This window comes from Juglans regia, chromosome 8, assembly GCF_001411555.2.
Source record: "Juglans regia cultivar Chandler chromosome 8, Walnut 2.0, whole genome shotgun sequence".
NCBI classification, from domain to species: domain Eukaryota; kingdom Viridiplantae; phylum Streptophyta; class Magnoliopsida; order Fagales; family Juglandaceae; genus Juglans; species Juglans regia.
In genome coordinates, this window is record NC_049908.1 from 13,286,801 (window position 1) to 13,358,889 (window position 72,089).

The window sequence follows — 72,089 nt, forward strand, 5'->3', positions numbered from 1 at the left end:
CGTTGTAATTATTTCAATGTGCTCAACTATGAATCTCGAGGAGTCCTTTTAGTGGATAAACCTAGATGTAGTTTGGCCTTTCCTTGAATTTTAATATCAGCTTTTACCTATAAAAAAATATATTGTTACATCAGTTCGTTAGTTGATGTTTCAAATTTCACCTATGGTATAGTGTGTGCTTAACTCTGGGATCGTCTCAAGTTGGAATGACGGAAGTCAGGATGCTTCTGTGGAGAGTTAGATCGACAACTTCAATGGCTCTTTTACTATTGAATGTGATATTTATTACAACTGTTTAGAATTTGGAGGTGGGTGATATCTCTGATTTTTTCAGCATGTTGTATACTTCGAACATTGATAGTGGCAGGGAGGATAGGTTGCCATGGATTCATCCCAGGATCAAGAAATTTTCAGTCATATCCTTGTATAAGTGTATGTCATGCCAATCCCCTAACTCTTTTGTGTATTTGGAGGAGCAAGGTGTCTCTCAAGGTTGCTTTTTATGGTTAGCTGGATTCTATTGAGAAAATCTTGACGATGGATAATTTGAGAAGCGTGGTTTCATCATTATGTGTTGGTGCTTTATGTGTGAAAGGAATGGAGAATCCGTGGATCACTTGTTACTCCATTGTGAGGTGGCAAAGGTTCTATGGGATGAAATATTTGGTAGGATTGGTATTGCTTGGGTGATGCATAGGGGGCTGGTGGATCTTATGGCTTGCTGGAGAAGTTTCTAGGGTAACCACCAAATTACTGCCGTTTGGAAGATGGTTCCTCCATGCCTTATGTGGTGTATTTGGCTTGAGAGGAAGGACCATAGTCTTCAAGATAGAGAACACTCGTTGGGAGAGATTAGATATTTTTTCTTCCATACATTATTACTTTCGGCATCTACTATTGTACTTGATGAGGCTTGTTTTCATGATTTCATTATTGCCTTTTCTAGTTCTTAATTAGATGTTCTCTCTTGTATATTCTTTGTGTACTTGGCCTATGCATTATTACTTGGTTTAATAAAATTTCTTTTTCTCTATAAAAAAAGGTTGGATTGATAGAATAATATTTGTTTGAAAATATTTTGAAAATGCTTTGTAAACTAGAGAATATGTAAAATATCAATAACAAATTTGAAAAAGAGAACCCAGTGTTGAGGCATGTTGTGATAGACGTTTTCCTTAGAGTAGATTCCATCGCCTCCAAATTTGAACATGCACTAGGCTTATTGACTGTCTTCTCCCAATATACAACAACGTAGGTTCCCGTTAATCTCCTCGTCGGTGCACACAAAAGGAGATCCTCAAACATGATATAAAATAGCCAAAGCCCAGAGAAAGAAAGATAAAAAGGAGGAAGTATTTCTCTTCAAATTTCAAATTTGTTCTTGTTATTTTACATATTCTCTAGTTTACAAAATATTTTCAAACAATCTTAGAGTAGATCCCATTTGTTAAACTAGTTGTGTGTTTTAATTGTTTGGTTGCCACTATAACTTCAAACGAATCAATTGCTCCCGAAAAATTTGGAGGAGTCAATTTTAAGCGTTGGCAAGAAAAGATAAAAATATTTCTTACAATGCTTGGATTATATTTTGTTATTGAAAATGATTCCCCTTCTGATGATTTACATGAGCCCACACGTACTATTGAATTACAAACATATGCAGAAAAAGATAATTTGTGTAAATGTAGGATTTTAAATCATTTAAGTGATACACTTTTTATGTTTACCTACACATTAAATCTGCCAAAGATATTTGGAATGTGCTTGATAAGAAATATGGTGTACATGATGCCAGAATGGATAAGTACACCGCAAGCCAATTTCTTGGCTTTAAGATGGATGATTTCAAATCTATAGTACAACAAGCCCATGAGTTAACTATTATTTACCATGAATTGGGCCAACAAGGAATGAGTATTACCGAGCGTCTCCAAGTTGCTTGTACAATGGATAAGTTGCCTCCTTCATGGAAGAATTTTGGCCTATCTCTTAAACATAAAACTGGAGATATGACCATGGAAACCTTGATCTCTGCCATTATGATCCAAGAACAACACTTGGAAAATGATCTCATCCCACCATTGATTTCTGATTTTCAATCTAAAGCAAATATTGTAAAAGACTATAAAACACATAAGAACCCATTACATCAAAAGTCCAAATTCAATAAGGGTAAAACTAATTATGGAAATAATTTGAAACCAAAGTCCTATATTAACAAAGATGATAAGAGACTCATTTGTTTTAACTGTAACAAATCGGGTCACTTGGCCAAAAATTGTCGCTATAAGAAGAGGAAATATCAAGGCAATGAACAACCAAGATCACCTAACCTACAGGCTCATATGGTACTTTCCGGGACTGACTCTGTTGGAACCGATGAACGGTATGTAACCATAAGTCCCCAAGTTTATCTAGCTTGTAATGCTACTGATTATATAGTAGACACAGGAACCAATGTACATGTCACTTCTAACCACAATAGTTTTTCAACATATCAGGATACAAGCGGTATGAAAGTGATGATGGGTAACTCCACATCTGCACAAGTATTTGGCGTAGGAAAAATTGTACCCAAATTAACATATGAAAATACTATTCCTTTAGAATAAATATTTTAAGTACTAGAGGTAAGGAGAAACCTAATTAGTGGATCTTTACTCAGTGGGGCATGCTACACATTATTATTTCAATCCAATAAAGTTATTGTAACTAAATATTGGTAATTTGTAGGGAAAGGTTATGTGAGTGATGGTTTGTTTGTAATAAATATTTAAAACAATGTAGTAGACAAATTTGATTATAATAATAAATTTACATTTACTACATGTTCCTTTTCAATATGGCATGCTAGATTAGGCCATGTTAATTATCATAATGTTAAAAGAATGATGGATTTAGAGATTATTCCTAAAATTCTTATTGATTTGGATGAAAAATATTTAATATGTGTTCAATCAAAACAACCTAGAAAACCATTTAAATATGTTATAAGAAATTCATCGCTACTTGAATTAATTCATAGTGATGGTTGTTATTTAAATGATGTCTCTTCTAAAGGTGGTAATAAATACTTTATTACTTTTATGGATGATATATCCAAATTTTGTTATATTTACTTAATGAAAACAAAAGATGAATCATTTAGTAAATTTGTCGTTTATAAAATTGAAGTTAAAAACCAATTGGAGAGAAATATTAAAATTTTCAGGTCTAATAGAGGAGGTGATTACTCCTCTAATCAATTGGTGCTATTGATAAATTTAAATCTAGGCTGATTGCAAAGGGCTTTACACATAGAGAATGTATCGATTATTTTGATACATATTCTCTTATTACTAGAATAACCCTAATTCGTGTTCTAATTGCTCTAGCAGTGATCCATAAATTTGAGGTCCACCAAATGGACGTAAAGACCGCATTTCTTAATGGCAATCTAGAAGAAGAGATATACATGGATTAACCAGAAGAGTTTGTGGTTCCAGGACAGGAAATGAAAGTTTGTAAACTTATTAAATCTCTCTATAGTTTGAAGCAAGCTCCTAAACAATGGTACTAAAAGTTGGATGAAATAATTTTATCTTATGATTCCAAGATAAATAAATCTGATAAGTGTTTATACATTAAAATAGTTGATGTGCATGCATAATGCTATGTCTTTACGTTGATGATATTCTCATCTTTTGTACCAATATAGATATTGTTCTTGATGTTAAAAAAGTTTTTTCAAAGAATTTTGACATGAAAGACATGGGAGAGGCATATATAATTCTTGACATCAAATTAATGAGATCTCATGATGGTATTAGCATAAATCAATTTCAATATATTGAAAATATTCTAAAAAAGTTTGAGAGATTCGAATGCAAACTTGTCAGTACTCCTCTTAATCATTGTTTGCATTTAAGTAAGAATATTGGAGATCCTGTGTTACAACTGAGATATTCTCAGATTATTGGTACGTTACTATATATTGCTAATTCTACTAGACCTGATATTTCATATGTTGTGAGTAGACTTAGCAGGTATACTAGTAGGCCTGATGATTCTCATTGGAAGGCATTGGAAATAATTCTTAAATATTTGAAAGGAACCATGACATATGGTATCCATTATTCTGGGTATCCCACTGTATTAGAAGCATACAATGATGCTAGTTGCAAAACTGACACAGTAGATCGTAAGGGAACGAGTGAATATATTTTCACTCTTGGTGGAGCAGTTGTGGTTTGGAGATCTTCCAAGCAAACTGTGATTTCACGATCTATTATGGAAGTTGAATTAATAGCCTTGGATACTACCGGACATGCGGTAGAGTGGCTTAAGAATTTATTATCAGAAATTACACTAGTTAAAAAACCAATGCCAGCTATTTCCATTCCTTGTGACAATCAGGCTGTGATAAGTGTTTGTAACAATAAACATTTTAATCATAAGAAACATTTGAGTAACAGGCATTCTACGATAAGATACTTGATAAAGAATGGATACTTGACTTTGGAATATGTAAAGTCAGAAGATAACCTAGCAGATCCTTTGACGAAAAGACTGGCAAAGTCGAAGGTTATACGTACATCAAGGCGAAGGGACTGAAGTCCATTAATTAGGTCATTGGTAACAGTAACCCAACCTTCCTGGTTGGAGATACCAAGAAGAAGGTTCAATGGGAAGAACAAACTATTTGAATGACTGGATAGCACTATTAAAATATTATTATATGTCCATCCTAGAGTGTGAGTGCTATAAATGCAATGACAAAGGAAAAACGAAATGCTTTGAATGAGTCTAAGACTAAGGCGAGATATTGAATTGCTGGTACCCTTGGAGGACTCACCTATGTGAGTGTGACTGTGGGGCTGCAGTCTATGGTAATTGGGCTATTCCCTAGAGCGCTCATGAATCCAAGATACGGTGCACGACCTTTATGCACCGCCTTGAAAGGAACCTGATATATGTCGTACTATGTGTGTGGTGTGGAGAAGCCTGAGTTAAAAGATTATATTTCAAGACTTGGTTCACCATGGATCTTTAGGATGAAAACACGCTAACACTAGATAGACGTTCAAAGCCGCAAGCTACCTCTATTAATGCATAGTACTTAGTCCAAAGAAAATTGTATTCTATTCCGTTCTTTAAAATATTTTAATCAGGTGGGGGATTGTTGGCTTTTAAACTTAGAAATGATTAAAATATTTGATGTAAAGTAAACATAATGTGAACCATTACCTTTGTTCAATGTATCGGTTCAGTTGTATAAATTTAAATGAAAATGTGTCTTGGTACTTAAACCAATATATGCCTATTGGGGATATAAGCCTTAACCGCTTCCCAACCAAACAAAAGGTTGTGTCATTTGGTGAATTAGAGACATTTTCAATGTATTCTCTAATATTTAAGAAGTTGTAACTCCTCAAAAGTGCTCCTTCATTTTAGTTGTGGCTTTTCACAAATACCCTTTCATTTATTTAAGTTGTGACTTTTCACAAATACCATTTTATTTATTTGATGTGATTTTTCACATGTACCATTTCATTTATATGATATGACTTTTCATAAGTACCATTTCATTTAAATAAATTGTGACTTTTCATAAGTGTCATTTCATTTTAGTTGTGATTTTTCACAAGTGCCATTTCATTCTCTATAAATAGGAAACCCCACCCACAAATTCAAGATCTCCAAGTTCTCTACAAAAATTAGAGAAACACTTCATCCTTCCTTTTGTCTTTCTTTCTTTGAGTTTTGGTTATTTTATATCGAGTTTGAAGATCTCCTTTTGTGTGCACCAACGAGGATATTAATAGAAACTGACGTTGTTGTATCTTGAGAGTAGACTGTCAAGAAGCCTAGTGCATGTTTAAATTTAGAGACAGCGAAATCTACTCTAAGGAAAGCGTTTATTATAACGTGTCTCAACACTGAATTTTCTCTTTCTAATTTATTATTGTTATCTTACATATTCTCTAATTTATAAAACAATTCAAAATATATTCCCAAGAATATCTTGGGCATCGGCCTGTTCATATCAAAGTTTTTTTCCTTATGATTAGACTAGAAAACAGCAGGAGCAGGATACTTAATTTATTTGTAATTTTCTTATTTAGTTGGGATGCTTATTTTTAAGAGAAATTAGTTCCTGTGAGTGGAATGCTTAATTCCTTGTTCTATATTATTTAAATGTCACTTTTCATAGAATAATTTAAAATGAACTCCAAGTGCTCCTCATTTTCAACCTTTTTCTGTCCCTGATGCTTAGGTAGATAAAAAGAAGGAAGTATGTTAATGGATCCTTAACTCTGTGCGTGCGTGTGGGGGTGGCTGGGAAGATACTAGTTGTAACTTGTGATGCATTGGGAAGTGTGATTAGTTTACAAATAGGTGGTGAGGTTACATTTCCTCAAAAAGTAAAATAGTAGATGAAATTATATGGTCCAACAAATATCAACGTAATAATGCATGAAATAGCGCAGCTTGTTTGGTATGTGCGCAATGCACAAAGAGGTTGAAGAAATTTCTGCTCTTTGTACCCAGCACTACAACATAAAGGCTCTTTTGGAACGAAAATTTTCTCCCAAAAGATAGCTATTTCGTCCAAAAAAAAAAAGTCATCCCAAGCTCGTTCTAACAACACTGTGCCAAAAGGTATATTAGGACGAAAATCACCATTTCGTCCCAAAAATTATCTTTTGGGACGAAATTGAAGGAAACCGTTCGAACGAGAATTTCTTTTGTCACGGATGAAATTCGTCCCAAAATATCATTCAAACGGAAAAAATTTTACGTTCGAACATTAGTAACGTGTTTGAATGGTTGCAAAATACGTTCGAACAAAAATAAATTCGTTCAAACGGTATGAATTTAGCTTTGCGTTCGAACGTTAAAGAGTCAGATCGAACGATATATGGGTTTGAACGGTATAAGTTATATTCAAACACTATGGAAATAAATGACATTTGAATGTTGTGTGATCGTTCAAATACTACAAAAATAAATTGCGTTCGAATATTATGTTAACGTTCGAACGCTATGAGCGTTATTTGGTCATTCGAATGATAACTATTTTATTTAAAATCAATAATAGAAAACCAAATAGACATTCATAATATTTGAAAAAATACATTAGAAATTGTTTAACACTCACAAAAATTTTATAATAAGTGCGAACTAAATAAATAACCGTGAGACTGGCATTGTTCGTACATAAATAGATAATCCCAAAATTTGTACGCAAAAAACCATCAATTGCTTGGAGGCATGTACTGTGTCTTCTGAATTCTTCTTGTTGTTCTTCATGTTGTTTGAGGCGCATCTCCATATCTGCTTGTTTTGTCAATTGAGCCTCTAATTCATGCTGCCTTGTAGTCAATTCTTCGATTCTGGAATTCGCATTCTCTAGCACTATAGAAGTCATAGATGCATTCTCAGAAGAAGAGGAAAAGGGAGAAGACTTTACACAGCGACCCAAACCCCTCAAATATCCTGAACGTTGACCCAGGACTTGTGTAAAAATATCAATATCACTTGTTGAGAAATTTTGATCTGACGTAGATTCAGCACGTAGGGCAACCATTTTCTCTTAGACATATATAAGATAAAGAATTAATATCGTCATAAATATTCTAATATATTTAATTAAAACAGGTTATAATACTTACATAATTTTCACAGGCATTAGGATGAGTCCACTCTTCATTACAATCAGTGTGCGATGCAGCATATAATTTTGTCAGATCATAATTGATATATGAATCTTGCTACAATAAGTGTGTTAAGATATAAAGTCATTATGATTCATCCAAATAATTAACTATATCCAATAAAAAAAAATAGCAATACCAATTTCTTAGAGAGGTGATGGAAAGATCTTGAGCCTGCATGATAATTAATCTTCAATTTTGATCTATTTGTTTTGTTTATAGAAGTTCGCTCCTGCAAAGAAATTGAAAATATTATGAAACGAAATGAAAAATAGGATAAGTAAAATAATTAAATTTAATTATACTTGATATGATGAATCCTCAAATATGTCACAAAGTTTTTCCCACTCAGTAGGTCAGACATCCTGAAAAGGATGTTGGCGTGCATTTTCCTTCTTTTCAAACTTATTATAATGCTCATGACATCTCGCCTTATATTTGTGGAATGCATCACCCATAAGCTCTTTCACAGTCTTACGCTCCTCTCTCCGACCAAAATTTAATTCAAAATCATCCTTAAAAAAAATAGTCACAAACACATTATTATTTATAATATTCTAAATTTAAGTAAAATATAGAAATATATTCTACTAAATCAAAGTTTTAAACATTACCAAACAATGCTTCTTGATAAGCTCTTTAACATCTTGGGGGACTTTCTTCCATGAAGTCGTTGCCAAATGTGCCTAAGTTCATGTAAGAGCACACACATGCGATGCAAGCCAAGCTGTTGGTTGTCCTTCGCCCCCGGTATGTTCGTCAGGAATGTTAACCTTGATCTTACCCACCTTACGATATTTTTCTAACGTCACTCCTCTAGTGGTACCTTAACCTTGATGAGATTGTACTGTAGACTTTATAAAATATAATATTGTAATCAATTTCATTTGTCTATTATAGGACCTTAATTAACTTTTATGAGTATTATATTTTTATATTGTTCTGTAGAGTCAATCTCTAATGATGAGTCTTAAGGAGAGTTAGGAACAAGTGGAGATGGGTTGCGAACTTCCTTCCTCTTTAGCGGCATAATTTCATACTACTGATACATTCAATAAGTAAAATATTTGTCATCAAATGTAATGTTAACACATAATTGGTCAATCATAATCTGTATCAATTTCATTGGACAATTCACTCTCATCATCTGTTGATACTTCAGATGATTCAACATTTTTCTCAACTGTCATATCAACAATTTCAGTCTCAATATCTTCTCTATTTAATGGAATCATCTTATACTGGCTCAAATCCACAAACAAATTTAAGGCAGGTTGACTCTCTTGGCATGCTTCTCCATCATGACTTCATTCGACTAGGACACCACTATTTTAAGTTTTTCTATAACAATCTCGATCCATTATGTGATACCTACTTTCTAGATAAATACATGCAGAATATCGAGCAGTGCATCTTGATGGGCCACGCGCCAATACATACAGTTCATCCGATATATCATTTGGATTATTCGCATGCATTTGTACAACCTACATCTTGAGTAAAGTATATATTATATCAAAATTTAAATCAATATTTTTTCATTAGTTATTGAGTAAAGCATATGTAATGTTATTACCCATTCTTCAAACCATCTCGGGAACTCCTCTTCATGTTTCTAGTTTATATCATTTACTCCCAATTCCTTGAGTATGTTAATATGATTACTGAAATTGATGATTACCACAAATCTTTTATATTCTTAGACTTTTTTTAAAGTAAATGAGCGAATTTAAATTAAGAAAAAGTTATAACTTACTTCAAGTAGTTCTCTATCTCCGGGCAATTGTTTAGCATGTACCACTGAACTTTCACGAACTCTCTTCCACACAAGTCATAACCATGCACTGCACCAATTGGACGTACTTGTTGGGAAAACATAGAAAACACATTCTTTTGTCTTGCTCGGTCAACGTCAAAGTTTCTTTCTGATCGATCAAATCGAGTGTCAACTCCGTGGAAATATTTGGAACAAAAGGTATGCCACTCATCGTCAATATATGCTTCTGCAGTTGATCCTTCTAGGAGGGCCTTGTTACCCACTGTACAATTCAACTTTCCAAAAAATCGTTCAATGGGATACATCTATCTATATTGAACTGGTCCTACAAATCAAGCCTCACGTAGCAAATGAACGGCTAGGTGAACCATGACGCCGAAGAATGACGGTGGGTAAATACTTTCCAACTTACACAATATTATGACAATTTCTCGTTCCATTCGATCCAAAGTTTCTACATTCAACGTCCTAGAGCATAAGTCTTTAAAAAATGCCCCAAACTCAGTCAAAGCCACGCGCACATCTCTCATCAAGTATCCACGGATACCAATAGGCAAGATACGATGTAAGAAGACATGACAATCATGACTTTTTAATCCAGTTATTTTCCAATCATTTGTTACACCTTGTTAGATTCGAGGCATAATTATCCAGTAATTTTATCTTCATTAGCCACTCAAAATGTAACCCTTTCGTTCCTTGACAATGTATACCACCCAATCGGCATGTAGACAGACGAACCATTTTCTTGCAATTGCATTTCCCGTCTTAGTCCCAACCGCTTCAAATCCTTCCTTGAGTTTATTGTATCCTTTGTTTTTCTTTCAATTGACATCAATGTTCCCAATCTGGATTCGTAGATATTTTTTTCAATATGCATAACATCAACACTATGCCGCAATTTTAACTTCGACCAGTACGAAAGTTCGAAAAATATACTCTTCTTTGTCCAATTCAACTCATTCGTAGCTCGTTTTCTCTTTCGTGGTTTTTTACCAAATTCATTATAACTAACATCTATAAATTGTGCAAGTACATCTTCACCAGACAAATATGGTGAAGGTTGGCTCCATTCAACAGTTCTATTAAACATTTTAGAATTTCCACGCCATCTATGGTCACTAGGTAAAAATCAACAATGACCCATGAAACATAATTTCCTCTCGTATGTAAGCCATTCAGATTTGGTATGTTTGTTACAAGTTGGACATGTCATTTTCTCCTTAGTACTCCAAATATGCTCGTTTGGTTGTGTGCACTGACAATTAACACGTCGTTGCACCATCACTAAAACTGCATATCTGGATAACAATGAATGAATCTATCAAAATCATAATGTTGGATGACAACAGATATAGTTTGATAGTTTGCGATAATGATCTTACAATTCCAAACTATCCACTCTGGACAATTCAAGAGTTATCAATTAAGTATTCATCCGGATTGATAACTCTCGAACGAGTCTAAGGTTTATTTTGATGAACAAATAATGCAAGATATGCTAACATATGTCAAACAATAACAACATATTATTTATACAACAATAAAACAAAAATATAATTAGTAGGTATTATTTAAAGATTTAATAGTATTTTAATTTAAATATTTGTATTTTTTAATTTAGAATTAACTATTTAAGTTTTATTAAATCCTAACTATTTGTATTTTAATTTAAAGTTTTAGTAGTATTTTAATTTACAAACTTCATTTTATTAATTTAGAATTAAGTATTTAAGTATTATTAAATCTTAACTATTTGTATTTTAATTTAAAGATTTATTAGTATTTTAATTTACAAACTTCATTTTATTAATTTAGAATTAAGAATTTAAGTATTGTTAAATCTTAACTATTTGTATTTTAATTTAAAGATTTAATAGTATTTTAATTTAAGTACTTAATTTTATTAATTTAGAATTCACTATTTAAGTGTTATTAAATCCTAACTATTTGTTTTTTAATTTAAAGATTTAGTAGTACATATAATTTACAACTATCCTTATATATTGGTATTCTAATTGTAAATATATTGATGTATAGTCTACGTTCGAACGGTGCTAAAGTATGTTCGAACATAACATACACGTTCGAATGGTAAGACTAACCCTTTCGAACGGATTCATTCCAGATTTCAGTCGTCTTCAACAACGGAAAACCTCATTAATCACGAACTCACATCAACACAAACAACAATATCAAGAATTCAAGAGCATACAAATTTCCAATGTTGCAAAATATTATATTCAAACCCAAATGAGAATATAAAAGGCATACCTGAATTTTTGGAGATGAAAAGGCAAGGAGATTAGATTATATTTCGTGCGAAGGAGCTCCCCAATAAGTAGTAATCTGAGAATAATTAAGTAAGATGAAAATTCTTTTGAGTTTGGGGATTAGATTGAGGAAGAATTATATCTGGTGTCGCGAAAGGTCTCTATTTCGTAAGAGACTTAGAGTGGCGAGCAGGAGGAGAGGGAGATTATGAGGTTCTATCGTGTATTTGCAGAAGATTTCCTGTTCGAACAGTTATTTACTAACCGTTCGAACATGAAAATTTAGGAGGGAATTTTATTTGTAGCGGGAAAAAATTCCCTCTTAAATTTTCACATTCGAACTTATAAATGGTATGTTTGAATGGTAATGGATGCATTCCCGCTTGAACATTAACCATTCGAACGTTTATTGTTAACAGTTCGAACGGTTTAGTAAATGTTTACTAATATTTTTTTTTACACTATACCTTCAAATAAAATAACAACATTAATATATATAGACATATTAGATGATGCTATAGTTCAGTAACATAGTAATATCATATTATAATATATAATCGATAGTGTCATCTAATTAGACTATAACACAAATATATTATGTTAATATATTAGACTATATATATAACATATATATAGTATCATAAATAGTGTCATCTATAGTACTAGCATAGATAGTATCATCTAATTAAACCATAACTAAAATATAATATGTTAATATATTAGACTATATAGATAACATATATATAATGTCATATATAGTGTCATCTAATTAGATTATAATTAAAATATATTATGTTAATATATTAGACTATATATATAACATATATATAATATCATATATAATGTATAATACTAGCATATATAGTATCATCTAATTAGACTATAATTAAAATATAATCTATTAATATATTAGTATAATATTTAAATGTATTGAAGTAAACCGTTCGAACGGTATTGCATAAATAAGTTCTCGCGGACGGTCATTTTCACAGACGTTCGAACTATTAACAAAATTTCGTTTTCTTAAAGTGAACCGTCCATCTCCGCCATTTAAAGCCGTCGTCGCCACCGCGAACAGTACCCAGTCGAAGCTTCTTCCTCTAAGCACCGGTATGCTATTTTTCTAACTATTTTACTGTTTAAATTTAGGTTTTTGATGGATTATTTGTTTAAATTAGGATAAAACAATTTATTCATCAATACTCACTGTAGATTTGCTTAAATCCATTGTAGGAAGGTTTATTTAAGTCACTTTGTATTTGTTTGTTGAAAAATCAATGGAATTGAAGGATTCCATGGATTTCAATGGCTGAGTCGACTCAGCATAGGCGCTGAGATAAATTCGCATACCGTTCGAATGCTGGTTACGGCGAATTTTATACGTTCAAACGGTATACAAGCCAAACAGGTTTGCATACCGTTCGAACAATATTTAAAGCGTTTGAACGGAATAATTAATTTTAGTAATATTAGTGAATCAATGTCTTTATTCCATATTGTAGTTTAGAATTCGTTCCTATTATGGTTTTATCAACTCATTTATCACATGATTATTTGTAATTTTGTTTAGAATCCTGTGTCAAATCACTTGAGCCTTCCTGGACTGAGTTTGATTCCTTAGACGTGTTTCTGGTTAATTATCCTTGATATCCATGTTTGGGAGCATGTATTCTTTAAATCTAATTATAATGTTGCGAATCTCCCATGGCGAAGATTCTTACTAATGGAGAAGTCTTTTTAATAAGTAAGAAGAATAACAAAAGAAATTAAAAAATAATATGAGAAGTTCGGCAAGCAGAATAGTTGATGGGAGATCGAAAGATCTCGCAAATGGAGAAAGTTCTCAAGTATTGATGCCCTTTTTTGTTTTATGAATAAAACTCTTGGTCTTTTGAAAAAACTTAACTGTACTTTTAAGGGATGCTTGGGTAATTAGATGAGTTGAAAATTTTGTGAATAATAATAAGATGGTTGGTGAATAGTAGTGAGTTAGTTTGAGTTGAGTATTTATTGTATTTTGAGAAATGAGAGAGAAAAAGTTGAATAAAAAATATTATAAAGTTAAAATATTGTTAAAATATTATTTTTTAATATTATTTTTGTTTTGGGATTTAAAAATGTTTAATTATTTTTTGTCTGAAAATTTAGGAAAGTTGTAATGATTAGTTTGAAAGTGTTTGTGTTTGAAAGTTGTAATGATAGTTACTCTCTCTGCACCCAAAGTAGAGTTTTTCCCTCATCTTGGTACGAGCTCTAGTGGAAACATGGCTGACGCATTAGAGAAGAAGTATGCTAGTCTATCTCTTACTGAGGAGGAATCCGAAGAAGTGGTGGTGGAAATCAATCAAGTTGGGGAAGTTCTTTCTCGAGGAGAGAACTGCTTGATTATGCAGTTGCTAACCAGGAAGCATTATAGTCATGAAGTTTTTAAACAAACAATGAGGAAAGTGCGGAGAACAGTATAAGGTGTCAAGATTCGTGATCTAAATTCGGATTTCAGTCTCGTAGAGTTTGAGGATGTGAAAGATAAAGTGAAGGTCTTGCATGAGGGACCTTGGGCGTTTGACAAATAGTTAGTGCTACTGAAGGAATTTGATGGTTTGGTGCAAGCTAATGGTCTACAATTGTTCATGCCCCTTTCTGGGTGAGGATTTATGATTTGCCACTGATGGCTCGGAACTCTTATGTGGGTAAATTAATTGGCAGCTTGATTGGAGATTTTCTGGAGGTTGATCTGGCTAAGGGGGAAGTTGAGTGGGTGAGTTCATAAGAGTACAGGTTCTCTTAGACATTTCCAAACCGCTTCAACGTAGGAAGAAACTGAAATTGGGGGATGACAATTACTGTTAGGTTCGTTTGGTTTATGAAAGGCTCCCTGATTTTTGCTACCAGTGTGGATTATTGGGTCATGCTTTCCATGAATGTTCAGAGTATACTTCAGTCACTGTAGGGATTGAACAAATGCCTAATGGAGCTTGGCTTCGAGCAGGCTTTTCTTCGCCTAATCGAGGGTGGCAGGCGGGTTCCGTGGCTCGAAGTAAAGAGGGGAGCTGAAATGCAAAACCACCGCCAAGTATGGAGGTTGAGCTTGCTGAGGGAGTAGCTTTTAAGCCGGTGAACAAGACTGTAACTGCTGGGTTGGTGGGGAGTCTTCCTTTACGGGGCGCCGAATCCATAACAAAATGTGCACCCGTGGGGGAGAAGGAAATGGGTCCGATATTTGTGGAGAAGTAGTTTCCTTCGGATTCTCAAGGAGTTTCTCGTGTGGGTAAAGAGAAACTGGGACAAGTACGATTGGGATTAGTAGACACATCGGATTCGGAGCAAGTGGGGGGTAGCATCATTCCCATTGTAAACGATGATCATCTGTTTGAGGTTCCGATTGTTAAGAGTTCTGTAATGGGCTTGGGCCCTTGCCTTGTATCCACTGAAGAAGTTGGGTTGTGCCCAGGCCCGCACGAGAAGGAACGAGTGAGGAAGCCCACAAGAGAGGAAGGTATCAGCCAAAGTTCCACAAGGGCGGAAGCCTAATTTTGATTCTAGGGCACGGGTGGGTTCTGCCCAGACACAAATGAAGAAGATCTCCTTCGACGAAGCTTTTAGAGAACTTGCAACAGCGTGTGGACATTCCAATCGGCTATTGCGATCTTCTCTGACGGAAGAAGCTGTTGGTGCACGTAAATGGAAGTCAGTCTCTATAAAAGAGGATGAAGGGCTCCAGATTATTAAGAAGGTACATGTATCCGATTCTTCCCTTGAGATATCGGCGGAGGCTGTTGCACAGCCTCGCCGGACACCATGAAAATCTTGAGCTGGAATCCTCATGGGTTTGGGAACCCACGACGTATTCGTACTCTTCGTGACTTGTTTACGAAGGAAGATCCTGATGTGCTTTTCTTACAAGAAACCTGTTTATCTCGACAGTGGGACTATTGTAAGTTTAAACTTGGTTTTTCAAATTGTCTTGTAGTTGATTGTTTGGGTCGTAGTGGTGAGTTAGCTTTGCTTTGGAAAGAAAAATTGTATTTTTCTGTTATTAATTTTTCAATGCACCATATTCACTTTGAAATTCAAAATTCCAATGTGGATGGGAGTCCATATTTTCTTACGGGTGTTTATGGGCATCCGAATTCTAGTAGAAGGGAGGAAGTGTGGAATCTGATAAAATTTTTGGGACACCGGATTAAGAGTCCTTGGTTGGTGTTTAGTGATTTTAATGAGATCCTTAATCATGATGAGAAAAGTGGGGGGGAGATTGAGGAATGAGAGGTTGATGAGCTGTTTCAAATCTGTATTAGAGGAAGGGCATCTTAGAGATTTGGGTTTTGTTGGAGTTCCGTTTACTTGGTGTAATAGACGTGAAGGTGTTATTAGTGAAAGGTTGGATCGTTTTCTTGCAAATTCGGAATGGTGCAATGCTTTTCCGAATTTAACGGTTCAACATGGAGGAGCAGCTTATTCGAATCATATTCCCATTTGGTTGGATACTTGGGGAGGCTTAGCTAGTAGGGGTGGAGTTAAACCTTTTCGGTTTGAGGCTATGTGGGTGGGTGAAAAGAAATGTGCTACCATCATTGAAAGGGAGTGGAGGGGTGAAGAGGGATCTGCTCCTAAGTCTATTCACCAAGTAATGGGTTGTATTTCGAAGTGTGCAACTGAACTGAAAAGATGGAATCAAAGCTCTTTTGGTCATGTTCAAAGAGAGCTTGCTAGTGCTAAATTGATACTTAAGAATATTCAAGAAGCTAATCCAACTTGTCAGTCTATGTCACTTCATAAAGGTGCACGTGATGATGTTCAAAAGTGGCATGAGAGGGACGAGATCATGTGGAAACAACGCTCCCGAGTCTTGTGGCTTAAAGAAGGGGATAGTAATTCACGATATTTTCATACCAAAGCTACTACCAGAAGAAGGAAGAACAAAATTCTACAGCTCCAAGATGGTAGGGGTGCTTGGAAGAGTGGAGAGCAGATGAATGAACTGATCGTGGAGTATTTTCAGAATCTCTTCACAGCTGTAGATCGGGTTGAAGTAGATGATGTTTTATCAGGGATGGAGTGTAAAGTTACTGGTTTAATGAATGATGACTTAACTAGACCTTATGAGGCAACTGAAGTGGAGACTGCTATTAAGCAAATGCACACTTCAAAGGCTCCGGGCCCAAATGGAATGTCCCCAATTTTTTCCAAAATTATTGGGGGGTGATTGGTAAATCAATAATTGATGCCGTGCTGAATGCTTTGAATTCTGGAAGTTTTTCGAGGGAGGTAAATCAGACTTTTATTACTTTGATTCCAAAGAAGCCTGACTCAATTAAAGTAGCTGATTTTCGTCCTATTAGCCTTTGCAATGTTCTTTATAAGATCATGTCTAAAGTTATTGTGAATAGACTAAAACAAATTCTGCCTTTGGTTATTTCGGAGTCCCTATGTGCTTTTGTTCCAGGTAGGCAGATTACGAATAATGTTTTAGTGACATATGAACTATTACATTACCCTAGGAATAAGAGACATGGAAAAAAGGGTTTTATGTCTATAAAACTTGATATGAGCAAGGCGTATGACAGGGTGGAGTGGTGTTATTTAGAAAGAATCATGGGGGCTCTTGGTTTTGCACAAAAGGTGACCGATCTTATCATGAAATGTGTCTCAACTGTTTCTTTTTCAGTTCTTGTGAATGGGAGTCCAAAAGGGCATATTATTCCGAGTAGAGGGCTTAGACAGGGCGACCCCTTGTCTCTCTATCTTTTTCTTCTCTGCACTGAAGGTTTGATTAGTTTGTTAAAGAGGAATGAGGGTCTTGGTATGGTAGAGGGGGTTAGAATTTGTAGAGGGGGGCCAAGAGCCAATCATTTGTTATTTGTGGATGATAGTGTGATCTTTTGTAGAGCTGATGTTGGTACTAATGAAAAGAACCAGCTTCTCTTGGATGACTATGAGAAGGCATCAGGGCAATGTATTAACAAAGAAAAGACATCAATAGTCTTTAGTAAAAATGTTGATGAGGACTTGCAAACAGGAATTATACAGCTTTGGGGTGGAAGTTCTACACAGCAGTATGAAAAATATTTGGGGTTACCACCAATGGTTGAGAGATCAAAACAACGGGCTTTTCTGGAATTAAACATCAGTTGTGGCTAAAACTTCAAGTTTGGAAAATGAATATGATTTCTCAAGGCGGTAGAGAAGTTTTGGTTAAAGCTGTAGCTATGTCATTACCACCTTATGCTATGAGTTGCTTTTTATTTCCAAAGTCTTTGCGTCATGAGTTAGAGATGATGATGGCTCGGTTTTGGTGGGGTAATCAAGCTCAAGGAAAGAAAATTCATTGGGTTAGTTGGGATAAACTTTGTGTTTCTAAATTTCGTGGTGGTTTGGGCTTTAAGAAACTTAGTGATTTCAACTTGGCTCTACTTGCAAAACAAGGCTAGCGGCTTCTCACACAACATAATTCTCTCCTTTATCGAGTGTTTAAAGCAAGGTACTTTCCAAATTGTAGTTTGTTTGAGGCCAATATTGATATTAATGCATCTTATGTTTGGAAGGGTATTTTTAGTACTGTGTCTTTGTTAAAATCTGGTTGTATGTGGAGAGTGGGAAATGGTCGGAGTATTAGAGTTTTTCACGACTCTTGGATACCTGGTTGTGGACGAGATGAGGTTCAAGGAGCTATGGAGCATCTGAATAATGATACTTTGATGGTTCATGAATTAATTGAGGAAGTACAGGTTGCTGGAAGATTGATGTTGTTGGAGCTCTCTTTGATCCAAGGTTGGCGAATCTGATTCTGAAACTTAATATCTGCTTATCTCAAGAAGACTCTTGGTTTTGAGCTCAAGAACGAAGTGGTTCTTACTCAGTCAAGAGTGGCTATAAGGTATTACAGTGGGAAGCTTCTCAGAATCTAGGTGAGGGGTCCAGATGTGAACAGATTTTGAAGTTTTGGAAGTGTTTATGGCAGTTGAAGATTCCCAAGAAAATGAAGATTTTTGCCTGGAGGGCATGCCAAGAATACTTGCCTACTTTTCAAAATTTGAGACGAAGGAAGATAAAGGATGATGATACATGTGTTTTTTGCAATCTGTGTTCTGAAGATATAGCCCATGCTTTATTTTTTTGTCCTATAATTCATGATATGTTCCTGTAGTATTTACCTTCTTTGCGAAACTTACAATCTCCTTTATCTTTTTGGGATTTGGCGCTTCATGTTAGAGATAAGGGTGGTGCTGAAATGCTTGCAACATTTTTTGTTATTTGTTGGGCTTTATGGTATCGCAGGAACCAGTTTTTATATGAATAGGTGGTGCATCAATGTTCAGTTGTCGTAAATAACGCCCTTTCCATGCAGTTTGCTTACAAATAGGTGCAAGTTTTTGATGGTTTTGGTAAGGAAGTAACAAAAGTGCTCTGTTGGTCTCCTCCCCCACTAGATTTCCTGAAATTAAATGTGGATGGTGCTATCTTCCCTATCAACATAAGGCAGGTATTGGGATTATACTTCGGGATGATCAAGACTGTGTGGTTGCTGCTTGTAGTAAGTTAGAAGGTGATGTTGCTTCTCCAGAGTTTATTGAGGCAAGTGCAATGTTGAGGGGTTTACAATTTTGTGCTCAATGGGGTGTTCAAAAATTGGTGTTGGAAACAGATTGTTTGCTTCTTGTAAATACTTTGCACTCCCAAACTGAGTTTTTCATAGATTTTGCATTTCTTCTTCATGATATTCGACGAATGTTGAGGGGTTTTCAACAAGTTCAAATTCTACATGTGAATAGGCTTGGTAATGTAGCAGCGCACCATTTAGCGAGGAATGCATGGAATGTTGAGGATATTGTAATGTGGTGGGGTTCTTGTCCTTCTTTTGTATCACAAGCTTAATGGCTTGATAGAAACAATTTCTTGTAAGGACTTTTCTATTTGGAATGAATGATCCATTGGTTATCAAAAAAAAAAAAAAAAATAGTATTTGTATTCTTGGCCTGGGTTTGCATGAAAATTTTTTGAGTTGTTTCAACTTGGGGACATGGTCTCGTATTAGTGATAATTTCAAAAGTGTGTTATGTAGACAAACCATAGGTCGTATAGAACCATGAAAGTAATAATCATGCCCAACTTCCTTCATGAAAATGAATGAAAATCGTATGTGTTTTCACGTTACAGTCAAATAAAGGTAATTTCTTTTAGAACTCTCCAAATGATTGTTAGACATGGGGGGAACAGGTGCCTATCCTCAATATTCCAACATGCCACTCTTCTGTTTGGGGAATTTTCTTTCAAAACTTGTGAACTCTCTCTCTCTCTCTCTCTCTCTCTCTCTCTCTCTCTCTCTCTCTCTCTCTCTCTCTCTCTCTCTCTCTCTCTCTATATATATATATATTATTATTGAATCTTGCAATCTCCAACCAATTAAGTTCATATTGACTCAAATTCCAAGTTTGACCAGAAATTGTAGTAAAATTGGGCGTGTTGTAATTGATGTTGCTTAGAAGCTATAGATTTGGGTATGTTATATTTAAAAAAAAAAAAAAAAAAGTGGCACTTTACAGATTGAGTAATGCTATATACAGTCATGGAATGCGTAAACGCCGTGCAGTCGCTTTAAAAAAGAGTGGGGTTCATTTTTTAAAAATTAATTTCCTTTCATATAGATCCTATATTTATTCTTTTTTTTAAAGCGACTGCACGGTGCTTGCACACTCACGACTGCAAATATCATTTCTATTACAGATTATTGCATATGGGGATGCTCAAGATATTAAAATGCTCTATTGAACGTAAATCAAAGTTGGTCGATTGTCTTCAAGAATAAAATCAATGCCCTATATAAATTGTGTGACTAGCTTTTATGTAGAAACATCAGCACTGGTACGTTTGAGTAGTGAGAAGTGTTGAGAAGTGTTGAGAATGTTTATGAATAGTAGTGAAAAAGTAATAATAAAATATTGAATAGTAGTAAAAAGTAGGTGAAAAGTAATAAATAGTAGAAAAGTAGGTAAAAAGTAATAATAAAGTAAGGAATAGTAGTGAGAGTACTTGAGGTACTCTCACTTGCCAAACATACCCACGTGGGAGAAAGATTCTTTCTGACAATAAAATGCCAGTTTTCCAAGGTCAGCCACGCTTGATGGTCTTGAATGTTGAGTAGTTGAAAAATATGTCCTTGAATAGAGAATACCTGATCTACCAAGCGATAATAAAGGCCCTGTGCGAGTGCTACATTTAAGTGTGCTTATATCTTGAATTTCTCATTGAAAAAAGCATGTTGACCCCATTTTGACATCTGTCTTCGAAACATGATTCCTTTTTATTTTGTGATTATTGATTGAGCTCTGGTGTTTTCTACCTTTAACTCGTTCCTCTGATGATTAGAGTTCTATGGCATTGTCACTTGCACCGATTGGGAGTTTGGCATCACTGAGCAGTGATGTCTACTATGATATATTAAGGCGTCTTGATGGTCCAACTTTGGCAAGTGCATCCTGTGCTTGTGCATCATTCTTTTCCATATCAAAAGAAGAGAAATTATGGGAAAACATCTGTGCTCTTCTATGTGGCCTTCAACCAATCGGCAAGATGTCAAAAGTTTAATCACATCCATTGGTGGATTCAGAGAGTTCTATGCAGATTGTTTTCCCCTTATTGTAAACAAAGAAGTCTCTGAGAACAAATGGAACAACTATCCTGAGTACTCTGAAGAATGGAGTGAGGCTGAATACTACAGTGACATGGATGAATTTGAAGGTATTTTGCCCTCAGATTTTATTTCTATCGTGGATAGGTAAAAGGAGAAAACGATATGCGCAAAAGTTCTTTGGGGCATTCCAAATGCAAATGGCTTTCACGGTTGGTTTTACAATTGCCCATTTCGGATTGATCTTCTAACTTATGCAGCTAGAGATGATGAAAATGATGGTGAGGTTACCCTTTCTGTTTCTGATGGTCTGCCACAAATTGCATCGATAGAAAGAGAAAGGAAAGATGGGAAGCTATGGCTGGAGCTCTGCAATGGATTCCAGCTTAGCTGGATTGTTGTAAATAGAAGAATAAAGCAAGCTGCAAATCTTGCTAGCTGGAGCCCTCTTGGTGGTCAAAGGCATTGGCCAATGGACAAGGATTTTGTGTTACGCTTTGGATCCGTCCTTCCTGCCAAAGACGTTCTTCCATGTCAAGTTGTTGAATGCATCCTTAGTATGAAACTCAGAGTGACCCATACTGAAGGAGATGGCGTCCAGACAACTATCAAACTAACAGAGCTGAGCATGCAGTTGGAAGACATGGAAGGTGCTCATGTTAATGGAAGAAACAGTTTGCTTATCCTGAAGGAAGCATTGAGCTGCCACAGGAGCAAAAATTATAGTGAAGTTCTCGAGTCTTGTCATTTGTACCCAAAAGTGCAGAGTGAGTTGAAAGAGGAGAAGATGAGAAATGAAAGCAGGTTTGAGAGACTATGTATCCTAAGTGGCATTGGTGCGTTCATGATGTTCTGGTACTGCATATTATAAATGGATCCGCCCCCTTCATTTTATCACTTTTTAGCTGAAAATGCTCTAGCCAGACTCAAAATTTCTAATTCTTCTGATGTAATATTCAATTTTCCTCCTGCTAATAATCGGTCCCATTTTCTTAGTTGACTTGAGAATACAAGTTTCTCTGTACAACTGTTCAACAAAAACCTTTGGGAAGCAAGCATATATCAACCAGGACGATAGTGCGTATGACTTTTCACCTTCTTGGATGGACAATATATACATGTTTCTTCATTAATTTTGGTTCACCAGGTGCACTCTTTTTCCCATTTTGGTGGGGCGCCTAATAGAGATCCAGGTCGTTTCATGTTTTTTTACCCGAATGTAAACAAGTAATTATTAGGTAGTCTCAGGTCATCTTATCATAGAATGCCATGCCAATTAAACCCATGAAAATGCATCCGACTTGATTTAATTATTTGTAGTTATGAACTGTTTCGCTTCCACATTGTTAATTTAACAGGAGGCAAGCTAATGAAGCATTACTTGATGAAAATCATTAGCGGTTGCAACAAAGTTGATGACTTTTCAATGTGAAAATCGATGCTTGAGCAGGTCAGAATTATAAAATGCCTCAGTTTTGGTATTACTTTCAAGACTTGAAATGCAGAAGGAGTTCCCCTAATTTTTTTAATCATTCTTGCTTCCTATTTTTTGTCAAAGCCCATCAACAATCCAATCAACTACATCACAGTTCAATAGACAACTGGTTTGACTCAGTGCACTGAGACGTTCATGCATGAAAGGGTAAGTCCAGGATAGAATTTAAACGAAAAAAACATAGTGAAAAGATAGATGCAACAGAACCCATTGGCCAAAAGATTGATAAGAAATGGATAACATGGCACGCAACCTGTGGTGGAAAACACAACACACAAAGTCTTCCAATGTTCTTCTGGTTACCCCTCGTCCTGATCGGTAAATGGGTATTGCTCATACCTGATTGTGCAGTCTTGGAGCACCGCACGAGCCCCTATCCGGCTCTGACAAGTGCCGAACATTGTCGTCTTTGCTGCACCAAGGCAGGTCGCGCAGTCTGAGCTGGTGAGATTCAGGTTACAAGTAGCATGTCCGTAGGCAAAAGCATTAGGAAAAGGTGAAACGTTGAAGAAATCGTAGTTCTTGCTCGTTGGCGTAGCCCTCTCTAATTCTGCAACAACGTAGTCGAGGCTGATGCCAAAGGGATCGCCTTGAGAATACATCCCCGTGTTGCAGAGTGCGGTTATGACTGCAGTGTTCGGAATGCTTCCTGCAATAATGAACAACCAGAAGATTGTGATTAAGATCAACATAGTTTTTTGAGGAAAACCCATCTTTCTGTGTCTATTCCTTTCTTGGTTTCTTTCTTCTTCCCAGTTGAAATGATCAAATTCTGATTTTGACTTTTTTATGTGGCCGTCTCCACCTTGGTTTTCCCATCACTCTCCTTTATGATATATAGTAATATATATTTTGTCTTTGTTGATTTGTTTTCTTTCGGATATTTTGGTTCTTTCAATAAGTAATATCTAACCATTTTTCTAGACATAAATTTCAATCTCACTTCAAAAAATAAAATAAAGAACCCAGTCTCAAACACATATCTCAAGGAGGCAAGGACCTTTATAAAAGCATATATTTCTAGGTTACAAAAATCTTGTTATCCAAAGTTTCTAATAAATCAATTTCAAACAACAAGAACAATGTAAATTGCAGTTAAATTACATTAATATCTCTACCAAAACTATTTTTTACAACATATATATTTCACAAAAACTAAGAAAAATCCAAATTTATATAAAGATATATAGCTCATATGTGAATTAAAAGAAAAGAGACTTTCGAGTACCAAAACATCCACCGTAAGAACAAAGAATAAGGAAAATTTTATAACATATACACTACAAAAAAAGGGCAGGTTGCCGGCGTCCCATAAATGCCGGCAATTGGACAATAAACGCCGGTAAAAACATTACCGACGTTTATTTATTGGCGCAACCCAAGCACCAGCACTTAAGGGTCGGGAAATTTATTTACCGGCATTTACGTAAATGCCGCCATCCTATTTTTGGTTACCGGCGTTTTGCATATTATGTTGTTGACGTTTTCGAATGCCGGCAATCGACCAGTTCTGCCCAACAAATTTTTTCACCGGCATTTACAAGTGCCGTTAATAGTTGTTGCACCCGACGTTTTGTAAACTGTGTTGCTGACACTTACAAACGTCGTTAATAATTTTTTATTTTATTGACGTCTACAAACGTTGGTAAATTATTTTGACGCTTGCGTTTTGTAAATAGTGTTATCGACGTTTACAAATGTCAATAAGTATTCTTTTTTTTTATTGACGTCTATAAGCGCCAATAAATTATTTTGATATTATCATTTTGAAAATTTTTATCGACATTTATAAATGCCAATAATTGAGAAGTTATTTTGTCAATACTAAAATAGACACCCACCAACCAAAATAATTTATTTTATCAATGTCTACAAACGTCGAGAGATGATGGATCCAATAGATATATTCTTAATTAATATTTTAACAAATAAAAAAAAGGGCCAACAGATTGACAAAGCTGATCCTCTCCATTTGATCCGTTTCATTTCAAATGAAGAGTATTTCAACATAGACTACATGCACCTCTGATTATTGTATCGAACAAAAACACGAAATTGCAACTTCTACCACAAGTATTATACAAGTATTAAAAAACCCAAGAAATTACAGCATATAACATATATATATATAGACATAATATTCTAATTTGTAGCAGAGCCTGACTTTGGAGGATTTCACCAAGTAAAGCTAATGGATTCGAAGTGCAGATTATCTGCAGAACTTGACGAACAAATGGCCGCAACCTTATTTCTCAACCTCTTCGGGCCTGATGCCAGAACTTTGATACTATATCCTTTGCACCCTAGTAGCATTCCTGCAAGAGAAAGTACGCGTTCGTTGATAGGTAAAATGACCAAAATACTCCATATATAGTTTATGCTAAATGGATTCAACTATATTAATTACTCACTCTTTAGGTCATGTCTTCCACCAAAGTGCACGTTGATAGCTTGGGCAAGAGACTGGTGAAGGAGGACCTAAAATGGCAGACAAGGGTGCATCTGTTGCATGGGGCTTGAACCATATGGCTCTAAGGCCGGGCATTGAGTTATCTATTTTGGGTTCTTCTCTTGCTATGAAGGCTTCAACCTGTAGCTGCAGTTTGGAGATCATGTCAGAGCTGGCCGGAGTTGCAGTTTGTATTTGCATGAATATCCGTCGCCTTTCTGCTGTAGGTAGTAAACAGCTCATATCTCCCTTTCTCTATCTATGCATACATATATTCATTGATCTGTGCCCCCTCCTAAATGCCTGAAACGTGATCGTTAATTTCATTAGAACCATTAGTGAATCAGAAACAGAAAGTGTTGTAATCATGTACTCTATGATATTTGAAGTGGTTGATGTACTGTGGTGTTCTAAGTAGGCTTTTAGTGTACTTCTCTAAAACTTAATTGTGGATAGTAACAGTTACTATCATTCCCTTATATAATTATGGTATATATAAAAGTGGTTGTTTAATAGGAGGTCAAGAAAGTTCTGCTATTACAAATCGACACTGATGAATAATCCAACAAATAATTGTTTTCTCAATTCAAGTCATTTTTGTTTACAAATTCCCAACAAATTGGGGTCAGCTGTGTGGATCCTTTAAGGCCATTCAGCCTTGCCTACAGGCTAGGGCCATGCTCTTGGTTTTCTCTCTTAATAATCATGTCTTTGCCTATAATTTCTACCCACCCCCCCTCCCATCTTGTATTTGTTTATGCAGTTTTTGCTCCTTGCACATCATATAACCACTCTTGCTACATTGCATTCACAGACCTCTGTTACATATGGCCATTGGCCATACCATCTTAAACACATCCTCTTATTTTGTCTTCCATTTGTACCATAGTCCGTCATTCCAAATGTTACCGTATGTCTGCTTGAATGATCATCAAATGATTGGTATCAAATAATTTAGATTGACAGATGGCTTGCTATTGCAAACACACTTTTAGTGCATTCTCATGACACAACAATATACTGCAACACAGGACGGCAACACAGGGACCCGTAGCAAGACCACAACCAAATCACAAAAATCCAAAATAATACAGCAGAGCAATCAGAGCAATACCCGTAGCAAGACCCGTACCCATAGCAAAGTGTGTCTTAACACAGTTAAGGACGCATCGAACAACTTTAACAGAGAGATTGAGTTTTCCAACATGGCAACCTCACACCATTTCGGTTGGTCAGTTTCAGCCACAGTTGCAAGAACCTTCAGTTAAAGTATACAAAACTAAAATTAGCAACCACTAATCTCACTATGTAGTGACTGGAAAATTCGTTCTCTTCCTTGCAAAGGAAAAAAAAATTACTAGAAAATTCAGAGAAGCACCTCAACATTTCACTGTTACTGCATGCCATCAGCAACTTGAGAACTCCTAATCCCCGAAAACAATCTTGGCTTCAACTTCTTATTTGTGGCAGTGAATAGGCAACCAATTTGGGTTTCACAAGTGGCACAGTTGGTGATACTGGGAGCGCCTGGGAGAAAGTGAAGTTGGAGGCAGGGGTCCTGGGGGTTTGCTAAGTTAGAGGAGAGACTTTGCTGAGTTGCAAGGTAAAATTGTAAAACCTGTAAAAGTTTAAACCTTGACCAAAGATATGATGATCAATCAGATTAAGGTTCCATGCAAGTGAGAACTTTTTATTTATACAAAAACAGAGGAGTTCCTTTACTCTTGTATCGAATAAATATTGTGTATGATTGCTCATAATCTAATAATCCAGATCATCACTAGCTCGCTGTTACCCACCCCACAAAGCCTTTGCAAGTATCATCAAAAGCCGAGACCCAAGAGGACCTTCGAAAATCGCATAAGAGTATGGAAACAATATAAAAGCGAAAAGCCATCGAAGATCGCCCTCAGGTCCACCATTCTCTACTGGTGCATGAATTTCTCTGTGGACCCTCCAAAACCCATCGATTCCAACACCACGGAAAAGTTCGTCCGTGCATTAGTGGAGGCTGAGGCCAAGAAACGAGGTTCCCAGAACAAGAACCAAGCCCAAAAGGTCATAATCTAAGACCTTTTCATGTGAAATAAAAGCATTGTCTTTCTCTCTCGTCGACCGAGTTTATTAATGATGGCATAAACAAGCAAATTTGAGTAGTTGAATCTGACAAAGTAAATCATGGGATTGCAAAGCTTGTATATAGTTTTCGGAACGAAATCTCTCACAGAAGGAAAAGAAAAAGGAAAGAAAACTTACCATCCAAGTGTGCCAATGCGAAGCAAAATTTCCTGCATTCCAAACCCAGAGCATGTCCATCACGTACGACGATCTGGCCCTCCTTGCCGAGTCCTTCCCCTCCTTCAAAGAGCTCGTTAGCGTCTGCTGCGATGGCTTCAGTACGAGTGGCCTCGCCCTCATTGCCAGCGACTGCAGGTACGTACTCCTTTTCCTTTGTTTCTCATAAGCATCCAACATACAACTGCCCAACAGCCCATCTCCACTACTGTCGCACGCCCACCTCTGAAATGCACTTAAAAGAAATGCATTTAATTAAAATGCATTTCAAACACTTATCTGTCGCACGCCCATCTCTTTGTGAATATTGAAATTTATTTTGGAGCCAGTATTCGGCGCCAAGGTGAAAAGCGAAAATGTCTATAAGCGTTGCCGCCAATGTTTAAAATTAAAATATGCGGCATTTCAAACACTTATCTGTAAAATATGAAAAAGCTAAATAAAAATAAATAAATACTATAATCACAAAGAGATTATATAACTGTAATTTTATAAATTGATGTAATTTGATATAATTTGTTAGATTATATATAGTTTTATATAATTTTTTAATCTTAAAGTTGAACATTTTATTGTATGTGATTAATATAAACTATATATATCTTAAGGATAAATAAATTTTATAACATAATAAATTATAATATATATTATTTTTTATAAATACATTTTTATACATTTGATCATGTACATTCATATAAAATATATATATATATGTAACCATCATATTCCACAAACGTATATGTGGCCAAGCGTATTATTACTAACATATATAATTTTATATATAAATAAGTTAGAGACTAACATATTATCACTATCATATTATCACTAACATATATAATCAAATACTATATCACTATATGATATTATTATATATATATTTATATATACTAATACTCTTAGTAATCCATTAAATATAAATAACTATATAAACACTGTAGTATTAGTAGTTATATTAATACGATATTACTATATAATCCATTATATATCACTATATCACTATGGTATAGTAATACTAACTATATAATCTACTAACTACTATACTAAAATTAGAAAAATCGAATTGAACGGGACCGAAACGGGTAAAATCAGAAGTACCGGTTTAGGGGTATAACCAGTGCGATATCGGTTATTCAAATCTAAAGTAGGTATTAACTCTATAGAATTAATGTATATAGTAATCATATATATATATAGCATATACTTATATTGAAGTATATAACTTATGTTCAACTATACAGCTTGCAGAAGTGTTACTAATTATGTCATATATATTATAGTATCACAAATTATTAATCAATTTTACATATACTTAATACTAGAATATGTACTAGTACCGTATATAATAGAGTAATTGCTAAATGTTCTTTCAGGACATACTTAAAAATAACTTATACCAATATATATATACTACTTTATGTCTTAGAGAAATTATAATTAATACTTAGATCTTGATACTTAATTGGTTATACTATAATTAATTAGTAGTTCCACAACCATGTTCCAATTATGGATAGTATTACTATGCTGCCTAGCATGTATCGCTTTAGGGGTGAAAACCGACATCGTCGGCGCGGTTTTTGGGCAAAACCGACGCCGACCGACGGCTGGAAAAATGGATGAGGTGCTGACCGTAACCGGTCGATGGCGAGGAGGACACCGATCGAGGCAGTTCTCTGCCGGTTCTCGATCGGCGTCGGTTCTTTGGCGGTTCTAGTGAGATAATTATGAGAGAGAATGAGAGAGGGAGAGATGCATAGGAGAGAGAGAGAGTTACAGAAGAGAGAGAGAGAGAGGGTTACAAAGGAGAGTTCGGGGAAGAAGAAGATCGGGGGAGAAGAAGAATACTCTTAACGAAACGACGCCGTTTCACTTAAGTTTAAGTGGAACGGCGTCGTTTCAGACTTATTATTTTTTTCTTACGTCCTTAATAAAACGACGACGTTTGGTTTAATGCCAAACGGCGTCGTTTCCAGTATCATTTGCAGTACTTATTAACTAAAACGGCGTCGTTCCACTTAAACTTAAGTTGAATGACGCCGTTTTGATAAGGGTATATTAAAAAAAAAAGATTTTATTATATCGGTCGGTTCAGCGGTCCGGTCCAGCTTCAAACCGAGACCGAACCACTGAACATCGGTTTCTTGAAATTTCCACCGCACGCCGACCGGTTCTCCACCGGTTCCGGCCGGTTCCTGAAGCGGCCAGTCGGTTCGCGTCGGTGGCGGCCGGTGCTGTCGGTTTCTGTACAGCCCTATATCGCTTGACGTTCCTTGTGCTTTTGTACTTTTTTAATTTTTTTCCTTTTTTTAAGCATTATTAAATATATTTAAAATGTTTTTTTAAATACATCAATTTACTAATAGTTACTTCGTTAACTATTAGGATTTTTTTTTAAAAACAAATATATATTAGCATTCAAATTGGGGTGGCAAACTCAAGCAACATAGTATCAATTTCCTTTAATTAGAGCATATTCACAAGAATTTTCAATTTCAAGCAACGTGAGCTATATCAATTAGAGCTTATAAGAGCATTAGCATTAGATTATGCAAATGCAAATGTAAAATATGCATAATATGACATGATTTTGCATTTGGCTATTCTACTTAAAATTTATTCTCACATTGAATTATCCATATATTAGTCAAAATAATAATAAAATATTATAAATTTAATAACATTTTTTTTCAATTTATTTTTTGTTCTATTAATGTTTTTTTCATAGATTAAGAATTATATAGAATTATTAATATTATACAATGACACCGGAAAGCAGTGATATTTTTTTGTTTAATTTCACCGTAATTATGCTGCAAATTATCTAAAAAGCATCATAACATAGCTGGAATAATGCTAAACATGCATAAAATGCCCTGAACCGGAAAGCACATGCATGTATCGGTCATATATTTACTTGAGCTGGGAAAATAAAGAAAGAAGTAACAGAGTTGAAAGAAAAAGAAAGAATAGAGAAAATCGAGAAAGCGAGAATCGTATATTCAGGAAAAATTTGAGAGAATAGCTTTAAATTTGATAGAAACATGTGAAAAATTGTAATGAGTAAGGAAAAATTATAAAATAAGAAAAAAAGAAAAATGTGATTGTTTCTTTTTTAAAAGATTTATTTGTCTTGACCGGTTTTACTTTATTTGTACGAAGTTTTGCAATGTTTGCTCTAATTGAGGCATATATTGGTAATCCCAACAGTACCAACCCAGAAATAGAAACACATACGACTAGCATTCTTTCCACGACAGTAGACTTAACTCTTTAATTTGCAGATCTTTTTTCACTCAAAGGGTGTCACTGCCCATGTGGCCTCTCCCTGATCAGGGCCTTAATTTCATTTCACCAAAATGCTTTCCATTTTTATGGACCTGCAAATATATATATTTTTTTTTATAACAGAAAGTAACGCACCACTGCTGAAATCACTTCAATGGCTGGATCCATCATAGTTTAATCAGTAAATAATTCAAATGCAAAAAGACAATGAACGACAATTGAAAATTAACAGAAATCAATCATATCCATCATCATCATCCATGTCATCTCCCTCGTTATCATCATCATTATCATCATCATCCTCTTCCACTTCTTCATCTTCATTGTGGTCCTCTGCATCGTCATTCCTATTTTTTCCATTCTCATTATGAATGATAGCTACAAAATAATGTGCATACATTCAATAAGATCTTCATAGTACAAACTCATTTATATCATATAAAATAATAAAGATCAGCATTAAAGTTGACATATTAATTGCATGCAATGTTTTCTTTCAATTATGTTGCAAAACATAAAAATCACCTGATTGATTTGGTGCAAGTAATTTCTGAAGTTCATTTAGAGATATTCCTTCAAGAGGATTTTTCCCTTCAATCTGCATACAACATTCAATGATGATATCAAAGATAAATGCATAAAATTACTTATAAGAAATAATACTGAAGCTAGTTTATACGAAACTATTTTTTTAGTAACCTGTGCTTGAATGTAGCCATAAAACATGTTTTTTAACACAGTTAACTCGTTTTGTATCATCTCTACTATCGATTGCGATGTTGATGTAGATGTTGAATGCGTGTTACACCTCTTTTTTGTGGTTTGCCCAAAACCTAAACCACGCACTCGCCCATGACATTCTGGGCCCATGACCTTGGAATAAATATCATCAGGTGCCCAAGTCATAGTCCCTCCAGTACCTCCTAGTTTGGAGGTGGGGTCATGGGTAAGGAGCTCCTCCATTTCAGTCTACAGAAAAACATAAAGAGAATACACGAATATGCTTCTATGCATATTAGCGACAGGGATCGAAACGTCGCAAAACTTTTTGCAGCGACATCCTCTGACGCAAATAAATTTATCATTCTCATCGATGCATTTAAACGTTGCAAAAGTGTCCAATAATTGCAGCGAGTTTTTGTTTTTTTACAGCGATTTATTAACGACGCTATCATGTATTTGCAACGCGATCGGTCACTTGGTGGAGGCCTTTTTTTTGCAGCGCATAAATGCATATTTACGGCAGATAAGGAAACGCTGCAAATAATTGTTTTTGCAGCATTTTATTGTAATTCGATGCTTTTTCTTATCAGCATCCGATCTTTGGCAACCAACATGCAACGATTAAAAATTTGCTGCAAAAAGGTATTAGTGGCGTTTTTGCTGCTTTTAGCGTCGAAGTTGAAGCGCTGCAAAAGGCCAAAATCCTTGTAGTGATAATGTCGTTGAAATCATTGCTTAACGGCCCTCTTGATAAGTATCGACCTGGGAGGCTGGTTCAGTGCAATAAACGATGTTCCTTCTGATGATCTAGCACTTTCGGTCTAGAAGTAAACATGATGTATAAAATCTAAGGATTAAAAAGATGATTGTTAAGATTTATAAATGCGTTATTCTATATACAACCGTGAAGTGTGTGTAATCGCTTTGAAAAAGAGTGTGGTCCACTATTAAAAAATTAATTTTTTTATATGGGTCTCATGTTTTATTCACTTTTTTCAAAGCGATTACGCAGCGGTTACACAATTCACGGTTGCAAATATATTTTTTCTTTATAAATAGTTGAAGCATTTTGATACATTGGTACTTTAAGTAGATTATGTATTTTGGTGTGTGTTCGAACGAACATGAATGTCGTTCAAACAAAAGACAGTATGTTAAGTGTTATTAGAATCAATACATGGGTTGATATTCGAATGAATATAAACTTCGTTCGAACACCAAGTAGTATGCGAATAAAATGTAAGTTGAACTACATATTCGAGTTGGTGTTATAGTAAATGTAAATTTTGTTCGAACAACAAGTAGTATATAACTAAAAGTGGAAAGTTGAACACTTATTTAGGTTGGTATTCGAATGAATGTAAATTTTATTAAAAGAACAAGTAATATGTAAACAAAAAGTAACTAGAACACTTATTCGGGTTGTTGTTTGAACAAATGTAAATCTCGTTCGAATAACAAGCTACTATGAACAAAACGTATGTTGAACACTTTTAACATCGTTCAAACAACAAGTACCCGTAGTGGCAAATGACGTGGTCCAAACCAACGTTAAGTAAACGTTCAAACTAATATTCAAACATTAAGTAATAGTTTGAACTCTACTATTTAGTGTTCAAACGTCAAAAAATAGTGTTTGACAACTTTAAGCATTCAAACTTTTAGAGCAGATATTCGAATGAAGGACTCAAGAAGACATCAATGGCTGAGTCAACTTGTTCCCAAAATTAAAAGCCATCAATTTTCAAGATTGATGGGAATGAGTTTACTCCCTCATTCACATGGCCATCCACTATGTGTAGTGGCCGAAAAATAAAACAATGGGGGTTGGATTCACAAACGGAATTCGAATCTCATTCGAAAACAACTTAAAGAATAAGTTATATTAAATAAACGAGGAATAACATATCTTTTGAAAACTAGGAAGTTGTGTGATAGTGACAGTGACAAGCGATAATTGATTATTATAACAAGCGTGAGAAAGAGGGAAGTTTGAATGAAGTGTGCCAATGGAGGGAATGATTCGAGCATTTATTCATACCAGTTTGCGTTCAAATGGATTGTATAGTATTTAGACGTTACGTGATTAATTGTTCCAACGTTATATTTGGCGTTCGAACATACTTTATAGTGTTTGGCAGTATAAGTTATGTTGGAACGGCATAACATAAATCTCATTAATTTAATTTATTTACTTGATTCTATTAATTTAATTTATTAATCTATATAAATTAGTTAACTTATTATAGAAACTAAAGCTATCTAATATTTGTTCTAGTATATTATAAATATATCTATTCTATATATATAATAGAAATCTATCAAATTATTATAAATCTTATTCAACTATTCAAATTCATATATTTTTAAATTGTAATAAAGAAGATTATGTATATTATTATAAGAAATGAATGTCAAAATACCATGTATACTAAGTAGTATATATATAGTATGTAGTATATGGTATAGTAGCTCACTAAAAAATGAGCTGCACAAAAGCTGTCCCAAGTGCAGGAGGATATCGTATAATAATTAGGAATAAATTTCTAAATCGTCTCCTCAAGGAAAGTTACTTAAAATCAAACTCGTTTAAAATGGTAAAAATATTTACAAAGAGAAAATAAAAGTGATGGTATGTGCAATGAATGAAAGAGTGCAACGGGAATGAAAAAGGCACTAGTCGTGGACTAGATTCTTACTTTTAGACTTTTTTTAGTGCCGAAATAAAATGTAAATGACTAACAAATTAATAATTAATAATTAAGAAACCAACTAAACTAAACAATTTAGATTAATCAGAAAATTAATTAATAAAATCAAAATTAATTAAGTCCTAATTACCCTAATATGCAATGAAACTAAAAGATTAACTAAACTAAACTAAGAACTAAGCTATATTAGAAAATAATTAATGCAATATGAGCTGAAAATTGAAAAGCTCCAAAATCAAAATTTTAGGGTTCATCTTTGTATTTAAATCATAAATTCTCAAACTCAATCCATAACAATTGTAATATCTATTTAATGGAAGCTTAGAGATGTAAGAAAAATAACTAACATCAAGGAAATAAACAACAAATAAAATGTCTAAAGGTCTAAGCCAAATATATCAAAAATACATCATAAACTTTAAACTAAAATTAAATAAATAGTAGAGTGGAAAGAGCAAGTCAAATGAATGGAGATGGAGGTGGTAGGCAGTGGAGAAGGCTGAGCAGTGGCAGTTGGACCCTTCAAGGTTCTTCAACGGTAGCACTCTCTATTCGTGTTGCGTCCAAAAAAATAAGAAGAAAAAAATATGTTGTGTCCCCCGTGCCTTTTTGCGTCTTCAAACCAAAGTGTAAAGCCCCATCGCTAGTTGAAAACCGAAAAAGTCCCTACTTTTTATCTTTTTTTTGTGCGGTGTGCGTACGTTTCTTTCTTTTTCCTTTCATGTGTGTGTTGCCTAGTGTGCGTTTTGAGAGAGAACCAAAAGAGCTTTGTCTTACTTCCATCCAAACACCAAGAGAAAGTTGGTGCCTTTTCTACTTGCCTTTTGATACCTCTTTGACTTTTCTCATGCTTTTGCATTTCTTGGTTTGGAAAGAAAAATAAATAAATAAAAATAGAAATTAGAAAAAATAAAATAAAATAAAAAGAAAGAATAGAATATAAAAAATGTGTTGTGCATGCGAAGAAATATTTCCAAATTAAATCACAAGTTATAAAATTAAGCATTAACTATGCTATAAATCAATTTAAACCACAACTTGGATTCATGCATCTTAACCATTTTTTCATCTAAAACCAATAATAATGTAATGAAATAATTTAAATTAATGGGTTCTAGATGTATAAAATATGCAATAATTCAGCTTAATCATGTAGTATGTAGTGTATATATATAACATATATATATTTTTTTATAACAAATCACGTTTACATTGAATCATGCAGTGGTATGTTCGAATAGAGATAAAATAGTTTGAGCATATATTCAAATGGTAATTTTGTCAATTCAAATGAATTTTTGAAAGAATATAACTTTTATCTTTTAAAAAGGTCAAAATGGATCGATGATATTTTGTTCGAATGACAAATCACATATAGCAATTATGTTTGAATGTAAATCACATCCATTCGAACAGTTGTGTCTTGGAAATTATAATTAGGATACTTGTGATTAAAATCTGAAACTACCCGTTCGAACGTAACGGACCATTCGTTCAAACCTATAACATATGGTTTGAACGACAATTGCCTTGACATAAAGCACGAGCAAACTTGCTTGCTAAAAAAAATTCACTTTCAAACGGACAAGTCAATGCTCGAACGTTTAAATCATATATATAGAGCTCTCATCCTCATCGCATCCTCCATTTTCATTCTCTATTTTCCCCTTACTCTTCCTTGCAAATAGAGAGGGTGGGAGAGAGAGACCGTGCAAGATAGAAAGAGATTTAGGAGATGTAATGTTTGTTGGTCATTCTGTAAAGAATTAACGTATGACAAATCTAGAGAAAAGGAAAAGCTATCCATTTTAACTTCTTGTAGTTATTGTTGGCATAATTTTTTAATTTATGTTATATATGCTTATAACAACTTGTTGGGTTTACTTTATTTAATTTTTTAAGAGTGAGAGTAAGATTTTTTTGGGAAAGAGATGGATACGCAATGATGGAGAAAGTTCAGTGACTTGCTAGGGAGAGTAAGGAGTGAGAGAGAGAGACCGAGAGTTTATTGACCTCCTAGAGAGTGTAAACTGTGGATGTTATAGAGAAATTTCACACACGGCTTTCTGTTCAAAAAGTCGGTGAGGGTTTGAACCAATGGTATGTTAATGTTCAAACATACATTTTATGTTAGCGTTCGAATGGTTGGTGCATGTTCGAATGCACGTTTGAGTTAGCGTTTGAATGGTTGGTGTGTGTTCGAACATTTGTCCGAGTTAATGTTCGAATATGTGTTCGAACACTTGGCAGTACGCATGTCCAAAGTTTTAATGAAAATTTAGAATTCCAATATATTCTTAATGACAATTGTAATTACATTTGATTAAGCCATCCTCTATTAAGTTTGACATCTTTTTCGATGTGTATTTTGAGGTAAAAGTTATGGACAACCCCAACTCTTAATATAAATACAACAAATAGTTATTTATATATATTGTTTAATGGAGTTTGCGATGTAATGCCTGTTGTGGATTTAATTAATAAATGTTGTAGATTGATTACTTAGGATTGAATGAAAGTTGGGATTTAATGCATGTTGTGGATTAATTACTTATGATTTAATCTATATTGAGAATTCATGGATGTTGTTAATTTATTAAAATTTGTGGATTTATTACTTTCTATTTAATGCATGTTTGAGATTTAATGCACATTGTGATTAAATAAGGATATTGAGATTTAATGCATGTTGTAATTAGCAAGCATGTATTTATGTATATTTGTAATTAGCAAGCATGTATATATTTGTGTATATTTATAATTAGCAAACATCTATTTGTGTAGATTTAATGTATTTGTGCATATTTGTTGTAATTAGCAATCATGTATTTGTGCATATTTAATACATATATTGGTCAGTTGAGATTTATTTATATATTTGTTACAATAGTTAACTCTGTGAATTTTTAAAATGTATTGTATTTACATTTCCACATAACATTACCCGTTGTTAAAAAAAATACAAGTAGTGATAATTACTCATACATCAAAATATTTAGAATACTGGTTCTAATAAATAAAGTAAAAACTAGTTATAAATATTATATCTAGAACCAAATAAAAAGAAATGTAACGTTAATTCATGATTAGAACATCATTTAAAATACTATTTTCATTGTTATAATTAGAATATTATATTATAATTAGTCAACAAAACCTCACTCTAGTTATAATTAGTAAAGCAAGTAGGATACCAATGATTAAAATTAAAATTAGAATCATATCAAAAGAATGCAAACATTATACAAGTAGATAGAACTATGTATTACAAATGTTATGTGATATGGGTAAAAGAAAAAAGAAGCATGGATGAGGGCAACAATAAAATCAAAAATAAAGAAAGATGAGATCAGAAAAAGATGTATGTAATTCTGTCCATAGCCAATCCCGCTTAGAAGATTTGAACTTGGACCTAATCCTCTTCTGAGTCATGCAGCTTTTGTTCTTCCCAGCACAAATGAAGATTTGAAATCAATAACGGCGATGTCTAAGGAACGGTTTGATAAGACAGTTACGTAGACATTCCTCTACACGCATAGTGATGTAAGACAAAAGTTTAGTTCCATACGATTTTATTTATATCTCTTAAATGATTTTTCTCTTCCATCCCTATACACTTAAAAATGAAACTAAATAATTATATGTAAGAATTTCTTATCACGTCCAAAGTGGATGATAATAAATTTATACAAGCTTACCGTCTTGCAAAGAATGAATGAAGACTTATTTTGATGGGAAGGTATTTCATTGTTATTGCACTGCAAAGTGTCTCCAACTGTGCAGTGAACTAACAGTGAAAGTCATGCATTTCATCAGTATAATTATTTGCAAAACAGGAATCCTACATGGACTTATTATCAGTTGTCTTGTAAGCTTGTAAGACGGATCGTAATAAGTCTAGACCAACTTCACATCTTGTAGACATTGAGGGAGCTAGAATTATTCTAAGAAAATGTAAGGTTTTCATTATTACATCACTGCACAATCTCTCGGACCTTGACAAGTGAAATAACAATGATATATCGATATTTTTTCAAAAGATTCTCCACTTATCCTCTGCAAGACAGAAAAAAAATATTATCAACTGTCTTATAAGGCTAATGATAATAAGTCTATGGGTTAATTACACTTTGCCCCCTCCAACTACCACCCAATTCACAATGTGCCTCCGAAACTATTGATTGCATCAAAGTAGACCCTCTTACTTTTATAACGTCCCAATCCCCCCATTCCGTCTACAATAAGAGTTAAATCAAATGGAAGACTCACCCACGTGCTTCTCACATGCTAATCCTTCAATGCAAAGACAAAATCACCCCTCACTCCATCGGCTTCCATTTCTCCAAACTAAACTTCATATCCGAAAATCTCAAAATACATGGCCAAAACGACTCGTTTTATTAATGCCGAAAAACGGTTATGTTTCAAAGTGAAGAACGTCTGACTTGAAGCCATTAGGAGCGATGGAGAAATAAGCTGGGGTAGACTGCAAAAAAGGTGGGCGACGACGAACCCTAACAAAGCTGCCGACCACGACGTCGGCGTCCCCTTCGAGCTGTCAGTGACTCCATTGCAGAGGAGTTTTTTTGTAGAGCTCTCATTCAAATTGCTTTCTCCATCGCAGGTACCTTAGTGATTGTTAATATTGATAACAAATCTCCCGCCTTCATGTAGCTCAAGAATGCTATAAATGACTGTACGTTGTAAGGTGAAAAAATGATTCGAGTTTATTGTAGCTCAAGAATGCTATAAATGATTGTACATTGTAACTCAACAATATTCCAGTTTATTTGCCATGATATTGATTCGATACTATGCTTAGATAATGTTATAGTTTAGTTTGTTAGGATTCTTTTCTCCTTTTGTATAAAGTTGCAGTATCTGTAAAGAATAATATTGATTCAATTCTATAGAGTAGAATTTTTTTGGCTCATCAACCTCTCTTTTGATTATTTCCTTTCTACACTCATAATCCTGACATATTTCAACAGGTTGTGAAAGATGTTTACTGGTTCATCTAGCACAAGTTGGGGTGGTAAAGCACCACTAGATGGCCCATTTTGCCGTTGCAATCTGCGAGCACGTCTAAGAGTGTCAACTACGGATGATAACTACAAAAGGAAGTTCTGGAGATGCCCATATTGGACTCCTGGTTGTCAACATGGGGGTGGAGACAGGTTTTGTACATTTTTTTATTGGGTAGATGATGATTTTTGCTCCACGTGCGGAGATGTTGTTGGCCAGCTACGAGATAGACTCCGGATACAGAGTCGTGAGTTCAAGATTGAGAAATCCGAATTGGAGGCTAACTTAGTGATGGAGAGGGAGTGTAGGGAGCATATCCAAGAGTTATGCAATAAGTCGAAGGAAAAATATACGAAATTGGAGGCTAAGTTAGTGATGGAGAGGGAACGCATGAAACATATCCAACAGTTTTTGTATAAGGAGAAGGAAAAATCTAAATATTTGCACAAGAAATACAATAATTGCATATGGTGTGGTGTCATTGTAATTGTTCTAGTTGTTGTTGTTATCTACATGAAAATGTCTCATTATGCTGATGAAGGTCGTCATTACTTAATGATAGCGTATGATTGGTTAATGTAATTTTTTGGATGTGTATTGACTGTGGTTGTTGTTTTGAATTTGATTGTTGTATTGAACATCACTTGTTATATGTAATTTGGTTATGGAGTGAATTTTGTGGCAACAACTTACTGTGTTGATAATGATTAATTATAATATCACCCTACATATCAAAATCCCTCAATTGGAATAGCAAGTCAATATTGCCAACAAATAATGTCACCCTAATAATGTCACCCTACTATAGACCATTACAACAAAATTCTTCCAATAACAGTAATGTCATTAAGCCCTAACTACACCATTACAACAGCAAGTCAATATTGCCAATTTGGTTGCTTCTGTTTCCCCTTTTTATTTTCGTTCATCCTCTCCACACGTGAAGATGACTTTACATCCTTCCCTTTTTGCACTAATGCATTAGTCTTGGCAGGAGGCACTTGGGTGTTGGGTGGCACTAATGCATTAGCCTTGGCAGGAGGCACTTGGGTGTTGGGTGGCAGTTGACCAACCTTAATTGCATGCCTCCCCTTCCAGGATTGCCCCATGAACACAGTTTTCCTTGTGCTGGATTGCTTGTATCAACGTCTAAGTCCACAAACACAGGTCTACGTGTACTAGTCTGTGAGTGGTGGCCCCCAAGTCTTACAGACCGCCTCTTGGGTGATCGTTTGGCCAACATCTTTACACGACCCACATTGACTTGCAGTTGATTACTTTGGCCTGCCTGCGAAGTCTCTGACAAGGGAGTCTGCACTATTGGACTTGTTTGCCATGCTGCCTGCGAAGGCGACGAAGGTGGAGCGTTCCCAGTTTGCATAGATTGGGTTGTTGGCTGTGAAGGCTCTGACATTGGAGGTTGTAAAATGACTTAGTAGCACATTTAAATGTAAATTAACATTCTCAACATTTTCAAGCAATATGTAAATGAATACCGTATAGTAAATAAGGAAGAAGTAGCCACTAACTTGTTCATCTGGAAATGAAGGAGCTTGAAATTCTGCTGCAGAAGTGAAGGAGGGTGTGCTTGCGTTCCCACGTGGACATTTTCTTCTGTTGTGACCAACTTGATTACATCTCGAACAGGTCATATGCATACCAGTTTTCCTCAACTTGTTTGCTCCTTGTCGATCGTCCTCATTTCTTCGTTGATGTTTCTTTGGCCTCCCAGGTTGTTTCCTAACCTCAGGTGCAGTGGGCTTCTCGTATGTGGTAGTGAGCCACTGATCCTCACTTAGCATAGGGTAAATTAAAGGCTCGTATGCTGCCCTCCACATCTCCACACTATAGTAATTATGCACATATCCCTTGGGATCTTGGTCAGAATACACAATACATGTGTATGCATGCTGGCATGGAATACCTATGATGTCCCATCTCAAACATGAACAGGTCCTCTTTTTCAAATCAACCACATATTGCCTACCAGTATTGTTAACTTCAAACTGACCACATCCTGCATACGTTGGACTATAATAGATGGACAGGTCATGCATAAGTTCAAGCTTCGCAACTATCCGAGGCGTGATTGTATTCTCCCATTTATCAATTACTTCCCTTTTCAACTAATATCATCCCATCAGTTTCTTCCGTATGGTCTCCACCATAGTCACAGTTGGCTTATCCCGTGCTTGTAGAATATACATGTTGAAACATTCCCTAAGATTATTCACTACCAAGTCAGACTTTGAAAATGTGTTAAACCATGCTCTAGACCATTGTGATGGGTCTATAACCTTTAGGTAGTCATATGCAGGCTGACTGAGGGCTTTCAGTTCCTCCATAACTCTCTCAAAGTCCCTCTTCGTGTATGTTGTGGCTACCTGCCACAATTTCTCCGTTAAAGCCACACCCATGTGGCCAGCATCTCGAAAATTGGCATATAAATGCCTGACACAAATACGGCTGTCATTGTAAGGCACCAACTCCTCCATTGCTGGCTTTAAACCCTACAAAAAATATTCAATGAGTGGCTCATTTAATAGGTTTTAGTTAATAGAATATACTGAAATATTTACAAAATTACCTTTTCTCTGTCACTGATAAATGTCCACCCGCCTTCAGGTTGCTGTCCAAGATCGAATATAAGTGTCTCAATAAACCATCCCCAACTATCCTTTAACTCTGCCTCCACAATGGCCATTGCAATTGGGTACATGTTATCATTTGCATCCCTACCAACAGCACATAGGAGTTACCCCTTAAATGGTCCTTTTAAGAAACAACCGTCCAAACCAATTAATGGTCTACAACCAGCCTTAAAACCCTCTCTACAGGCTGCCAATCCTAGGTACATCCTTTGAAAAATAGGAGGTAACTTAGGAACTATTCGTTCCACCCTAACTAATAAACAACTACATTGGTTCCTTTGTTTCAGGGTCTCACAATAGTCCCATACCTTGGCATACTGTTCTCTATGGCTGCCAAATATGGTAAACTGAGCCTTCAGCATGATACAACTTCATTTTAGGAACGTTCACTCCCCACTTTCTCTTAATCTCATCAGCAAGTGCTTTGATAGGCACATTAGGTTGGCTTATAAACAGTGGCATCATCTTATCTGCAATCCAAGATGATGTGACAATGGGGTTCTTATAACTCCTGCTATAATCATGTCTTGGGTTCATAAACTTTATCTGGAAAGTTTGTTGCCCTCTAATCCAAGACCCATAAACCCGGTAAGGTCATTTAGGGGTATTGCAGACAACAGTAACCCTATCCCCATCATTCTTTGCAAATTTTATCGACTTACCTATATTTAGGTTCAACCTCCTTATTGTCTCTCTAAACTGTGCTGTAGATCCAAACTTCATTCCAACAGATATTTTTGGCTTCTCCAAGTCAACAGCTTGAAACTCGGGGAACTTAAAATCACGATGTCCTTCGTCACCACTATGGACAAGAGATTGAAGGACGTCACTTGGTGTCATATCAGAATAATTACCTGCTAATTGTGAAAGCAAGCACTGTTTAATAAGTTCTGAAAAATGAACACTAAAATAATAAACAAGAAAATAGAAGAGTATTTTATACCTATGTCATCCTCCTCTGGCCACCTTGGACCACTTCTGTCTTGATTCCTCCCTTCATCCTCCTCATTCCCAGCATCTGAGGAAGATTGTGGTTCTTTATCATCAACTGTCACTTGAGACTCAACACCTTTACTCCTTGGTTGTGCAGGCTTTGACCTCGATGTTCCCACTGTGTTGACATCAATGTCATATAACTCATCCTCACTACTCAACACTTCTTTCCAAAATGGATCATTAAGTCCAAGGCGATGTGCTTCTGCTTCCTCCTCATCCTCACTCCCATCTTCCTTGACATGATGATCATGCAAAGAAGATTGGTGCACTGAAGTTCGAGAATGAGACATAAGATACAAATGAGCCACTTGTTGATCCTGAAGCGCAGCCACCATAGACAGCACATCATGGTCAGATGTAAGCAATTTAAGACCATTGTGCATCCCCAAGCTAGGGTGTCTATAGTAGACTAGGTCACCTGGATGGTAACCATACTTGGCCATAATCGTCTGTATCTTAATCCATGATAGCTAATCCTCATCATATGGTTCATGGTACACATCAGTCTTACCCACAACATATTCCTCATTCTGCCGCCTATCAATTATCCCACCATGATGGACTTGAAATAACAAATTCCTCGTAGCCATCCTACAAAATATTGTCTATTAAATTAGTCATGGACCGTAGTCAATTATTAGACCAACCATAAAGTAAACAAAAGTAAACTATTGGACCAAACAGATAAATTTGGTCATTTTCCTATGCAAGAGACCACCTCTGTGGTCCCTATGTCACAACCCGACAATAAAGACAACAACAACACACTCATGTTATTGTGTTCTCAAACTAGGACAACTAACGCCACTCAGCAATGCACTAGCATCATATTAGGAAGCATACAACATTGGACCCACCTATGTGCAATATTGGAGGGGGACATAATCAAAAACAGTACACTTTGACATTCCAAATTACACAGTTTTACACGAAAAATATACAAATTCGATGAAGACAAAGATGGAGTCATTTTGAGATGGACTCACCTCTGCGACACCCACTGCACGAAGAAGACAGATACCAACTCGATGAAGATGAACGAAAATATTTTATGAAGTCACTAAGATTGGTGCGAAGACGAACGAACACCAATGCGAACAACAATCGATTGATGGTCACTGGTTTCCGAGTTAGGGTTTTCGAATTTTGGATTTGGGGATTTTCAGATATGAAGATCAGTTTGGAGAAAAGGAAACCGATGGAGTGAGGGGTGATTTTGTCTTTGCATTGAATGATTAGCATGTGAGAAGCACGTGGGTGAGTTTTCTGTTTGATTTAACTCTCATTGTAGACGGAAATGGGGGATTGGGACGTTATAAAAGTAAGATGGTCCACTTTGATGCAATCAATAGTTTCGGAGGCACATTGTGAATTGAGTGATAATTGGAGGGGGCAAAGTGTAATTAACCCTAAGTCTATAAAAAATTACCGTCTTGCAGAGGATGAATAGAGAATTATTTTTCAAAAAATGTCGATATATCAATGTTACTTCACTACAGAGTTTCTAGAGTTGGAGAAGTGATGGCCTATCAACTTTTGCATATATATGTTTACTTCGATTTTTTAAGTGAATTGAGGGAAATGTCCAAGTCTTTATTGAATTCTTAAAGTTTTCTAGGATGTCACATGCACCATTTATAGTTCTTTATATGTAACATCCAATGGATATTGTCAACAAGTTTGTCAGGTAAATGAGCAAATAGATGAAATGTTAAAAGCAAAGTTCTAAAAATCGTACCGTACCAGCCGGAATGGCTAGTATTTACCGTGCTGAAACAGTAACTGGCACGGGAGAGCGTTGCATTTTGTACTCGGTCAAATGTCGCCTGTAGCAGGGTGTTTCAGTCAATATCAACTGATATTTCACATTTCGGCCAGCATGTTGATTTCAGCCCATTACAATAAATAAAGGGTTGGACAATTTTTGTAATTAAAGTGAAAAGTTTGGGGCTTTTTTGTAAAACTATATTTTATGTAGGTTTTAGACTTGTTTCCAATTTCAATTCAACAACTCATTTCCTTCCCTTCCTTTGTATTTGATTGTCGGCAGTAGTAACAAAGGAGATTGAGAAACCTTCAAACCACATGGCCTATCACCTCAACGGCTCAACCTCCTCCTCCTCTCAACCTCCATCAGTCCATACTCTGCCTATCGTCGTTGCACCTAGAGTCTCACATGGTCAGACCCACCCCACCCTAGTGACCCCATGCCTCTTTCCCGATTTCCCCTTCTTCTCCATTTCTCCCTAGCACAGCCTAGAGTTCAGACTATTGTTGTTGCCTCCTTCAGCTCATGTCGCCAGTGTAGGTAGACCGACAACAATTTTCTACTTAAATTTTTTGATCTTCTGCAACTTGTGGTCTTGTATTAAATTATTAATTACGCCTCCTCATCTAAGAACAATTTTGTTATATTTGATTAATTACATGTTTTGTTTGGAAGTTTAGTGACTTTAGTCTATAATGGTAAGTCGATGGGAAACTTCCTATTTTTTTCCCATGCACGTGAACACTTTATAATTTACTTCAAAATTTTATTGGGACATTGGAGTCTTGGATTATTGGATTGATCTCTTAAAACTTGTATTGAGAAGTATTATTGAGTTTATGACTTATTGTGTTGTTATTTTGGAATATTTTTTTATAAGTTATTTTGGAATATAGTTTACATATATATATATATATACAAAATTTATTCATGTATAAACTATTTCGAAACGGTATCGGTATCAAAATATTTCATTTCATGCCTTGACCGAAACGATAGTCAAAACTTTGTATGAAAGTGTTGATTCTACTTTACGTATTATTTATTGCACTGATCATGAGGTTCAAGTATGAGAAATATTGGAGAGATTTGAATATAATTAGCATTTTGCTATATACTGTTATTGTTCTTGACCCACAGTACACAATACACGAAATAAGGGATGGACAGATCAACTTGTGTTAAAGGTTAAAGATATCCTTAATAGGTTGTATTATGAATTCATCACTTTTAATGGGGTTAATACCGAGTTTCTACAATACACTGGATCACCTCTTATCGAAACAGGTAAGTCAAAAAAGCATAAGTGGAGTATGAGATTTGGTGATACCCACAAGTTATAGAAGAATTTAAATGGTGCAACTTATGTGACTCAACACAAGGACACTTACCAGGTCCAGACATAGTAAAGATTGACAGATTGAGAGCTCTTTCTTGATTCTATGGTGGTAGTGCATGGTTGTTCTTAGTTAGCAGAGTCATTTGTCTGGTTAATTCCATTACTAATCGAGACCTCAACCTACTAACTAGCCATGCAGAGGTGCCATTCCATCAATTCATTTAAGTTTTTGCTTTTCGACCATACTTCCCCCGAAACCAAAGACTTTGATTTTTGATATGGTGGCAGCAGATCGTCCTTAAAGCGGTTAACATTGTTTATGGTTGAGACTAGGACAATATCTGATCGTCTTCGAGCTCCCAACTTTTGTTCTTGACTAATGAAAATATATTTGGCAAATGTTTTCTTACTTGCTCATCTTTCTTAAATATAAGAACTTCATCTTTGGGTGTGAAATACAAATGCTCTCGACCATTCTTGTTAATAATTACTCCAATCCCAAAGGAAGAAAGAAAGTGAGGTGGAAAGGCTAGCATGACTATAAATACCTTGAGTCAGGCTTCTTTCGTTATTTTTATTATTTTTTTGAGGCGGTTTTGTTAGTGGGTTTGACTATGGCAGAACAGGGGAAACTATAACATAATATAATGTCAGGTCAAGATGAGAAAACATTGACAAGGATCCGACTATTGTAGTGCACATTCCCACTTTGGCGAAGTTACACCCATATGTGAAGGAATTTGATACTTTAAGTTGGTAAAAGGAAAATGCCATCAAATTTTCTGCCATTAGAGAGATAGCTTGTAGTATTTTTGACCATCTATATTTCTAATATTGCAATCTCAGAGTCCGCATTTAGTACCGAGGACACATATTGGACTAATTTAAGAGTTTATTGTCTCCTAACACAGTGGAAGCTTTGATATGCACTTAGAATTGGATAGCCAATTCAGGTTTAGGATGTGGTGTACTTTTACAGAGAATTGCGAGGATGAGGAGGTTGATCACAGTGGGAGCAGTAATTGCTCTTAAATCATTCATTTGTTCTACATTGTTTTACATTTATTAATAAAAATCAATTTTGATTTTAATTGTTGTAGAGACAAATATGGGAAAAGAGGCTCAATCTCAATCTACTTTGACCTCACATTGATAGTTTGATATATCAATGGTTTGTTAATTCGTTTTTTGTAGATTGTACTTATATTATTATTTTTTCTTAATTAAAGTTATTTTGTTCTCAAGACATCATATTCTCAATTTCATCCTTCCTTTTTTTTTTTTTTTATCAGACTTTATTGAACATGACTTTGAAAATTATAAACATCTTTCTAAGAGAAATTATATTTGTAGTCCCCACTTAGGGATTGTATGTGTAGACTTTTTATTAAATGAGAAAAATCATTATTTAGGAGGGATAGTTTTGTAATTTTAAAAAATTTTAAAGATAAAATTGTCTAAATTTACATTGCAGTCCTCAAATGAGGATTGTATCTAGCATTGCTCTCTTTCTAAATATGAACATCCGATGCTAAATAAATATTAATTAAAGCCATTTTTATAGTGCTGTCTTAATTTACACCTTGTAAACCAAATATACTACTGATAATTAAGGTTCATTAAAGCTACTACCTTTTCGGAGACTCCCTAAGACTTTGGAACTCATTGACCATGCATGCATGGAAGAGGCAAAATGATTTCGACACGAAATACAATTATAAAAACTATAAGGAACTCGATGACATGAATTTCTAGTACGTACTTGATGTCAATGGCACTTGAAGTGCCTGATCATTTCTTTAATTAAAAAGGGAAGAATGAGATTAAATATTATGAATATTTATAAAAAAGGATTTAATCAACTGCAATATATAGTTACATCTATAAAACTAAAAGATTAACTTTATAATTAATGAGCTTAATCATATGTCGATCATTATTTCCTTAATTATTCACATATATAGTTAAGGTGGTACATTATTAGCTCGCTCTCTCTCTCTCTCTATATATATATATATACATTTATATATAGCATATATATATACATATATATATAAGCAATATATCAGATTAATTTCATGCATGTTCTAGTAATTACAATATATCAATTAACATGCATCGATCCCCTGCATGCAGCTCAGCTTTAAATCTTCATTTCTTCCCAATCTATCTCCCTCTACTTCAAAAGTAGAGGCTCATATAATATATATATATATATATTTTTTTTTGCTCTTCTTTTTTCAGACATAGACGTCTATTTTCCCAAGCCAAAAAAGTGGCAAATCTTTACGTACGTGCGTATCACAGCATATATATAAGTACTGCTCATACAGTACTGGAGGGACACATCGAATTAGCCATTTCATGATGAGTGCGGAAACCAGCGAGCTTTCCAAGTTCGTCAACCTCCTTCGCCAATTCTTCCACCTTTTCCACAATCTCCATCAATATGAACACAAAGGTTGCCATCGCGAGTCCACTATCCTGATATTCATGATCGATATCTTGATGATCTACCTTGCAATTAGTTGAGACCGAGCTTATCTCTACTCTCGTTGACTTCAACTTTGGCACTATCGACGTTCCTGCATGGCATTTTCTCATTTTTGAAATACTCTCTCCAAGCTCTCTTAGACTCCATGTTAGTATCGATCCAACTGCCTCGCATGGCTCTTTGATTCTTTCTCTCTGAGCTGTTGGTGGCTAGATAATGAAACAATTCAGACGAAATAAGCCGATTAATTATTTTTTAATGATCTTTGCAAAAGTTCTAATTAAGTAACAACAAAACTATTGCTTTCAGTTCTGTTTAACAGGTAGATCAGATGCAGTATTTTAATGGGCAATGAATGCATGGTAAGAGTTAATAGAGAAGAACTGATCATGTCCAGTACCTGTCTTTGGGATTGAAGACAGCCTTTCAATGAAAGGATAGTTGCTGCCAACTCTCTCAGATGTTCTCCAATCTGCAAATATTTTATCCAAGGATAGTATAGCCCGAATTTTCCATGCCATGGTTCCCATTTTGCGAAATTTGCCTGAAATAAATTGCTGCGGCATGAGCATGCATGGCTTCTTTTCGATCCCTTATAACTAAAGCTAATAATTGCTTTAACAGTGAATTTCATGGTCTTTTAGAGGATACTAATTAATATTACTTATTAAAATTAAAACAAATATAAATGATTAAATCTCTCTCTCAATCAATTTAAATTTTTTATATAAATAGTAATTTCACATATATAATATCAGAACAGAAATTATGAGTTCGAATTTTGACTATACTTTATATCCTATTTAATTAAATATATATTCTACGTGATGGCCGGGACCGGCCACTTATTAAAGAGGAGTCTAGCTCATTATATATACGTGAGGATGAGTGTTAAGAAAAATATAAATGACTAAATCTACTTGTTTAAACTTTCAAGACAAGTACCGATGATCATTTGAGACTTGATGTATAGTTTATCAAATATAGTTAGTTATAAGAAAGAAAATCATGATACCAGTGACTCATCCTTAGATTTGGAATTCAAGATGGATTTGCATCTATTAAAATTTGCTCTAGGCTGGTTTTCCTTTTCGTTGGTGAAAGTAGTAGCATTAATGTATTCTTCCAGGCATCCTGCAACAAAAAGCTAGCTATCATAAGTTAACTAGCTAGCTAGCTAGCATGCATGCATGCCTGCAGAGAATTATATAGTACTCCTAGTTCTATTTGAAATAAGAGAAATGATACGTGCAGTTGTGAGTGTGTAAGCGCCGTGTAGTCATTTTAAAAAAAGTGAATAAATATGGGATCCATAGGAAAAGAAATTAATTTTTTAATAGTAGTTCTCACTCTTTTTCAAAACGACTGCACGACGTTTGTGCATTTCATGATTGTATATAGCATTACTCTTTGAATAATTAGCATATATATATATATATAAGATAATTAAAGATGAAGGTAATTACGAGGTACGTACGTACGCACCTTCAATAGAGTGAGCGAGGTGTTCAAAGTTGGAGGCAATAGAGTCATGAAGTTCATCGCTAGCCCAGACAGGGAAGACAAGCAAGCTTATAAAAATGCAGGTGACAAAACCCATACCAATTGTGGAGAGACGTTCACGTGCTAATCTCATGACCTTTTCAGCACGTATCCCAGATACCACTACTAGATTGAAGGTGAGGATGAATATCATTGCCCCGTAGTCATATCTTTTCTTAATGTTTGGAACCTGTCTCACATACGTTGCAACTGCAGCTGCATGTAATTCATTTTTACCATCATTAATTAATCATCATCACAACCGTATGTACGTGATCATGTGTTAATTGATCTACCAATATTAATCTACAAGAAAAATAGATATTTGTGACATTATTTTGCAATAAAAATAACTAAAACAGATTCATTTTAATTAAAAATAATCATTTTATTAAAAATAATTAGTCGTAAATAAATAATTTTCTTGTAATACGTACGTACGATGTTGCATGTGTTGCAACATATAAATAAATATAAATATAAAAAACCATATATATATATATATAATAATTATAATATTGCATGCATGTTTTAAAGTGACGAGGCTTGCCCTATAGCTAAGAGAGCAGTACAACTTTATAAATTATGTGGTAATAAAGTTTCTGTAATATATATGAAATAAATGAATAGATTATGTGAATAGTACTGACAAAAATTAATTAAAACGCACTTATACTGCCGGCCAGATTAATTGGCAATTAGGTATATATATAATATATGGTGCTGATTTATAATTTAATATTAATATATGCCTGCCATCATGATACTTACGTGGCCGTACCAAATATATGATCTTTAATTAAGCTATTAATTAATTTCTTAATTATAAATTACAGAATATTCAACTTTGATCTTGAAAATCAAAAGACAGAATAATTGCAGTGTGCAACTTCAGCATCGCACCAATATCGATCAACTTATAATAAGATTGTTTATTTTTCCTTAAATATTGGCAAAGGCATCATCATGTCAGCAGATGAGCTAAAATATTCATTTTAAGAAAAGAACAATTAATAAATATTAAAGCTTCAAATTTGATCGATCGAAACAAAGCAATTAAGAAAACGTTTTTAATCTTTGTGAACAAATGATTTCCAAGAATATTATATAAATATATATATATATATATATATATATTTATAGCTAACTCTTACCAAAGATAAAAACAGAAGCGCCAACGACAATGGCGTTGCCAATTCCACCAACTTCTTGAGCTAAAGCTGCAGCTAAACACCCGAGTCCGCCTCCTAATATAGTTCCAATTCCACGGTTCAAGCCCTTGCTGAGTGTAGCACCTGCCATGCATGCATGCATATCATGAATAATATCATCATCCGTAATATCACAAGTAGTAGAGAAAATGAAATTAAGTAGTACAATTTACATGCATGCATGCATGATGATCAGTAAGTAGTACAATTTACATGCATGAATACAGTTAAACAAACCTACCTGCAAAGAACTCAAAGATGACCACAACAGTCATAATAGCCCACATGGCATTTTCTCCAACTTGACTAAAAAGAGGATCCAGGAGGTAGAGAAATGAAACCAAAACCAGCGCTATTCCAACCTTGAAACTGTGAATCAGTTTTCTCATGTCCTGCTTATTTGTCTTTTCTCTAAGACTGGATATAATGGGAGGAACACAAACAGCTTGGAGTCTATTCTTTTGATCATCTGATCTCAGACAGGAAAAAATGGGAAGAAGAGAAAATTGAAACTTCTTCTTCATCTCTTGATCATCATCATCAGGCCCAGCTACCCTCTGATTATCTCCATCTGAGATAGATATTACAGTACTCGAGCCCATCGCGCGGTACTGAATATTCTCTCTTTATTTCTTTCCCTAGCTGGCTCTTGGCCTGACTTGAACTTCCACTTCCTTTTGAGCAGTAAGAGTTGGAGAGAAACAATATATATACACACACACACAGTAATCCATGAAATGTGAAAAGTGGGAAGAAAATAGCCATAGTGGGTCGAAGACCTGAAGTGGAACATGAGGCCCTATGTACTCCACGAATAAATTCAAGGATTAAATTAAGATTCGAGAATATGAAAAAAGAAAACACAAAAAAACACCACTTTTTAGACGTAGTTTGTGCCTTTTATCCCCAATGTGCACACATTATTAATTTGAACTTAGTGACCATAGTGGAACACGTATGCTTGCACGGCAACAGTAGGTACATACATACATACAAACATTTATATATATATACACATATACATACACACACATGTATGTATATATTGTGGAGGTAGCATATATATATAGTCCAATGAGTAATGCACGTAGAGTACTTGTAAAGTACGTAAGTACCGTGCAGTCACTTTGAAAAAGAATAGAGTCTACTATTAAAAATTAATTTTTTTTTCATGTAAGTTCCATAATTTTTTACTTTTTTCAAAGTGATTGTATGACGCTTATGTACTCACGACTGCTACTGTGTCTCATATATAGTCCAACACTTCTGATCTATGTGTTGCGCACCGTAAACTCATCCATCTGCGTTGCGGATGATCAGAGGTACTTCGCCCTATATTCTCGTGTTAAGGTTATATATCGATCTTTATTGCCAGTAGAGAGACCATCCCCCGACAAAAACTTTGCTAATTTTCACCAAGCTCTTTAATTTCCAATTATTTCAGTTTTCACGTTAGTAGTGTCAATGTCGTGCGGAGTTCAACAGGCCATCATTCATTTAAGACCGTTCCTTGCATCATGTCTCTAGCTGCTTCTATTGCATGCATATGCTTAATTGGATGCATATGGATCATATATATACCTCTAAATTATATATTTTGAGAAAGTATAAACAAGAAATGTTTGGTTAATAATTTATAAAGAAATTATATAAAGTACTAAACTTATAAATTAATAGAGTTTTATTACATACAATCACTTTCGCGTACTTCATTAATGTGATTGGCTAAAATAATTATTTTTTATTAAAAAACTACATAAGCAATCATATTAGTAGAGTACACAAAAGAGTATGCAAAAATAACTGGTAAAATATATGAATAATGCTACTCTCACCACTCCCGGTCCCGCTCTCGGTCCCGCTACATTTTTTTTATTTTTTTAATATATTTTTTTTTTACTTAATGATTAAGTAAGTATTTTTTAATGATATTATAATTTTTTTATTTTTTTAAAAAATATTTTATAGTGTTTAAAAAATACATGTATAAAAAAATAAAATAAAAAAAATATTATATTTTACACTGAGCGGGACTGGGAGCGGGAGAGGGAGCGGGGGCTGTAGCACGGTTCAAAATATATTATTAAGTTGAAGAGTTTTCTTTCATAAAAGTACTCTTTTGCAGTACTATTGCGTATACGATATTGAAACCACGGGCAGATATTATGCATATATATAATAATGTGTATCCCGTAAATCAAGGTGGTAATTAAGAAATGAGTCAAACTAGATTCAAATTAGGAAGAGATGAATGGTGGATTAAGGGGCCGAGACATGATCATTGGCTGACAGACTGATAAGATTAATTAAAAAATAACAATATATATATATAATCATCTTAATTATAGTATATTGATCGAGAGTTTAATTAATTAATTAAATGCCTAAATATAATACATAAAGTACCTACGGATCGGAGAAGATCATTACACGTATCCAAAAGATTCATCAAAACAAATTATAGTTTGATCAGATGCAGGTATCAGAAATGTTTTAAGAAATATTAATTAGAGAACGGCGATACCACCCGATCGTCGCCCGAGCTAGTAGTGGTCTATGGACAAAAGGATTAGTTAATTAGAAAATGATATACCAACTCCTCCTAATTAATATATATATAGTGCCCTCTGTCGCATTCCGCCACTATCTTTTTGTCTGTTAACGTGATCACCTAATTGGGCGTTATATATTTCTCTAATTAATACATGAACTCCTCCTTATAATTATACATGGAGAGAAATCTTTTAATTGCAAAAAGATTATACAAAATTAAATACATAAAGTAACTTGAGTTGGCGTACGTGTTACCTCAGCTAGACGATTGTAAATTAATTTTTATCGTAAAGTACTAGATCTAACGAATCACATGCATGCACTACGTCACTTTATAAGTTTACATTTGTATTTGTAACACTTTTCTTATGTATATATGCTAAAGTCTTTTAAAAATAATTTCATGTTATATAATGGACTGGAAACTTGTCCATGCAGTATGTCGCGACAGGAAGTGTAAAATCACTATCTGTCTTAAAAGTTTAAGATAACGAGAGGAGATAGAAAAATTGAGCAGACGACAAGCAAAGACAATTAATCGACAATCAACATTATCCCATTTAATTAGTTAATCTGAGAACTAAAGACAAATAATAAGTTCGATCTGTTTAAAGTTTTGATCTGTCTGCAGGTAAATGTATCTTTAAATATATATATATATATATATATATATATATGTGTGTGTGTGTCTTTCTTTTTAGGTCCTTATAAATCCTATCTGAGAGTACCTGAAAGTTGGAATCAATCTTAAATTTCTCAATTACGCGAGCAGAAGGAAGAGAAAAAGATCTGTCATTGTTGGTTCCCTTCAGTGTCGACGATAGTAACCAATCAAATCATGTACAAAATGAGTACTCTGCACGTAATTTTGGCTCGATGATGATCAGATTGATGGCACGGATCTAAATTTCTTGATACTGACGTACAAGAACTTTCAATTAGTTCAAAAGGCATGCACCTGGAACGCACATTCATTTATTTTATGCTTTTTTTTTTTTTTTCCTTTTTATAAAAGTATATATATATATCTATGCATGCACTAACTAGGTTTTGCGCCTTTCAATTTGTACGTACGAAATTCGTACCTGGCTAGCTTCGACCTTCCTTGCATAGCCTCGTGGCACTAGTTATCATATTGTGTAGGATCCACGCGTTATTGACATGAAGTACTACTACTACTGTCGACTGCAATGATCATTCTTTTTGAAAAAGAAGATATTGGAAGAAATTAGGTATATATGAGCAATATATCTATGATTGTATGCATGCATGTATATATGTGTGTGTGTGTCATGTAATTATCTTTGATTGATCTCGTGGGGATGATGAAGATGGGTAGCCAGTGATATTCTGTGAATTTGGAATAAGAGCTTTTGGTAGTGGTATGGACATTAAACAAAAGGAGTGCTTTCCATTTTTACTTAATTCACGACTAGAATCAGAGTCAGCTTTGACATTGACAAAAACCTGCAGGTTGAAAGGGATACTGTTGATGTTGGGTTTAACAATCAATTAAGCCTATCTCCACAATCAGATAAATAGTCCCAATGCTTTCGAGATCAATTGTGCTCAACATTCTGTAATTTAATTTGTAATCTTGGGGATGTTTATATATATATATATATATATATATACACACCAACTATATCCCTTCTAGGATCTAGCTATTAATGCTTTCAAATAATGTTATATGAGTATTTTAATGTACATTTGAGCTTTTCTACGTGCAAGTCGTTATAAATGACACACCATCCACACAATTTAAATTACACGATTTGATTTGATTTTCAAAATTCGGAATTTTAAATTTCCTTTGTTAATCAAATCATTTTATATCAACGTCAGCGTGGAAGGTGTGTGCTCCACACAAACTTGCAAATAAAGTTTTTCTTTACCATTATATATACAAGTGGTTGAATAACATATTAATCGATATGCCAAGATCAGTTATTAGTAATAATGTTACAATTACTAGCTAGATGCATGTAGTAATTAATACTCATCATATTCATTAGTATGTGTTGTGTGCATATATAAAAGTTTTAAGTTATTTAAGGTAACACATAAACTATATATAGCATTTGGTGGAGTGGATCTATAGTTTAATTTAGAATGGAACATGTTATAACACATGCAATATGCAAACATGCATCAGTATAACTTGGCTCATTGATCATGATGTGAACGCATGATGGTTGCAAATCATTCATATAGCATATATATATATATATATATTCTTGGTGGAGGGAGCTAATGCTATCTATCTCGTAGGATCAAAGATGGGGAACATATATACATTATCGGTAGAGTAGTACTTTGTATTTAACTTCTTAAAAAAAAAAAAAAAAAGATAAAAGAAATTAAAGCATATTGTTTGGGATATTTTTTGTTATTCAAACTGATGTCATGACCTACACATGCACACATGCATGAGATATTTATATATATATATATATATTATATAATTAGGGTCAATTAATATGGATTTATGTTCATACGGAAAATCTAAGCATAGTCAACACGGAGAAGATACGAATAATTAGGGATTAATCAGTACTGTTAAAAGTTGGATGCATGAGTACTTTCTAAGCAAGGTATACCTACCTAGGTATTATATACATGATAGTCAAGATGAACCAACTGTAATTTCCATATATAATTAAGATGTTAAATATTGGACGTATATTTGTACGTTGTAGTACTACAAAAAAAATGAGTATTTGTGACAGATTATTTACAGCAAAAATGACTGTTTAAGACAAAAACGGACTCATTTTAACATAAAATAGTTAATCACAAATAAGTAATTTTCTTATAGCATGTACTCATGTTACGATTGAAGAGTACAGAAAAACTAAGGTCAGGGCTACTTTTTTACCTACATACATACATACATATATACATATATACATATATATATATAGGAGTTGATCTACGGACCAAATTAAACGACATGCATATTAAATATATATATATATATATCAAGTGATACTTTCACAAAATGATTACATAAAAATAAATTCACAAATTGATCGACGTGACTTGAAGTAATACGTTAGATCTACTTACAACAAAATTACTAGCTTTAAAATTTAACGTATCATATAAAATCACGTCAGTTTGTGAATTTATTTTTATAAAATCTATTTATACTTAAAAGCATTTCGCTATATGTATATATGGTAATTACTAGGAGGAAATCATGCGTGGCTAGCCAGTAATTGGGATCGCTTATGGCTCATCAGTAAATTAAAGTACCATATATATATATATATATAAATATATATAATATAGCAACTAAATTAGTTTGAAGTATGGACGGACGGACGTGTCGATCGCCGGCCAGTGGAGGAGGCGTGTGGAACTAATACAACTTTGAGTTAGTTAGTATATATTATAAATGATCCTTTCATAAAAGTTAGGACGAACGTACTACTATTAATCTTATCATGTACTCATGTTAGGTCTCGATACGTTATCTCTCAAAAAAGATCATATGGATCATCGACCTACATATTATATATATATATATATATATATATATATATATATATAGCACACGTGAGAAATAAAACTATCGACAATGGTTATCATGTATGGAAAGGAATATATAGGAACAGAAGATTGGTGGGATAGCTGGCTTCCTTTTTAGGCGAAATATTTTAGTTTTGGAGATAAAATTACTGATCTTTATTACAACTTAATTTCCAAAACGTAATTAAAAAAACATTTGATAATTAAAGAGAACATAAATATGAATATGTATAAACCAATGGAATACAAAACTCAGAGAAATACAAATTAATATATATATATATATATATATATATATAAAGAAAATCAACCCACATTGACTTATTATAAGGTGTTTAAATCCGATTAAAGACTTTATAATTTCTTATAAACATGCAACTTCGATCAATAGGATCATCGAAAATAATTTGAAAATTTTAAGAGACCTAAATAATTAAGATCAAAGTTTGTACCTAATTATCACAATACATGACTAAATTGATTTTATTTTTATTTTTGCATAATAATTTTAAAAATAAATAGATCGTAGGTTAAACGTCATGCATGTTAGATATTTTAAAACTTCATCAAGTACTACATGAATCCAATATCTGATCTGCAACTAGCTATAGGCACGGCCTATATATCAGCCTTTATATCATGTTGAGGTTTTTGATATTTAAGAAGCTAGAGTACATATATGGATTGAAAATCTTTTTTTTTTTAAGGTGATTTAGCCATGCACAAATAGATTTTATAAAAATAATATCACATATTGATAAATATGTTATATATTAGATTGTAAATTTAATTTTATTATAAGGTAAATTTAAAGTATCATATGAAACCATGTTAGTTTGAGTTTATTCTTATAAGATTTCTTTATAGTTGTAACACTTTTTTTTTTCAGTTCTTCTATATACAGTCGTTAGATACAACCGGCATGCAGTCGTCCATGTCACGTCAAATTTAAAATGAATTATTCCTCTCTCATCAGGTCGATCTCTCTCTCATTAGCTCGGTCTATCTCTCTCATCAATTCCATCAGCTCGGTCTCTCTCTCTCACATCAGCTCGGTCTATCTCTCATCAAGTGTCTTCACGTCAACTACGTTTGCACGCCATTTGCACCAGGCGTTTGCAACAAGCGTTTTTCTTTTTCTTTTTTCAAACCTAGGGGAGAATTGTGATCAAAGATTCCACTAATTCCTGTCGATCGAAAAACGTCTGTACATTCTAATTCCTTGTATATTCTTTGTACGTATCAAACAAAATATCCGTGCCACGGAAATTGAACATCATTTCATGTACTCTTCATGACGTCTGACCTTATTGCATCCATCGTCAATGTTAGTCATGTTGATTGTCTCCTTCTTCCACATAATTAATATTAAGCAGAAATTGGATCCACTGCAGTCATATCAGTCTATATAAGTTGTACGTAGTTGTTGCTCCGTCATCCATTCAATCGGCCTACAATCGATCCCGTCCTCTCGATCTGAGCATGTACGAAGCAAAATCCTGGCCTGCTGTTGGTGCGTGCCGCTTCTCAATGGCCATCCAAGCATGTCTTGGGCATGTTATCTCATTGTCCCTTAATTCGGATTGCAGCAAAAAGAAAATAGGATTGGTGTTTATCATATTCAGACGTACGAGTTGCATATATATATATATATAAGCATTATACTCATGATCTCCCAAACTTTTAAGATTTCTATTAGATCATCGATCACTTCAGACTTTAATTCGTGTTAAAACAATTAATTGTGTATTAACCAAGAAAAAATGCAAAAAATTAAGAGGAAAATGATGTTACCATTCAAAACTAAATTTAAAAAAAAAAATGTTCTTGAAATTATAAGCAATTAATTTGAGTTGAAAAACGTTTAATTAATTAGTTGATTATTCACACTAATTAATATCTATTGGATGCTATATATCTATTAAGATACGAAATATATAATAAAATCCAACTCTTTCAATCAGTTTAATCTTTTGGGCAAGCTGTGATTGCACATAATAATATAAAAGCACGGATCCTAAGTTGAAACTATGACCTTGGGATCACTTGTTAAGGGAAAGTGTTAAGATAAAAAATAAATAAAGCTCTTTTGATATGGATCATTAAGCTTTGATTTATATATTTAATTAAACTCTTGGCTGATGCAATGAGTGATCTAATATTACACATTAAACAAAAGGATAAAACTTCAAATCCAAATGGATTTTAGAAGGAAAAAAGGGACAATCTCTCTTTTTTCCTTTTAAGGAAGATCAATGAAGTAGTCCAGGCCAGGGAACAAAATAGATAGATATATATTGAGGAGTAATGAGCTGTGCCAGAATTTCATATCCGATGGGAATAATTGGTCATCAGATTTACCTACATGACTATATATATATATATATATATATATATATGCACTTAATGTGTACGATCACTACGGGAAAATGGGCACTTAATTTGTAGTTTATAGGATTTAAGATATAAATATGCAGGCAGTCTACACTACTATAACATCAGTAGTAGTACTACTGCCCCAATTGATGAGTTGCCATACACGTATAATCCACATGTTATAATATATATCATTACGAGTGTATTCTGATCCAGATGAAACCATTGCTATTTAGTTCAAATTCTGATGATCACCATCATCTTAATCTTGTCATGTCACTGCCTCGATCGATGCATTATCTTGCTTACATTTTACGAAACTTTGTATTCTTTTTTATGTGATAGATAACCAACAGCTAGTAGTTGATCGCATGCATAATCCACACAATATATACAACAAAACTGCGTTTTGCTGTTCGTCGTTATTCTGTCAAAATAATTTTTCTTGTTAAAATTAGTCTATTCTCATCACAAATAAATATTTTTATCGCAAATAATTCGTCACAAATATTTATTTTTGACACTCTGAAGGTTTGATGGCGTTGTTGTTGTACCTGTGGTGTACATCCATGCATAATTTTCAAAGATGAGCATATGGTAAGAAAGAGAGATAAAGGGACACAAGATTTTACGTCGCTAGCTTGACACGTTGGCCTATATTCAAGTGTCTATGACGTGAAATCTATCGTGAATAAAGTTTTTTTATATAAGCTTTCTTCCTCTTTATGCTCTGTGTTATTATAGAGAAAATGAAGGAGAATAGAATAAAGAAGTCGAATAAGAAGAAATAAGTAAAATATTTGGCATATTTTGTTGAGCAATAATCTCACATTGTCTGTAGAAAAGGTCTTGTACATGTTTATAAAGAATAAACCATCATCACTTATAGAACCAGTTTTATAAGATGAGTTAGCTAGGTCCATGAATTTCTTCATGGTATAAGAGTATGCTATAGGACGAATGAGGGCTCACACTACATACTTACTCAGTGACAAAGACAAAAAAAAAAATACTGGCTGGCCTGCATGTGAGGGAGAGTGTTGAAGAATAATCTCACATTGCCTGTGAACAAGGTATTGGACATGTTTATAAGGAATAAACAATCCACACTTGTATAACCAGTTTTATGAGATGAGTTAGGCCCATAAATTTTTTCACTGTATCAAAGCATGTCACGTACAGGACGAATGGGGACCCACACTACTTACCCCGTGATAAAAACAAAAAAACATACTAGCCTGCATGTGAGTGAGGATGTTAAAGAATAATCTCACATTGCCTGTGGACAAGATTTTGAGCATGTTTATAAGAAATGAACAATTATCTCTTATAGAATCGGTTTTATGAGATAAGTTAAACTCATGAATTTCTTCATATTCCTTCTGTATTAATGCCTCTTTCTATTAAAGTTTAATGAAAAATGACCATATATATATGATTAGTACGTAGCTTTGTGATAGTACTTGTTAACAATTTTAACTCTCCTATTTATATATATATATATATATATATATATATGATGGTTTAGATTTTTTTTTTTTTTTTATGCTTGGGTTTAGTTTTCTTAATTACTTGTATCTCCTAGGTATCTTATTATAAAAATAATTTTTCTCCGCCACAAGTAAGGGCAATCAATAAAATTGAGCCGGGGTACCATCCTCTATCTTCAAATAAAAAAAAAAAGCTACCAAGAAAATCCATTGGATACCGATTTTTTTTTTTAAGAAAGTATTTTTTAATAAATTTGTGAGTTTTATTTTTAAATATTAAGGGGATTTAAAAAAATGTTTGAAAAAAAAAACGAAAAAAATATTACGCGGTTGGTTTTTTCGGTGAGTGTAGCATTGTCCATATTATATATATATATATATATATATATATATATATATATATATATACACACACGAGAGTTTTAAAAATGGTAAAGAAATTAGGAAAAATTAAAAGTGGAGATTCCACTAAACAATGCAATATAAAAATTATGCAGCAGCAAGCAACTCCAAATATTGGGCACTGATACACATTAACGCTAATATTGTTTTAGGATAAGTTAGGTAATTGTCTATTGGCACTTCCATTTTCCCTTTTTTGGCTCAAGACAGACGCTGTTGCAAGTTTGAAACTAGTGTTTTGCTCTGTCCTATATATAGTAGAAAGAAACGTCCTTGCGTATAAATAGTACCTACATTATTATGCGCATAATCATGCAAACAAGGAAATTTATCTATGGGCCTTTACTCACGAGCACTACAAAATAAACTCAAATACTAAGGTCTCATTTGGACCCTTAAAATATTTTAAAATATTTGTAAATAATAATGAAATAGTTTAAATTAAGATGTTTTATTAGATTTTGAGAAATGAAAGAGAAAAAATTGTTATAAAGCTAAAACATTATTTGAATATAATTTTATTCTAAAATCTGAAAAAGCTGTATTATTTTTATATTTTGTTTGAAAGTTTGAGAAAGTTGTAATAATTAGATAATGATTAAATGAAAATTTTAAAGATTTAAAATTAAAAAATATTTTATATTTGAGTGATATTTGTCGGCATAACTCCCCAGATATCAATCTGGCATGCCGGATGAAAAATTCTAGATATAAGTTTCACACCCTGTGAACCTATTTAAAAATATATCATTTTACTTTTTTACCCACGTAATGAAAATGATTCTAGACATATTTGTAAGTAAAATATGATAAAAAATAAAATAATATGTATTTAAGTGAATGTGCAGAATATAAGACTTATGGGTAGCACTGCTCCATGCTGGAGACAGATACACGGCTACAATAAAACTGATCTATCTTTAGAGACGAATGATCTATATACGTTGGAAGTTATATCAATTTTCAAGTAATTGTAACTGTCAAAAAGCTGGATGATAATAATATAATTTATATCCTTTCTGGTCCTTATCTTGGGCTAGCAGGCCCAAGATTTAATACTGAAAATGGACCATAGACGGGCCATAATGGAGCTATGTAAAGGCGGACTTAAGCCTGGGCCTCCAGGCCTATCGCACCAAGGGGTCTTGCCAATTTGCATTTTGGGGCGATTTTATTTAATTTCCTTCTTGTTGAAGTTGAAAGATCACATGGCTCATAAAAGCTTATGGATTAAACTTCGATTTAAATTGTCCCGCCCAATTAATTTCTAATTAATATTGGAGATATATATGTCTATTGACATCACGATGGTAAGAAAATGAACTAAAAGCCATCCAATATAGTTATCATCCTCGTACATTTCTCATTGTGCACATCTGCATATTCTCAAAATCTTTCGATATAGTTATCCTCCCCAGTATAATATGGTCACGGTATCGTACTAATAGAAACATCACATATCTTATCGTAAAAATAACGTTTAATAAAAATATTATATTAATTAAACCCACTTATAATCTACATACACAAATTACTACTTGATAGCAGCAGCTGTATCACTTAAAACCTAAATAAAGGATTACCACCATTTATAAGATTTAGAGTTGCCGTTTGGATAGTGAGTTGAGATGAGATGAGATGAGTTGAAATGAAAGTTAAATAAAATATTATTAGATTATTATATATTAATATTATTATTGATTTGAAATTTAAAAAAGTTGAATTATTTATTATATTTTGTATAGAAATTTAGAAAAGTTGTAATGATTAAATGTGATGCATTGAGATCACTCTTTATCCAAACCGGGCCGAGTTGCTGTGTTGTGTAATTTTTCTTAAAAGTTGTTCAAAATTCACAAGAATCTAACATCTGTGTATTTACCGAACTAAATGGAGGTTGCAACATATTCTGCAACAGCCTAAATAGACCCTTTCGAGAATATCGCATAAACTATAATAATGTTTAACCATAGAGTTTTGCTATGTACAAGCAAGTTTGCATACCAATTTACGTACTAATGGTGTTGCCTTCATATTTTAAATTCAAATTAGCACTGTTTTTAATAAAATCTATTTTCTAACCAATCATATTGAATAGGTGCACGTATTAGTACGTAGAATCGCTTAACAATTAGATTTTTCCTTAACCATAAGACTTGTCAAAATAAATTCATTTTTTGAAATAACACTACACTTTGTACTTTCTGGACATTAGGTTCAATAAGTCACCTCTCTGTAACAAGTCAACAGTACAACAATAATCAATGATTTAAAAATCAATCAAGACAATAAGGATTTTCAATTTGTTACCATGTGCCTAGATATTCAATATATGGCCTAGGCAAAACTCATCTTTCCATTTCAAATGATATTTTTTTCACACTATATAAATCACACGATCTTCATCATTAACTAGGAAACTCAATATCGAGTACCTGCCTACAACTACAATTATAAATTCTAACAACTTCAACATATTAGTGTCATTTCTCAACGAAGAGTTAATACAACTTAGTTGTAACTCCACCAGTGCAAAATGAATGTAAAATAAATTCAGAAATGGGATACTAAATACAAAACTAAGATCAATGTCAATACTTGCCGAAATTGAAAGATAAACGTATTGAACATACATATCATTTGGAAGCCAAAGTGTTGGGGTGTATGTGGAGACTGATTTTGGAGCTAAAAAATGTGTTTGCTGAAAGTGTGCTCGACGCGCACTCGGCCGAAGTCCCTAGACATGCGCTCGACCCTGGGCTCGAGTGAAGCTCAAGTCCAAGAGTTCGCTCGAGTCTTGCACGACACTGAGTTCGAGCGAGACACAAATCCTAATGTTCGCTTGACCTCGCTCGACACTAATGTTGATTTAGTCGTTCACTTGAGGCGCGCTCGACACGTCACTCAAGCGAAATACGCAGATTTTGCTAGGTTAGGATTTCCAACGCCGTTTGCTATAAATATATCATATTAGACTTGTTATGTACAACCTTGAGCATATTTTGAGAGAGAACAGTTGTCTAGTGAGTGCATATTGTGTGAGAGAACAAAAAGTCCTAGAGAGTATGAGTTGAGATCGAATGATTGTAATCTCCTCTAGTTAATAAGATTTCTGCAGCTATGTGGACGTAGGCTATTTGCCAAACCACGTGTATTGTGCGTCGTGTACTTAATTGTGATTGTTTTTACTTTATTTGTCATCGTTGGTGTGTGTATGTTTTGTACAACAATTTCATAACAACTGGTATCAAGAGCCAATGTCAAATATGAAGGAGAACGATGATGGCTGGAGATCAAATGAAAGCACACGAGATCGAGAAGTTCAGCGGTATTGATTTTGGGTACTGGAAAATGCAGATTAATGACTATCTCTATAGGAAGAGGCTCTACTTTCCAATGTTGAGAAAGAAGCTGGCGAGCATAGATGATGCTGAGTGGACCATATTAGATCAATAGGTTCTAGGGGTTGTTAGACTGACCTTGTTTAGAATAATGACACACAATGTCAGTAAGGAGAGAACCACGGTGGATCTCTCCATGACTTTGTCAGGTATGTATGAAAAGTCATCTACGAACAATAAAGTGCACTTGATGAAAAAATTATTCAATCTGAAGATGTCGGAAGGTATGTCTGTAGCCCAACACTTGAATGAATTCAGGACAATCACAAATCAATAATCTTCTGTAGAGATTGAGTTTGATGATAAGACTAGATCATTGATTTTGTTGGCATTGTTGCCAAATAGTTGGGAGGCCATGAGGATGGTTGTGAGTAGTTCAGCTGACAAGACAAAACTGAACTACGACGACATACGTGACATGATCCTTGCTGAAAAGGTGCATAGGAGAAACTCAGGTGAGTCCTCGGGTTCTGGATCGGCCTTAATTGTCAAAAATCAGGACAGAGGATATGATAGGTCAAACTCCAAGAGGGAAGAGCAATACGAGATCTGAGCAATAGATCACGTACTAGAGTTGTGGCAAGCCGGGTCACATCAAGAAAAACTGCAGGAATCAAGAAAGTGTTCAAGATGATGCTATGAACGTAGTGACAGAATAAATTCATGATGTCTTCCTTCTTCCAATGCATTCCATAGCACCTCACATCGAGAAGTCATACAGAATTATATTGTTGGTGATTTTGAAAAGATCTATGCTGCTGATAGAGAGACACTGGATGTAGTGAGAGTGGGTGATGTGCACATCACACTTCCAAATAGGAGTGTGTGGAATTTACAACAAGTTAGACATATTCCAGATCTGAAGAAAAACCTGATCTCTGTTGGACAACTTGATGACAACTATTTTGCAGTAGTTTTCTCTGGAGGAGTTTAAAAGATCACTAAGGGTGTGCTGGTTCTAGCACATTCTAAGAGATCTAACTCGTTGAATTTAACATCTGGGTCCAGTGATGTACAGGAAAATACAAGAGTGCAAAATGACAATCTTGATCACGCAAAACATGTGAGGAAGCCAAATAGAGTCAGCTTTGTCGTTCCTCATGAAAGTCTGGGAAAGTTGGCTAAAGTTGCCAAGATCGGCTCGAGACTAGATACTTCTAGTGCAGTGGGAGTTATGAGTTGCCTGTGAATGTGCTGACTCAGGGCGATGTACATGGAACACTGAAATCGGGCTTGATATGGCACCTGGTATTAGAAGACTTCATTATCTAGAGTTTAATGAGAATTTTGTGTACAATGAGCTACGTGTCAAGAAGGTTATGATAGTGCTATCCAAAAAAGAATCTTCTAGTTATTTAATGGATATCTATGTGAATTTTCAATTATTCAATCTATCATTATTGATCCCCGGTGACCAAGACGATCATGCCAAAGAATAAAGATCTTTAGATTAGAGCCAAGGTCGAGAGATTCTATAGACTTTTTGAAAAAGAAAAACAGTATTTTATGAATTCTAGGATAACGTCACCAAGGATGCTTATGGCCCTCTCGAGAGTTATTGGGATATTTCATATTAAGATAAGTTGTTTACTAGCTCTCAATAGATAGCACTTGAATGTTGTTGTTGTTCTCACAATTATTTTTATTATTATTGTATTTATCGAAATACTAGTTATTGGTTACCTTATAATATGACACCTAGTATTAGAAGACTTCATGTAGCATGAATATCTAGAGTTTTATGGGAATTTCTTGCACAATTAGTTACGTGTCAACAAGGTTATGACATTTTGATCGATTGAGGTAATTATTAGTGGATTGGTTATCGACCAGAAGCAAGCCAAGTTTCAGAGATTATGTATACTTCTAGACCAGATAAAGGAAGGTGAAGTTTGTAAGCTTTTGCTTTTAAGGTTAATGGTGCATTGGGAATGAATGGAAATGTCTTATATTTTATGGAGTTTCTATTTGTGGAAATTATGAATTAAATGTGTTTGAAGTTATTTCATAGGTTATATATGGTGTATGGTATTACATGATAATTGGTGGACTGTATCTTATGTTCAATAGGTAACTATGTGATTTTCTTACATACAATAAATGGTGGACATTACGGGTTTTAGGAAGATTTTGATATTGTGGATTTTACGTACAATAAGTCGTGGAAAGAATTTGTGAAGTCAATGTATTTTGCAAGTATGTAAATTTAAGGATTACGAATAGAAGAGGATTTATTTAAGTATGCATATGCCTTAGACATACAAATTATAGGTTTAATGATTCGGCCAGCATAATTGGAGAATGTCATGAGATTTTGAGGCTTGATTTGAAAGTTTAAATTGGTGTTGCTATGTGTATAGTTGAGGTACTTGTTAATGGACTTGTTAATGGACTAGACATAGATGCTAGACAAGCATAATTAAAGTAACATATTGGAGATGTGGGCCCATAACCTATAGGCCCATGATCATTATATTATTTCAAATTTTGCGGATTATTATGAACGAGAGGGTTTTAAGTATCTCAAGGTAAAACATAGTAGGCATGTAAGTATTTACAAAGAATATTGAGGAATTAGTGGATATGTAAATATACGATTAAAATGGACATACTATATAGGCACGAGTTGGTTACCTTCATGAATGAAGTGTAAGATTAAGGACCCTCGAACTTTGGAGAGTTTTATGCTACTATTTACTCAATGTTATTATCTCATGTGAAGAACTTATTAGTATTGTATGTGGAGAATCTATTTATTATTTTATGTGGAGAGTTTTATTTACTATTTTATCTGAAGTTAAGAAAATTTTTTGTGAAATTATTCTTAGGTTTTGCATCAACCCATTGTTAAGGTTTATATTTTTAGACTTGTATTGAATTCTCGAAGTTTGAGATGGTTGACGCTAATATGCAGACGTGCATGCATAAAGGGTTAGGAGAATATGTGAGGTTTAGGAACAAATATCGGAGGACTATATAAAACTCTTGGAATATTAGGCTCAACTAAATGATCGAGGATTTAAAATAGAAACATAGAACAGATGTGATGGATAAATATGTAGTTTGCTTGAGATGCAAGCAAATTTTGAGGATGAAATTTTTATAAGAGTGAGAGTTTGTCACAACATATCCCCAATATTTCTAAGGAAAACATTTATTGGCTATAGATTGTATTTGATGCTTATTGGAAAGCCCAATTACAATTTATTGGATAACCACGGGCCCAAAATTTATTTTGGTAGATTAATAGTTTTGTTGGATCCAATAATTATTTATAAGCCCCAAAATACTATGGGACAAATTGGACACAATTTCGAATTTAATATCGGGCCACTAAGGTTACTAAGCGATTCAGCCCATTAAAATGGACCTAGTCTATGTATGTATGTGCAAAAACCAAAACCCAAAGGCCCATAGAAAAGGCCCAAGCCAATTACCTAACATCCAGACCCCTCTTTTAAGACCATGCACGTCTCCCTCCTCCTTCACTCAGATTTCCACCAATATATATGTCTATACATAGATATATTTTTAAATGTGATTTTATTCTCCGCCCTTTACATTGCCTTTAGGGTGGTTTCTAAGTCTGGAAGATGCGGCAATTAGATTGTCGACTTACCCACCTAGAATTCAGGACTCTTCCTTCCTAATATAGCTAGGGCTGCTCTCTGTGTGTGTGTATTAATATATATATATATATATATATATATTAATATATATCCATTATATGTTCATCCCCTTCATCACAAGACTAGGGTTGACGCACCAGTGCCTCAAGCCCCAAACTCCTCCACGACTCTTCCCTCAAGCACAACACACGTCACCCTAACCACGTTAGAGAACCAATCACGGTTGCACCGTAAACCACTCAGTTAAACATCTTTGTTTTAGCAACTGCAAAACAGAGTAATCTCAACCCATTGCAAATGACATTTAGCCACCATCTTCTCCCCCCTTCACGTCACCAATCACCAGCAATCAAAGGAGGACCAATGTCGCACGAGGCCACGATGTAAGCCACGACAGAGAAACAACCACACCCCAAACTGAAACAAACTTTACACGCAGTAAGCTGTGAAGCCACCTTGCCAAAAGCCACCATCGGGAGCCATCATAGAATACACCGACATCCATAGAAGTCGACAGCCATGGGGAATAGTTGAAGCTATACCCAATCGAAAAACGATGTTATCCAAATACATTTCAAGTAATTGTAGTCAAACCTGACCCGTTGACCCTTTAGCTTTTTCGGCAATACAAACACATTTAAGTAATTGTTGAGTTTTTTGCCCAAATTTATTGTTGCAAGGTAAACATATTCATTATTGCATTCATTAGTAGTTTCAAAATGATTACTATTACGAAGAATATCTTTAAAATTGAGTAAATTTCTTCTAGACTTCGAAAAATACAAAGCATCATCAATACAAAAATTTTGTTCCTTTCAGTAACATGATATCTGCTCTTCTGGAGCCTTCAATTAAGTTCGATAATCTAGATATTGTATTGATGTTGGCTCTATATAATGTTAAATATTGAAAGTACTTCTTATCCTTAAGAATTGTGTGTTGTTCAACAGTCTGCCAGACACATATCTTCACCAATCATCTTGGAATTAGTCAATGAATCAATAGAATTTATGTCTCATTATAAACAAAAATATGTATAAAACTTTATTAATTCAAAAGAAAGTTTAACATGATGTATTAAAAGATAATAATTCAAACATAATGTAATTATAATAAAAATTAAAAATTAATTTTTATGGTCATATACATCACTAATCAAAATATCATTATCTCTGTTTGGATCTATAAAAAAATCAGAAATATCGAGATAGGTTAGGACCATCATATTTGGATTATCAAGATAAGTTAGATGATCTTCTAAATCCTTTTTTTTCTTTTTCTTCATTGATACTTGATATAGATCTACCAAATGTTTAGACATACAACATGTACGTGACCAATACCCTTACATATCATATATGTGACATTTATTTTCATATTTCTTTACAGTCTTATTCTACAAGTCTTGATTTTATCTTGCTTTGTATGGTGTGATTCCACTTTTGGTGGCATGAAGCATTTTTCTTGACAAACTTTGAGTATGCCCCCTCATTCCAATAGTTTTTTCTACCACATCCATGTCTGTGACTACGATTTCCCTTTTTAATGACGAAATGAGATTCTATTCACTTCAAGGAATGGAGTGAAATCGGTTGAACAAGACTGGTGATTTTTCATTAGCAGCTCATTTTTTTTTGTTCAGTCACTTGTAAATAAGATACTAATTTAGAATCTTTAGTGAACTTTTGCACTCGATATTGCTACTACAAGAGCATAGTCGAGGCATAATTATGTTATATATTTCATTTCAAACATATTGTAGTGTTTTTTTCCTCTACACAATTTCAATTGTGCAACTTTAGGTGCATCCAATCATAGCGAAATTTCGAGAGAATCATGCTCTTCTGGTATACGTATCACTCCATTAAACTATCACATAGAATCAACGGATCTTTTATTATGAGGTACTCAATTTTCAATAAAATCATTTTTTTAGAATGATCCTTCAGTGCTGCTCTATTTTCTTTTTTTAATAGTATTTCCAAAATTCATTCATCAAGATGAACCTCACCATTGATGATCCATGATAAATAATTATTTCCAGAAACATTGGGGGTAACAAATTTGAGTTTTGTAAGATTTGACATGATCTATAGCAAACATACTAAATGTGAGAAAAAAATATTTAAAATCGAACTCCCACATAGAACATAAGAATATTCATCACATTGATCTGATAATATTATACTCTATATTATCACATAGCTGATCATATAAAGATTTTATAAAATGATTTATATTGCAATAAGCATATATCAATATTTATAGAAGAGAAATATATAGTAGTTTGAGAAATGTTACGTAAATAAAGATTAAAAGAACACAACAATTGGCTAGAGTCTCTTGCTATTAACGTGTTGTAAAACTAAAGAGAAGTAACAAGATAATTAGAAAATAGTAATGTAAACTTAGCTTTTCAGGAGCTTAATATCATTCTCTTTGAACTTCTTGTTATATAAATTATCCTCAAAACATCATTTTATAGGCATAGGAGGATAAGAAATATGAAGGGATGATATATGAATTAATGAGATACATTGATGAATTTAAGAATTATAAGAGTTTGTATATAAATGAGAATTTCAAGAATCGGTACATGAATGAGCTAGAATTCTAAAATTTGGAAACCAATTGGCCATCCAACAAATAATATTTCATGTATGCAATTATTACAAAATCAAAATATATAAAGTATTAAAATTATTAACTTACACGAGATGTAGGGGGCTGAGGGGGTAGAGCCATGCATCTTCCCCATGATCCTGCGAAGTCATAGATGATATCCTCATGCTCCTCATCCATATTAATATGGATAGCCACATATAATTCTTCTTCAAATGAATGCCTTGCATGTGACCAGCATTAACTAATTCAAATAAGCTTTTCTCATTCCAATGCCTGCCAACCATATTATACGTGCTGATCTCATGGTTAGATCCATCGCATTTTCATCTTTTATTCTTCAAATTTATTGAAGAACACGTACGTCATTCTACTGAGCAGGTAGAAAGAATATATATATCATTTACGCGTTTACATAATAAGATTTCATTTACAAAGTTCATATATTTTTTTTTAACTTCTTTGTAAATAAATTAATTGATCATATGATATGAATACAGATCAGAGGGAGCCAGTCTGAACCATGAAGGCCTGCAGAAAATTTGAGGAAAATATGGGCCTTGCCGGAAAAGTCCTAGCTAGCGGCCAGTAGATTCACAAGTACAGTAATGTACGTAATAAATATATCCAGGACCAGTGGTCCTTGTATGCATACTTTACTTACCATCATAATTTATTTACTTAATTAAAGAGTTGTACGTCTAGCTAGCTACCAGTTTAGCT

General features: G+C 34.2%; 2 protein-coding genes, 1 long non-coding RNA gene and 1 pseudogene across 4 annotated transcripts; 1 reads left to right on the forward strand and 3 right to left on the reverse strand.

The window, feature by feature from the left end:
• Window positions 1-21,119: 21,119 nt before the first annotated feature.
• Window positions 21,120-22,246, forward strand: LOC108990425 (annotated as a pseudogene).
• A 923-nt stretch (window positions 22,247-23,169) lies between these two features.
• LOC108990426 (antifungal protein ginkbilobin-like protein) lies at window positions 23,170-23,609 on the reverse strand. The gene has a single exon (XM_018964391.2). It carries the CDS (start codon window positions 23,581-23,583, stop codon window positions 23,170-23,172), a length of 414 nt encoding a protein of 137 aa, XP_018819936.2. The 5' UTR covers window positions 23,584-23,609.
• Window positions 23,610-24,855: 1,246 nt separating this feature from the next.
• Window positions 24,856-27,849, reverse strand: LOC108990428. 2 transcript variants are annotated; one of them, XR_004802270.1, is made up of 5 exons: window positions 27,576-27,849; window positions 26,698-26,877; window positions 26,452-26,577; window positions 25,282-25,622; window positions 24,856-25,185 (listed from the first exon to the last, which is right to left on the reverse strand). It is a non-coding gene; the product is annotated as an uncharacterized LOC108990428 (long non-coding RNA). The 2 variants fall into 2 exon arrangements; XR_004802269.1 differs by having other exon boundaries at window positions 26,434-26,577.
• Window positions 27,850-48,437: 20,588 nt separating this feature from the next.
• LOC108982474 (aluminum-activated malate transporter 2-like) lies at window positions 48,438-51,961 on the reverse strand. Its single transcript, XM_035692770.1, has 7 exons — window positions 51,952-51,961; window positions 51,601-51,828; window positions 51,303-51,443; window positions 50,092-50,364; window positions 49,622-49,740; window positions 49,007-49,150; window positions 48,438-48,815 (listed from the first exon to the last, which is right to left on the reverse strand). Exons 1-7 carry the CDS (start codon window positions 51,959-51,961, stop codon window positions 48,438-48,440), a joined length of 1,293 nt encoding a protein of 430 aa, XP_035548663.1.
• Window positions 51,962-72,089: the final 20,128 nt, after the last annotated feature.

Bases quoted from the DNA above. Each gene is read 5' to 3' on its own strand.
- LOC108982474 (XM_035692770.1), bottom strand. The intron at 51,444-51,600 runs GTAGGTTTGTTT...CATGCATGGCAG, and splicing joins CATCTTTGAGTTCTTTGCAG to GTGCTACACTCAGCAAGGGC. The intron at 49,741-50,091 runs GTGCGTACGTAC...TTTTTGTTGCAG, and splicing joins CCTCGCTCACTCTATTGAAG to GATGCCTGGAAGAATACATT.
- LOC108990426 (XM_018964391.2), bottom strand. From the start codon at position 23,583: ATGGGTTTTCCTCAAAAAACTATGTTGATCTTAATCACAATCTTCTGG.